The 72,089-nt window shown below is 35.2% G+C and overlaps 2 long non-coding RNA genes across 10 annotated transcripts; both read left to right on the forward strand.

The window, feature by feature from the left end:
- Positions 1-12,065: 12,065 nt before the first annotated feature.
- Positions 12,066-39,349, forward strand: LOC149830207 (uncharacterized). 5 transcript variants are annotated; one of them, XR_016433822.1, is made up of 5 exons: positions 12,071-12,172; positions 13,010-15,145; positions 27,827-30,161; positions 34,724-34,804; positions 39,276-39,349. It is a non-coding gene; the product is annotated as an uncharacterized LOC149830207 (long non-coding RNA). The 5 variants fall into 5 exon arrangements; XR_016433824.1 differs by lacking the exons at positions 34,724-34,804; positions 39,276-39,349 and adding an exon at positions 30,230-30,834 and having other exon boundaries at positions 27,827-30,015; positions 30,111-30,161; XR_016433823.1 differs by lacking the exons at positions 34,724-34,804; positions 39,276-39,349 and adding an exon at positions 30,230-30,835 and having other exon boundaries at positions 27,827-30,147.
- A 9,957-nt stretch (positions 39,350-49,306) lies between these two features.
- LOC149830208 (uncharacterized) lies at positions 49,307-56,470 on the forward strand. 5 transcript variants are annotated; one of them, XR_016433830.1, is made up of 3 exons: positions 49,307-49,446; positions 50,792-52,727; positions 52,923-56,470. It is a non-coding gene; the product is annotated as an uncharacterized LOC149830208 (long non-coding RNA). The 5 variants fall into 5 exon arrangements; XR_016433828.1 differs by having other exon boundaries at positions 50,792-51,447; positions 52,033-53,069; XR_016433829.1 differs by having other exon boundaries at positions 50,792-50,987; positions 51,082-53,069.
- The last annotated feature ends 15,619 nt before the right edge of the window (positions 56,471-72,089 follow it).

Raw genomic sequence — 72,089 nt, forward strand, 5'->3', positions numbered from 1 at the left:
ACTTGTATTTTGGGATTCAACCTTAGTTCTAGATCTGAGTTTGGACTTGAGTAAGATGTTTTATCAGATTTGTAACCTTTATTTGATCATGTGTGATTTTTGAGCAATTGTTTCAGACTTGCGAAGCCGTAGAACTTGAATTTTTCATAAAAAATATAGTAAATCTATACAAGTAGGTTCAAATCTATGATTGATTCATGTGAATCCAAATCTTGATTCAAGTTCATAGATTGAGTCTTTAAGTAGGTTTTGCATCATTTTTTATGAGATTACGCAAAACAACACCATGACAGTATGTAGTTTGAATTTTGGATTAACCCAACTCAAAATCTTGTATTCTTTTGTGTGTTTAGCACGCTGAAAATATTTCCTTTGATTTAATATGGTTTTGATGAATTAAAAATTTTGTTTGGAGGCTTTCATAAACTCAAAATCTTTTTCAGAAATCAATTTTGAAAAAAAATGTGTTTTCTTATATAGAAATGTTGGATCTTATGTTTAATTTTTAGTATAAGATAGATCTATATGTTTCCAACATACTTAGATTTGTATATGTATGGATATGATGTGAGATTGAGGAATAAAAATCATTGGAGGTATGTTCTTAGTGATTTTAATGAAAAACATAAAGTTCTTGATGTGTTTTCTTGAAAACTGCATGTTGTCTTGTAAATTTCTTTTGACTAGTCTTAAAGAAAAAATGGTTCTCCAAAACGGTGAGCCCATAAATCCTGAAATTTTAGAAAATAATTTTAGAAATATAAAAGCAATACAAAAAAAATGGTCTCAAATGAGTTCTTGGTTGAGAGATACGATCTCTGCAAGTTGACATATAATTTTTATCGTGACAGAAAATTTTTGTAAGGTGCACATTTTTGTAAAAATCATAGCTTCCAATATATTTTGGATTTATGGTTGCTATTTTGATATGTGTTATTTTGTATATTAAAAAACATACTATAAAAATCTTGTGTTTTAATTTATTATGGTTTAAAAATTAAAAATAACGTAATATCATTCATTTTTTTTAAAAAAAATTTGCTTATTAAAGGACAAAAACAACATATATTATTTGTTTTTTAATTCTCTGTAAAAAATGAGTTTTAACTTAGGATTTTTTTGAGCTTGTGTGAGACATACCAAACTGCCCTCCATAAAAATATTAGAATTTATTTTATTTTGTGTAATGCATGATTGATATTTCTTTGAAAAGACTGAGCCAAATAGAACTGCTATGTGAATAAAAAATAGGTTGCACTTGCAAATTTTTTATTCTCTAATTCATTACGAGTTTGGTCTAGGTTTTTGCCTATACAAATCTAAGACATGTGTGCATCTACAGTAAAAATCTTAAATTTAAATTTATTTTATTCAGGTTATGGTAGAATTTCTACTGACTAAAAAATTATGTTCATATTGTTTTGAATTTGGAACTTGTGCTTTCTTGCATGTTATGGTTGTAGAAGTAAACCAGTTGAACATGATTTTGTTTCGAAGCTAAACTAGAAGAGCACATGACCTGTTAGTATACATTGTGGGAGGCCTAATGAAGTTGTATGAGTGTGCCATCACTTGTGAACATAATTGAATTTCTATGCTGTAATTTTTTGTTATAATGCTAAAATAGATTGCATGATATGTTAATATGATTGTGTGATGTTACGATAAGTTTGCATGATATTATGAAATACAACATAATATTAGGATATGCTTACATTCAACATGATATAAAATATGTGAAACATAATGATGTGCTTATATTCACTAAATGCATATATACAAAGTAACCTATGTGTTGATATCATGTTTGAATTATGCATACTTATGCCCGAAAGGTGACAATGTTTGTGCCCTGAAGACGGCTATTGTTGTGCCCAAATTGGTGGCTATGGATCATGTGTACAGTTAATTATGTTTATGCATGCATGCCAAGAGAATTAACTAGATGAAGTGAAATATGCATTAATTCTCTTGAGGCTTACAAAGAGAGTATAAGCGGTACTCATAGGCTCTGTGAGCTTTTTTATATCATGAAATGTTATTTTTTTCAGCCACGAAGAGAGGAGACTAAGCTACCACTGCAATTGTGAGGTGATATGTATGGACTTCAACTAAAGAAAAAATTGATATATTAGGTCGGTAGGTTGAAAACTCTCTCAATGTTGGATCGCCCCACACCTCAGCACCAATGATGTTGTGCAAGGCCATGTTAATAAGTCACAAATTGGTTGAAAACATACTCTGGGTCATTACCTCTGATCTGGGTTGGTTTGTATATTTCTCACATAATGGTTTGTGATAGAAAAATAATATTGTAATGTGCATATAGTTAGAGCATTGCATGCATCATCTAAGTAAGAAATGATAATAATAAAGATAAGAAGCAACTCATGCATTAAAGATATATTTAATTGTTCTGATAACTTCATGCATTGATTAAATGTTTATACATTGATTAACTCTTCGTGCAAAAAAGATTATATAAATGTGTGAATTATTGAATGTAATTCTTTAGATATACATGTGTTAATTGTTATAATTGCATCTAGTTTTGATTAATGTATGTCATATTTGAGTTAATAAATACTTAAAATTGTTTGATGATATCTAAATCTGTGCACTGTTTGTGTGAATTTTTTTATACTTGAGGATGTTGTTTTCACCTCATATAAGTTTAACATTTAGGGCAAGGAGGCATGATTGGATGGTTTCTATTCGGACTTCGATGATTGGACTGTGGTTAGACCTTTTTTTGGGATGCTATAGGGCTTGACAATGTACTTTAAGATTGGTTCATTGGTTTCAAAACTGCCTATTATGAACAATTTAATTTAAATTTAGTGTGAATGATGATTTTTAAATTTATGAAATATATTGAAATAATTATTGATTTGATATATTCTATGGTAAAACCACATCCAATAAAGTGTAGTTTGATCACTGGTAGAAGCTAAATTTTTTTATTCTTACATTCCCGACATGGGCATCACATTCTATCAGTGAAATCGACATGAGCACTTAACACTTCAATGAATCGATCAATTCCATATGTAGAAGGTTCAGAACTTCTGTAGTGAATGTGTAGCCATGATTGTTCCATATTCACATACGCTAACCCCACTATATTCAATAAGAGAATCTTTGATTAATGACATTTATAAATAAAAACTTAAAATTTTAAAATCCATTTAGCACATATCATTTAACACCTACCCATTACTCTCTCTCTCTCTTTCTCTCTCTCTCTCTCTCTCTCTCTATATATATATATATATGGTTGAATATTAATATCACACATCATTTGCATGATAAAATGATATCTGCTTCTAAGTTTTAGTACTTAAACAAAAAATATATATTTCTACTAGAATCTTCATAAAATGATAATGTATATGAAGGATGTTATGAATTAATATAAATTTTGTTTACCCACAACATTATCTTGTGACAATAAATTAGTTTTTTTCAGAAAAAATGTGAATATGACTATTACAACTATAAAACAATATATATACCACCAAAGAAGAGTTGGGCACCTTGAAGGGTACGATGGTTAATATGGAAGCTAGGCTGACGCAGTTTGAGGGGATGGTTGTGATGATTTTAAAGTAATCATGAAGTTCAAACTAAAATGTATTATTAAAGAATTTTAGTTTTGAATAAAAACATGCTAGTGCTTTACTAGTTTTGAATAAAAACGTCGTTACTCTGGATCATGTTGAGAGTTAAAGTCCCAATTCAAACCTTATGAGATCATATCCAACTACACTAGAATTGGTTATACCTAGCTCAAATTGGTTACTAACTTATGCCCCTACTCAATGTTAGATAGATCCACTATCAACTAGTCATAGGCTTTCACATCCAAATTGGACTCTAACCCTTAAGTGTAATACCTGTAATTTTTTTTATAATTATTAAATAAATAAAGATAAATTTTATGTCTCAATTTGGGTTAAATTATAGTTGAATTTGAGTGTTAATTTGAATTTGAATCTCACATTAATCTGAATTTGAGATTTAATTAAATTTAAATTTGAATTTGGATTTGGATGTGAATTTAATTTGAAATTTAATTTGGACTGGATTTCAATTTGGATTTGGTTTGAAAGTTAGATTGGAATTTGAATTTAGATTTGGAATGAAATTCAAGGAGAATTTAATTTAGAGGTTGAATTAAGAATTAAATTGAATTAATTAAGTAATTAGATCCGATAGGATGGGATGCCTCTCCCTATGTAGACCCCCTACTTTCTTTACTTTACCAAAAGTCAAACTAGCAATTTTTTTCCTAATTTATTAAAAGTCTTAGTTGTTAATGTGTTTAATAGATTTCTAAATTGTTTTGGAATCCTAATTGTATAGGATTTCTAAATTAACATTAAATTTAAGTGAATTTTAAATTACCTAAGTTTGGAATGAAATTTCCTTATATGATTAGAGAACCATTTTGAGAAGGGTCTTTCTCTCCTCCCACACGTTTTTGCCTTCTCACTCTATTTCTCTCCCTCTTTTTTTCTCTTTTCTTCTCTATCTAACCCATATCCTTTATCTTTTCCTTATTCTTATTCTTCCTCCTACACACCCTTCTTTTTAGAGAAGGGGTGGTTTAGTGGGGTTGCATTTTGGTGGTGCATTCGTAGAGACCATAATTTGTTGGTTAATCCAATATAGACCAGTATCCTAGTTATAATCACTTGTATTTTGGGATTCAACCTTAGTTCTAGATCTGAGTTTGGACTTAAATAAGATGTTTTTTCAGATTTGTAACCTTTATTTGATCGTGTGTAATTTTTGAGCAATTTTTTCAGACTTGCAAAGTCGTAGAACTTGAATTTTTCATAAAAGATATAGTAAATCTATACAAATAGGTTCAAATCTGTGATTGATTCATGTGAATCCAAATATTGATTCAAGTTCATGGATTGAGTCTTTAAGTAGGTTTTGCATCGGTTTTTATGAAACTACGCAAAACACCACCATGAGAGTATGTAGTTTGAATTTTGGATTAACCCAACTCAAAATCTTGTATTCTTTTGTGTGTTTAGCATGCTGAAAATATTTGCTTTGATTTAATATAGTTTTAATGAATTAAAAATTTTTTTGGAGGCTTTCATAAACTCAAAATCTTTTTCAGAAATCAGTTTTGAAAAAAAACATGTTTTCTTATGTAGAAATGTTGGATCTTATGTTTAATTTACAGTATAAGATAGATCTATATGTTTCCAACATACTTAGATTTGTATATATATGGATATGATGTGAGATTGAGGAATAAAAATCATTGGATGTATGTTCTTAGTGATTTTAATGAAAAACATAAAGTTCTTGATGTGTTTTCTTGAAAACTGCATGTTGTCTTGTAACTTTATTTCAACTAGTCTTAAAGAAAAAATGGTTCTTCAAAACGGTGAGCTCATAAATCCTGAAATTTTAGAAAAATATTTTAGACATATGAAAGCAATACAAAAAAAAATGGTCTCAAATGAGTTCTTGGTTAAGAGATACGATCTCTGCAAGTTGACACATAATTTTTATCGTGACAATTTTTTTTTTAAAGCTGCACATTTTTATAAAAACCATAGCTTCCAATATATTTTTGATTTATGGTTGATATTTTGATATGTGTTATTTTGTATATTAAAAAACATACTATAAAATCTTGTGTTCTAATTTATTGTGGTTTAGAAATTAAAAATCACGTAATATCATTCAAAAAAATAAATTTTTTACAAAATTTGTTTATTAAAGGACAAAAATAACATGTATTATTTGATTTTTAATTCTCTGTAAAAAATGAGTTTTAAAATAGGATTTTTTTGAGCTTGTGTGAGACATACCAAACTACCCTCCATAAAAATATTAAAATTCATTTTATTTTGTGTAATGCATGATTGATATTTCTTTGAAAAGATTGAACCAAATAGAACTGTTCTGTGAATAAAAAATAGGTTGCACTTGCAAATTTTTTATTCTCTAATCCAGAATGAGTTTGGTCTAGGTTTTTGCCTATACAAAGCTAGGACATGTGTGCATCTACAGTAAAAATCTTAAATTTAAATTTATTTTATTCAGATTGTGGTAGAATTTCTAATGACTGGAAAATTATGTTCATATTGTTTTGAATTTGGAACTTGTGCTTTCTTGCATGTTATGGTTGTAGAAGTAAACCAGTTGAACATGATTTTGTTTCGAAGCTAAACTAGAAGAGCACATGACCTGTTAGTATACATTGTGGGAGGCCTAATGAAGTTGTATGAGTGTGCCATCACTTGTGAACATAATTGAATTTCTATGCTGTAATTTTTTGTTATAATGCTAAAATAGATTGCATGATATGTTAATATGATTGTGTGATGTTACGATAAGTTTGCATGATATTATGAAATACAACATAATATTAGGATATGCTTACATTCAACATGATATAAAATATGTGAAACATAATGATGTGCTTATATTCACTAAATGCATATATACAAAGTAACCTATGTGTTGATATCATGTTTGAATTATGCATACTTATGCCCGAAAGGTGACAATGTTTGTGCCCTGAAGACGGCTATTGTTGTGCCCAAATTGGTGGCTATGGATCATGTGTACAGTTAATTATGTTTATGCATGCATGCCAAGAGAATTAACTAGATGAAGTGAAATATGCATTAATTCTCTTGAGGCTTACAAAGAGAGTATAAGCGGTACTCATAGGCTCTGTGAGCTTTTTTATATCATGAAATGTTATTTTTTTCAGCCACGAAGAGAGGAGACTAAGCTACCACTGCAATTGTGAGGTGATATGTATGGATTCAACTAAAGAAAAATTGGATATATTAGGTTGGTAGGTTGAAAACTCTCTCAATGTTGGATCGCCCCACACCTCAGCACCTGTGATGTTGTGCAAGGCCAGGTTAATAAGTCATAAATTGGTTGAAAACACACTCTGGGTCATTACCTCTAATCTGGGTTGGTATGTATATTTCTCACATAATGGTTTGTGATAGAAAAATAATATTGTAATGTGCATATAGTTAGAGCATTGCATGCATCATCTAAGTAAGAAATGCTAATAATAAAGATAAGAAGCTACTCATGCATTAAAGATATATTTAATTGTTATGTTAACTTCATGCACTGATTAACTGTTCATGCACTGATTAACTGTTCATGCATTGATTAACTCTTAGTGCATAAAAGGTGATATAAATGTGTGAATTATTGAATGTAATTCTTTAGATATACATGTGTTAATTGTTATAATTGCATCTAGTTTTGATTAATGAATGTCATACTTGAGTTAATAAATACGTAAAATTGTTTGATGATATCTAAATTTGTGCACTGTTTGTCTGAATTTTTTTATACTTGAGGATGTCGTTTTCACCTCATATAAGTTTAACATTTTTGGCGAGGAGGCATGATTGAATGGTTTCTATTCGGACTTCTATGATTGGATTGTGGTTAGACCTTGTTTTGGGATGCTATAGGGCTTGACAATATACTTTAAGATTGGTTCATTGGTTTCAAAACTACCTATTATGAACAATTTAATTTAAATTTAGTGTGAATGATGATTTTTAAATTTATGAAATTTATTGAAATAATTATTGATTTGATAGATTCTATGGTAAAACCACATCCAATCAAGTGTAGTTTGATCACTGGTAGAAGCTAATTTTTTTTACTCTTTCATTCCCAACATGGGCATCACATTCTTTCAGTGGAATCGACATGAGCACTTAACACTTCAATGAATCGATCAATTCCAGATGTAGAAGGTTCAAAACTTCTGTGGTGAATGTGTATCCATGATTGATCCATATTCACATACACTAACCCCACTATATTCAATAAGAGAATCTTTGATCAATGACATTTACAATTAAAAACTTAAAATTTTAAAAACCATTTAGCACGTATCATTTAACACCTACCCATTACTCTCTCTCTCTCTCTCTCTATATACATATGTATATATATGGTTGCATATTAATATCACACATCATTCGCATGATAAAATGATATCCGCATCTAAGTTTTAGTACTTAAATAAAAAATATATATTTCTACTAGAATCTTCATAAAATGATAATGTATATGAAGGATGTTACGAATTAATATAAATTTTGTTTATCCACACCATTATCTTGTGACAATAAATTAGTTTTTTTCAGAAAAAATGTGAATATGACTATTACAACTATAAAACAATATATATACCACCAAAGAAGAGTTGGGCACCTTGAAGGGTAGGATGGTTAATATGGAAGCTAGGCTGATGCAGTTTGAGGGAATAAAAGCTAGGCTGACGCAGTTTGAGGGGAATGGTTGTGATGATTTTAAAGTAATCATAAAGTTCAAACTAAAATGTATTATTAAAGAATTTTAGTTTTGAATAGTAACATGCTAGTGTTTTACTTTTTTTTTATATCAGCTAAAAGATATTGTAATGCCAGTTTAATCAATTTTCCTTCATGTATGTATCTTTACATAGTTAGCTGCTCAGGTTTGTTCACTAAATATATATTTTGTTTTCTATGTTCTATGATTGTACAAATTTCACTGAGATCCTCATGTTTAATTTTTTTTATATAGGTGTAGACATGTGCTGGATTTGAATGATTTTGCTTTGTCATTTTTTTTTCTTTAATGAAAAGAAAGTAAATGAAAAAAAGTTCATGATGTATTTTAGTATTTGATTGATGATTTGGGGTTTATAACAATTGAAGTTTATTTTTTGTTTCTGCTATTTAGGTTTAGCAAACTTAAAATGTTTTGTTGGGCAAATATAATATGTTTGCGTTTAAAGATATAATGCACATTCTTATATTTTACTGATTAGCAATTTCTATAATAGCAAAAAAAAACTGAAATTTGAAATGACTTTGAAGTGTTATATTTTTTTGTAATAATTGACATGTTTTATAATAATCAATAAACAATTTTTGTAAGAATGGGGAAATTCACATGATTCCATGCAAATTCTCCAAGAATTATGTGAATTTTCATCAAACTATATGAAAGTTCTATGAAAATTTGTATAATTTCATGCATATTTCCTTCTAATCAAGCGAATTTCCATCAAACTATGCAGAAGTTTTATGCAAATTCTCACGATTTCATGCGATTTTTCTTTTAATTGTGCAAATTTCCATCAAACTATATGAAAGTTTTTTACATATTCTCATGATTCCATACGATCTTTCTTGCAAATTTTTATCACACTGTGCAGAAGTTCGATGTAAATTTGCATGATTTTCCTTCTAATTATACGAATTTCTATCAGACTATACATATTCGCATGATTTCATGTGATTTTCTTGTAATTTTTTATTAAACTATGCAAAAGTTCTATACAAATTCTCACGATTCCATGAAAAAACTGTGCCAGTAAAAATATAATTTAAAAAAATATACTTTTGCTAACAATATTTATCAACTATATCAAAGTTTCTAGAGACAATATTTATCATCTATTTTCTCAATATAACCGATGATATTTATCGTCGACTATTTGAACATATATGCCTTTTTAATATATATACGATGATAATTATCATCGAGTTTAATCTATAGCCGATGATATTTATTGTTGAATCTTTTTTACATATATGTTTTTTAATATAAATACAACAATAATTATCATCACTTTTAAGAGATAATCAATGATAAATATCATCGATGTTATTAAATTTACTTGACGATATTTATTATCGCATTTAATTATTATTATCGACGATATTTATCGTTGGCTATTTTGAACATATATGATTTTTCAATATCTCTATGACGTTAATTATCATCGACTTTTAAAATACCACCAACGATATTTATCGTCGACAAACAATAATATAGGTGACAATATTTATCATCAGTTTTAATTAACATAGCTGAGGATAGACAACATTCTAGAGCCGACTGTTTAATACCGAGTATATTATATCATCAAATTTATTTTTAGATACATAACAATATATAAATATCATAAAAAATAGTAATATAATCGACCATAAAGGGTCGATGACCTAAGCGGTGATATTTATCGTCGTTGATGTTATTGGCTACCATAAATCATATATTGTTGACGATAAATATCGTCAGCAATGACTTATTTTCTTGTAGTACTGACCCAATGAGCCTAAGCTTCCTAACTAATTTTTGAAAAAACGATCATATTGTACGACAAAAATGATGCATTTTTAAAAAAAAACCCTATAATTTGCATTGTTGTACCGATGTCCAAAAGCACAACTTTTTGATGAAAAAAGACCTTTTCACCCTTCACATATGCAAAATTCCTTTAGATATGCAAATTTCCCTATCAATTATCCAAATACTTGATTTTCCTTATTTATTTGAGAATTTTTACCCAAATATATAGATTTCTCTAGAAATATGAGAATATAATAATGTCCTCCCAAAATATGCAAATGTCATACACTATTTTATGAAAAGGTCATTTTATAGTAAAAAGTTATGATTTTAGACATCAACGGAACAATGCGAATTGTAGAGTTTTTCCAAAAAATGCATTATTTTTGTCGTATAGTACGGTCATTTTTTTATTAATTTTTTAGTAGCCGAGTGCATAATAACTAACTAACTATTATTATTTACCTAATTAGTTGCATTAATTATATAAAAATAGAAAGATAATTAGATGAGGGCATTAATCTTTTATTTAATTCATTGCTTTTGGTATTATAGGAATTAATTTATGAACATTTAAAACTTACAAATGGCTTTGGGCTGGGCTGGATCGACCCGGTGAATACTGACCCATTGAGCCAATGTGCCAGGTCATGAGCTGCTCTTCAAACTCTAGCCCATTAAAAACCAGATCATCTCAGGGCTGTGCTGCACTTAAAACCCGATGAGACGAGCTCTAAATGGGCCTGGGCCAGGACGGCCCGATGCCCACCCCTAGATTTAGGACAATCAGCTAATTGGGTCCGTTATTATTTTTCTTCATGCTTTGTTCAGCCCACAGGTTTGGCAGTTAAGAGTTGGTGAATGCACCCGAAGCCAGGTTTGACTGCATAGTGGTGTAGAATGGACCTGGTCCTATGCTTTATTAATCCATAAAAGGTTATTGGATCCGGTCCTAAGCTTAACAAGATCCCATTCCTTTACCTAGAGCCTTAGAAAACAAACACAAACCTGGACACTCTTGGAAGGTCCATAACAGGCCAACTCGGATCTTGAGCCCATGGTAAGCGATCATGCCAAACCTTTAGATGTCTGGATCGAGTCGGTAAATATTCAAACCCAATCCGAATTTCAGTTACAATACAAAAGGTGTCCTAATCAATAAAGATACAAACACAGTTATGGCATCTTGCATATAGTTTTGGATCCATCAAAGGGTTTCCCACCCAGAGTTGGGCTGTTGTTCCCCATCCCACAATGCCAGATTCGATCAGCTCGGATATGGGAACCATATCCAATCCGTTTTCACCGGTCCAGACTCTAGAGTCTTCTAAATGTATTCGTCATCAATGACGTCAAAATCAAATGTGAACTAATCGGACCCGATTCATTCGATTCAGACCGACTATGGGGTGTTTTTAGAAAAATTGATGGATTCAAAAACCATTTTCACGACATTGATGTATCGCCGTTAAGATCCTTTTTTTTTAAGGAAAAAACTTGTCATAATTTGAATTTCTTTGGGAAAAACGCGTATGAGGTAAATCTGGTACTTATGGATCCCTTTATTATAAAAAAAAAATAGGTAACACTGGAATTTATGATCGATATAACCGGTTTTTAACGATACACTTATTTTTAACGTTAAAATAAAGAGGAAAACAAAGCAACCCCGAGTTTCTACTCGTCTCGGTCATTGACCTTTTTGTATGAGAACGTTTCAATGGCCAGCGAAGCACCACGCAAGCAAGGGACACATGTGGCCATCTGATTGGACAGCTGTCAAAAGATACCGTCAAAAAAATAAAGAAGCAATTCTGGGCCGTCAGATTTGAAGCCCTACAACGGGGCCTGGACCGTAGATCGCAGGTCACCGACTCCCAGTTTTTCTATAAATACTGCCTTCGGGATATCACCTTACCTTCGTCTTTTCCTTTCGTGGTTGAGGGTTTGTGAGGCTGCCTCTTCTTCTCTATTCTCTCCTTCTTGGGTGGTTTTCATGGCGATCTCATCTTCTCCTTTCCGGGTAAGCTTCTAGTTATTATTGGTGTTTCTGTTGTTTCTTTTAGATCTTTGATTGTGTTTTTTTTTTCTTATTAAGGTATTTTCTTGATTTTGGTTTTTTTTTTTGTTTCTGTCTATTTTTCGTCTACGATTTTCTTCTTGTTTCATGATTTTTCGTTTTACTTTTTTGGGGTTGATTTGGTTTTTCATTTTTTCTTTTTGGTCGGTGTTCACTTGAGTTTAAGCTTTTCCCCTTTTGGGATGTTTTCATAAATAGCTTTCTTGCTGTTCATGTTTATTTTGAATATCAAGTTTTTGTCTTTAGCCGTTCCGATTTTTGGTTTTGTGATAAGTTTTCATAAATATGAACAGAAAATACCATTTTTCTTGAAGGATTAGCCTGTTTTTTTTTTCTAAATAATTCATTTGTCTTTTTTGTTCAGGCACTACCGCCACAATTATTTATTATTTTTAAAATATGATTTTATTCATGCTTGTAAACCATGTATTTGGTTTTGATAAATTTTCTTGTCTCTTGTTTATATTTTTGTTGAAAAAGTGAGACGAAAAAAGAATTTTCGTTTTTGGTTCATTGTATCTCTATCATTTGCCCGAGACCGAGGTTTTGTATTTTTGTTTACTTTATTATTTTAGTTGATCTTGTGGGGCGTGTTAATTCAACATTTTTGTTACAGCGGGTGGTTTTATTCTCCTAGTTTGATGATGTTTTTTTCTTTGTTTTTATCGCAAGTAGTTGCAATGTCGCTTTTGCTATTTAGCCAATTCTATTTCCTTTCAATTTTAAGGTTCTATCTTCGTCAAGTTTCTTGTTGATTCGGTTGGGTACGATTATTTGCAGGTTGTTTTATTGCTGCTTTGTAAGCCAAAAGCAGGATATAAGAGAGTTTTTGCGGTGTTTTCAAGAGGCGATGGGTGAGAAATGCTTGGATTTCTTAAAGTGTGACCATGTTCATGATTTTGTGGGTTGAAGATCGCTCGTCCTTGGTTTTGGTTTCCCATGGAAGGGCGGGTGAGCGGGTTCTCAGATCTCTTAAGTGTTGGTGTTTCCCTTTGCTTAGTGCTTGATTTTGAGGATGGCTCTGGGGTTTCTCCTTGATGATTTGTGTGTGATGGTTCTGTTGTCATAGTCAGAAAATTGTTGGTTGTTTTGTTATGGCTGGATATGGGAGGGGGTATAATGGGGTTTGTTAGAGGGGGATGCACTGTTCGGTCGCTAATGGGTTGTGCTGAAGTGGCTGTGCCTTAGCGGGTGCGCTTGCGGGCCAGCCAAAAAGCTTAATAAAAGTTATAATTTTTTTGGTTTTGGGGAGGGTTTCGTAGGGCTGTTTTGCCCGGGCCCTCCCTGTGTCGGTGTCTTGTTTTTCTTTTCCTTCCCCTCCATTTTTTTTCATTTTCGATCCTCAACCAACTTATGCGCCCATAAAAGCGATTGATGATGGTGGATTAGACACACAATTCTCCTTAACGTGGTGCATCAGGTATGAAAAGTTAACATATCCTTTTGATTGGCAGTCAAATTCTCTAGCATTATATTACTGGCTCAACTTCGGTACAAGTCTACAAAAAATCAGTTATTACGTATTGCCGATCGTGCAAATTTGTTGATTTTATTTCCTTTGTGGAAGGTGACAATATTTTGATTCCCCCAAAATTAGGCATTATGGTTATATATCATGCTACAATGCATGAGTCTACCAAGTTGATTTTACTGTTTTTCATTTCTGCCATTATGTTAGTGCTGTTACTGTGATTGTTGAAAGTCATTGTGGGCTTACTTCGAGGCTGATTTCATAGGGATGTATTTTCCAGTCTCCTTGTATTTATAAAGCAATAAATTGCACCGATGGTCTGTTATCAATGTTTTTGGTCCGTATCCGTAGTTGTATTTGTCTGTCTGAAGGGAAGTTTCAAGATCCCTTTATTATTATGTGGGCTGTTGCCAACTGAACTTGTTTGGTGATGATTTGGGTTTGATAGTTGTGCTATCATGGTTAAAAAATAATTGAGTAAAGGGAGGGATGCCCTGTTGCTAATGGTTGTGCTGAAGCAGTTGTGCCTTGGCAGTTTTGCCTTCGGGCCATCCATATAGCTTAATAAAAGTTATATTTTTTAGGTTTTTGGAGGGGTTTTCCAGTCACTTGTGCCCGGGGCTATCCATATGTTAGGTTTCTTGCTTTTCTTGCCTTCTTAGCCATTGTTTTTTTCCCTTTTCGATCATCAATCAACTTATTTACTCATAAGTAATTGATTATGGACTCATCACACAGTTCTTAACACGGTGCATCAGGTATAAAAAACAGGTATAAAAAATTAAATGATTTTATTCGGATATTCTAGTAGCATCAATTTAATTGCTTGGCTAAAAAGGAAATGCAGAAAACCCTTTTTTTTGTTCATAAACCTTATATGCAAAAAGATCCTTGCAGATCGTTCATTCTTTTGGCGTTGAAAACTTTATAGATTGCAAATATGTTTTCTTTCCTTTTAGGATGGCGATAATCTTTTGATTCCTTTAAAATTGGGCAATATCGGTATAGCATACTACAATGCATGAGTACTAATTTGATTGTACTGTTCTACATTTCTGCCGCCATTATGGTATTATATTACTTTATGGTTATAAATAAGTTGTTTTGAAAGTCAGAGAGCTTATTTTGAGGCTGATTTCATAGGGATGTAATTTCCAGTCTCCTTGTATATCTAAAGCAGTAAATTACCCCGATGGTCTGTATCGATGTTTTTTGGTCTGTATCTATAGATGTATGCGTCTGTCTGAAGTGAAGTTTCAAGATCCCCATTTTATGTGGGCTGTTGCCACAACTGAAGGTGCTTGGTGTTGCGGTGGGTGGATTTCTTTACTGTCTTGTTGAAAGGGTTAGCAAGTTGCTGCTGTCATGGGGAAGATGTGGAATTCTGTGGTCTCAACAAGCGAATGCTGGAGGAAGTTGCGGACGAGGAATGGTTCCCACTGCTGGTAATAATTTTCGATGAATCCGAATTCTTTTCTTTGGGAAGGTTGTCCAGGGCATCTCTTCCCTGGACTCTTGTGTTCACTTCTGTTTCTGTTTTTTCTTCATTGTATGTTCCAAGCATCTGCATGATTCCATTTAATTTCATCATATCTAGCTTATATCCGCTGCAATTTGATGTATATAATGTTGCTGGTCATCATAAAGCGATAAGTTTTGTTCCACAATTATGTGATTCTTTGGAATGATTTAGCTGCTTTGGATTCTTTTTGTGTGATGTCCAAGGAGGGAACTCAGTGAATTTTTTTCTTGTTATAACATTATACTGGTCATTTTTTTGTATGGTTCTGTTTTTCTGTTTACTCCTTAGTTTTTTTTTGTGTCTTGCTATTACGGTTGGGCTTATGGTGTGATGCCGCCTGGCGGTCTCCTTTGAAACGACGTTCTGATACTGGTGCAACTTTGTAACTTGTCCACTGTGTTTGTGGCAGAGTCCCTTGTATCTTTGTTCTTTTTTTGTCAACTGTATAGTATGTAGCATTAATATTCTCATCTTAGATTGGACAATAATTTAGTGCTTGGATGTTTATTTTGCGGTGCTAAGTTGTTTTGCAGAAACCGGCAGAGCTACGATTCGTTTGCTGTAATATATTAGTCGATGGTATGTTTTTCCAAATTTTGCCATATGCCCTCCTGGCTTTCTCGTTTGAATTGCGTCATATGGATCATTGAGCTCATTTGCGGATCTTTAGCTCAAACTTGGTAGAGCACTTGAGTCTGTTATCATGGGTTCGTCTCCTTTCCGCAATTAGAAGTCCTGCTCTCTTTAACCAAAGTCCCCCACCCCTCCTCCCCCAACCATAAAGAGAGAGTTTTGCCATCATTCTAAAGCGTAAAAAGGTTTTGCCTTTTTACAGAAGGATTTCAAGTTTTGTTTCTCAAAAGTAATTGCTTTCATGGTATTTATTTAGATGTGCGGGTCATGATTTGAATTCCCCAGCTGTTTAGGTATGTGATTTTCTTGCAGTTTCAGTCTGTTAATTTTGCCTAGCAACAGCTATTCCTTTTCGTGACCGGCTGTTCTTCCGGCACGGGGTTTCTTTACTGGACTGGTAGTTGCTTAGCCGTCGGGGAAAATAGGAACCTGATCCTTCGATCCTGATATTTGGGAATTGTTGCTGAAAGCATAAGTCACAACCTTGAAAATAATATAGAAAAGAAAAGCTGTAGGGTGATGGTCATGTGTGGGCCGAGTCGGGGCAATCGAAGAAAACTCAATGTTGTGAAAGCTAGCCTTGTGGCAAAACTTTCTCAAGTTTTAAAAGTGGTTTGCATTGTGAACTTCAATAAGTGCTGCTCTTGGGAAAATCTAATTTTCACGTATGCCACACCAGGCGAACTCAATGTTTGGCAGTATCATTGGGATTCGGTGTGAATCGGTATCATTGGGATTCGGTGTGAATCGGCGGATTTTTCACAACTGACCCGGTTGGATATTTTTCAAATAAATTAAAAAATGTCTTCAAATCTTAATATTTTTCAATATTTTTATAACGTGTTTTGGTTGCTGGTTATAAGTTGGCTGATTCATTTCAATTCAATTTAGGCGATTATGATTTTGACACCATTGGATGAGCTTGCCAACTTGACCCAGCTTATCCGGCGAGGTTTTTTTGCCCGAAATGTTAATTGTTCGAATGGCACTTACTGCCTTTAGTTTTTTGAAAAGTCCAAGCTGTGGTTTGAATCTGCAACCTCCCACCACAAGGAGCCGTGAACTGGCGACACCTACCGACCACGCAGAGCCCCCCTCCCCCCCTGTCGTCCGTGTGGTTCACATCTTTTGGTTCTGTGGGAAACTTCTCGTCTAAATGTAACGGGGTTGGATGAATGGAGGATGTCTGTTCTACAATGTTTTTATTAGGTATCCCAAGGCCATTTTTGAGGTTTCTGGTTCCAGAGTTATCTTATGGGACATTTTGTGTTCCAAAAAAGTGTACCGAGTATTGTGGAGGAGACGATATCATGCATGCAGTACTTGAGATGATGGTGGTTCGAATCCACCAAGATCTGTCCTATCTTTTTAAAGGCGCTACGCTGTAATAAAAAATGGTTATAATTTGGTAATGATATGATAATGCATCAAGGAGAAATGTACTTTGTTTATTACTTTGTTTATTCTATAAACTCATTCTGCATTATTTTATTGATTTGATTCAGTTTTATCGTTCATGTTTAGAGAGGAATTGTCCAAGAGCTCATATGGTAGTAGGACTGAAATAATTTTATTTTTTGAATTCAATAAAGTACATTGGCATTTTTTGGTATGTAGTGGGAGAGTGTTCTGGCTTGCCTTGGTTAAGAGTTGTGGGAATTTCTCCCATTGAAAAGACCCTTGATTTTTTAGTTTTTTGAGGGTGTAAAATTTTATTAAGAAATGTTGATGAGGAAACATTATCAACCAGTTCTTGCCAGGCCACTCCAACTGAGGTCTTGTTGCAGTAGTTTGACGGAAGCAAAAGTGAGGACATCCTTTGGATTCTGTAGAGGATAGAGCCAAAGTTTTGAACTATTGTTCAAGAAAATTCTTTCATTCCTTTTCATCCCAAGAAGACGTCATTTCCATATAACACACGGCTTTTTATGTTTATGGTGAAATACTGGCACAATGATGACGTTATCGCCCGATCTGGATATTTTACATTCAGGCCTGCCCTGCGTTAGCAACCTTTTAAGTCTGAACAAAAAGCACATTCATCATGTACTGGTCAGCTGATATATCTGCAGCGCATTGACTTTATCCCTAGAACTTGGCCTGCCGAATCTTCAGATTGTGCCCTTGGGAAACTGACTAGGTCCAGCACATCCGATCGAGGCAACTGAGAAAATAGTGTTGGGGCTACCTAACCAAATTAAGTTGTCTGATTGGGCAGACGGGCAGATGCATTGCAGTGAGAAAGGAGGGGACATCCAATCATCTGTGAAGGGACGTCTGAACTCTTTCCACCAACCCTCCAGTTGATACCAACAATTGCATAACAGAGTCAGCTTTGTAGTTAGATATAGAGAATAATGAATTGCACCGCTTCAGCTGCCATGCCATTGTTAAGAAGGCCGTAATTGCCCACAAAGTCCTTGCAAGGTGGGTCGACTTGAGGCTTTCAAGTTGGTGGTCAAGACTAAATTTGTTGGGCAATGCTTTCTTTGTTGCATTGTCGATTTCTCATTGACGGGGGAAGATATCCTTATAATTTTAATTATAGACAGCTCCGCATCAACATGACACCTCTCCGCCTGTAATGGGATGCCAAAATTATAATTAAAAGAAGGGCTCTCAATCGCCACCAAAGCTTGGTCCTCATGGCAAGATTCAATTGAACTCCGTGATACATGTTCATTATGTATTCTGTTTGAATCTATGTAATCGCACGTTTGTGACTTTGTGATTTGCTGATGAACATTAGTATTGCTGGTCAACCAGTGTCATTTTCTTGTGCACTCTTTTGAGATGTTAGCTCCAACTCCTAGAGATTGCCACTCTACCAAGTGAATGCTTCCTGTTATCCTTTCCAATGAAACCTGTGAGGAGGTGGAAAGTGATGTAGTTTGGGAATACATCCTCTTGATCGAGGGATACTGAATGTTACAAGTCAAACTCTTGATCGAGGTACTGTGGAAATTGGAGACTTGGGATCACAAAATGGATTCCTTTTTTTGGGGGCTAGGAGACCCAGTATTCAGATACAACCAAAAAGCATTTATGCTCTGTTTAAGAGTTGAGGCTTTGGGGTTAGATTTGGTTAAATTATTAGTCTGGTCGTTGCTTGGGAGAATGGCAGAAGATAGTTGGGCTTTCTATGCTCCAAAAAGTTGAGGTCCATTGTTTGGTTCCACGGTTAAACTGCTCAGGCTGTTAGCATGTGTACATGGATTGGAGTCTTCACGAATGCTACTCTGCATTCCATGTTTCTAATCATATATATTCCCTGTTGCTATTGTTGTTGCTGCTCTGGGTGTCTTGATGCCTCTTTTCTGATTTCTAATCATACATATTTATCTTATAAGATTTGTTATTTCTTTCCTTTAGAGGTTTTACCTCCCTCATTTCACTTTATTCTGCATGCTTATTTCTCCAGCTAATAAATTTCTCTTTAACTGTCTAAACAACTTTAACTCTTTTGCAGTAAAATGAAAAAGGCTGCTGGTGGCAAGCTATTATTTTAGTCATGTTTGTTTACTATCTGTTTAAACTCAAATGTTCCTTTCCTGTCATCGAGTTCTAGATTGATTCCTTAATTCAAGCTGTAATAATTTTCTTTTTTTGACTTAGATTTTAAAAGGCAATGTAGCTAAGAGTCAAGGTGCTTAGACAAGCTGCTTATGTTAGAACGATAAGTTGGTTTAAGTGATAAGACCATACCGTTCATAGGTTGATTTAACCCCAAAAAGTCATTTCTCTTTGCCACTTCATTTGCTTGGAGTAACAACTACATGGTTTGAAGAAAACAACCAAGTCTGGTTTAGAGCAGCATGGCTTTGCTTGTCAATTTTGGGAACAAAAAATTAGATTGTGAGGATGGAATTCTAAAAGTAGTGAAAGCTTGTGTAATTGAAATTTCAAAATAAGTTGGGTAAAATTCTTGATGAATTTGTCTTCTGACTTGACCTTTGTTGTTTTCTGAATAATTGAAGTGACATAAGAAAGGAAAAAATAGAGGTCTCCTTCTGAGCTCTCGATGCATCTAGTAGGTGATTGTTGTGGCCCCCAAGGGCTCTGCTCATCTGGTGGGGGAAACTTGCAAATTCACCAAGTTGATGGGACGTCACAAGTTCAAAACCCAGGGTTAGGTTCCTTGCCACAAGGTCGAAGCTGGGTGTACTTACTAGTTAAATGATCTAAAACCTATTTTTTCTCACATGTTAACCTGTTGAATGCATTTCTAACCTTGTATGCTGACTGGTGATATTTCTACTGCTCTAATCATATTTAGAGACATACCTGGAAAAACAAACTGGGATTTTGAATCTTGCAAAATGCATAACATCTTATGTTTTTTAAAAGGAAAACCATGATGATAATCATGTGACTAATTATTTTATAAACATGCATGTCAAATGTAGAAATATAAAAAATCTCAAGGGCAATAGTTGATGCAGAAAAGGAAAAGATCTTGTGTCCTCGAGCATGATGATTGCTGGTTATGGGGTGCGTGGGGATGATGAGTGTTCTGCATTTGTTCTTTTCTTGCAAATGAGGTAGGAAGGCTTTAGGCCTGATAGTGTTACGGTGTGTTAAGTTGTAACATACACATATCTATTTAATTAACGTTGTGTGTATATATATATATATATATATATATATATAATATTGTGTAGAGATATTTTAGTCTTTTTACAATATTGTAATAGGTTGTGCTCATTAGGGGCACAATAGTTTTCTTGTATTTTTTTGTTTATTTTTTGTAACTTAGTAATTAAGTATAGGGTTGAGAGCTTTTAAGTAAAGAGGCCATAAGAGTCATTGGGGCCTCCCCAATGGCTCTATTTCTAGCCGTTGGGGAGGTCCCAATGGCTCTGTGTTGCTTATGATGTGTATAAATTGGGGTGTTCTCTCTTGTAATTTCAATATTTTGCTAAGCATTTTACTCAATAAAAAATATATATATTTTTTTATGTTCTTGTGTTATTGTTTTGACTCTTTGAAGTCTTGTATATGCACTTTTTGCTTGTGTAGTGCTTACACACTTTGTATTTATATTTTTGCATATTTCACTACATGGTATTAGAACTAAAAAAATTTTCTTGGTATTTTACCTTTTTGAGTCTTATAATTCTTTGGTTCGAGTTCGTGCTTCGTAATCGATGTATGACATGTATTTAAGGGAGATCTTGACCCTGGATGTATCTTAATTTTTTTTTGAGTTGTCTATCTCATGCATTATGTATGAGAAAGCACTCATTTTTTTTATCTTTGAAAAATTATTTGTTATTTTGTTAAAATTAAATATTTAAATGTTTTTTAAATTGATTGATGGATTTAATTTTATTAAATATTTTATAAGGTTTATAATATTTATTTGGTTTTATAAAATGATATTTATATATGTGTATGCTTTTATGAGATCTAGTTTCAACCTTAGGTTTTTGAACTCTCTTTATTTAACATGTACGTATATGATCTAATATTCTTGAGCATGTGTTTTTGGTACTTAGATGCTTTATTCGAGCATTTCATGGTTATAAATGTCAAAATATGTTCTTATGTACGACTTCAAATTTATTGTTATATTGGACTTTATTTTATTTTTTTAATATTGCTATTTTAAAATGATTTGAAATATTTATTATAAAATAATTTTGCATGTCATTCACAAGTATGCTTTTATAAGATTTTGTTCAACTTGTGTTTGAATTTCTTTCTTTTCTTTTTGATGTATTCTTATGTAAAACATAGAATACTTTACGTAGTATTAAAGATTATATGTAGTTAGGGTCTTAGTGATCATGGATATCTTGTTATTTTGAAATTTGAATAAATGATTTTTTATATTAATATATGATCTTTGTTCTTTTGTGAATGTACATACACATTGATGAATGAGTTTGTCTATTCTTGCATAAGGAATTGAGCATGTTTTCTTTATTCAAAACTTGTTTTTTTATGGGAACTATGCATTCATCCTTGTGGAATCTATGTTTTTTTGAGGTTTATGAATGATTTTTTAAGTGTGTTTTTTAAAAACTATTAAAAATATTTATGTTATTGTGTGTTCTCTTGTTGGCCATTATGATTGTACCCATTTGGGAGATAGTTTTATTGCACTTGAATGGTTTGTGTCTTATGATTGTGATATTTCTTAAACTTATGGCTTCTTAAAGAACATTATCTTGTATGTTTTTTTATATTATGTTACATCACATGAGTTTTAAGTATTATGCCTTTTGCATACTTGGTATTAATAAATTTTGTGTTTCTTTTAGAACCTTTCTTGTGTTTGCCCTTTGTGGGTTTTGTAAGTGTATCTTTTGTGATTCACTATTGTTTTTATCCATTTTGTATCTATTGAAGAACATTCATGTTAAAGACTCATTGGTTGACATTTTATCTTGTCATATGATTGCATTCATTGCATATGTTTTTTAAACTTATTTGAGGATTTCACTTGATTTGAAATTTTTATCAAATGGGTTCTTGTTCCTTGAAATGTGTCTTTTAAGGTTTTTCTATTTGCTTCTTTATATGACTTAGTCCATCACTCTTCTTTCGATATATCCATTATTATTTGTTTGGCCTTATTGAGGTAAGTTGTATGCACTTCTGTGTTGTAAAAACAGAGTTAGTTGTTGAGGTGAGTTATGTGTGCACCTCTATTTTTTATCAATATAGATTGTCAATATTTTGGATTTAATTGATAGTTGATTGACCTTTGGTTTTACGAGAGAATTGTATCACTCAATTGTTTTTTTTTTTTTTGCATCTCGGTATTGTTGAGGTGAGTTATGTGTGCACCTTTTGGTTCTATAAGTGAGTAGCATCACTGATTTTTTTTGGCCTTTATTGTTTATTGGATGCTCATATCAATTTTTGTTAGTAATAACCTTATCGTTATTTGCATGGAACCATTTTGGTCCTTATGGATTAAACATATTATTGCAAAAGTTATTACTTTGATTTTAATGTTGTTTTTTAAATCTTTTTGCTTATTGACATCAGTTTGTTTTCATTACAATATTATTATCTTTATTGACATCTGTTTTTACTACATTATTATTATCTTTATTGCATAAAAGAGGAACAAAAGTACTTATTGACTAGTCTATCAAGTAAATTGGTGTGTGCAACCAAACCTCTCTCTCTCTACCATCAAGATAGAACACCCACTAATACTTTTTTGATGATCTTCAATGAAATAAATACATACACGCATGATGCTAGTTCTGCATTTTTGTTGTTATTAATCAGATTTTCAAAGACCATTGAGAGATGCATGGAATTCTCTTAAGCATGCACATACAACAAGAAAAAAAAATCTGGACGCATAGGCAACATAAATGTTGATTATTTTATCAAAACTTTTTTGTTGCATTTAATGCCCAAATGAGTAATCTGATAAAAGAATGGTTACACACATTGTAAACTGAATATATATATATATATATATATATATATATATATATATATATATATATATATATATATATATATATATATATATATATATATATATATATATATATATATATATATAAGAGTTGGATGTGTCGTAGGGTCTGAGGTTTAGACCTGCACATCTTAGTCTTGATCGAATATGTTTAGTTATTGATTCGTCTATTGGTAGTGACAGATTGATCCTTTCGGAAATTACAGCTTTTCCAAAACTAATTGTTTTTTTGGATATCTATCTCTATACCTGAAGTCATGAAAATCAGATTGTTTGTAGTGAAGCATTTAGATTTATGATTTCTCTTTAATTGTTCATATAATAGATGATAAATTGGTTTCATGAGTGTTGTTCCAAAATTTATAGTTGGACTGTCAGTGAACGTGTAATAGCTTTATGAATCATACATTAAAATTTGGTGCATGTATGTTTAAACACTTTTTGTTTCATTTAATACATAAGTTTGGTTCTTGATATGAAGTAGAGTTGTAAACAATTAAGTCTAAAAAAAAATATTTATAGATACATACACATCCTTAGTTATGTTGTTCACATATATATATTTCGATTCAAGAATAAATCATAACAGCAATATACAACGTATGATTCATTAAACCTGAATGTTTATTAAGAATGCTATGACAAGTATTTTTGTTATCTAAATTTTATTAAGGAATGCATGTTATACCCATTGAACCTGAATTCTTATTAAGCCTGCTATGATAGGCATAGTAAGTTGAAATTTTATAGGGAGAGGGACTGATCAGATTGGCGCGCAACCAATGCACCATGCCTTGGCTGGACGCTGCAATGCCACGAATGCACAACCAATGCAAAGCATTCTGGCTGGGGGCTGCATGCTCAAACTGCATTGCATTGCTTTATTATTTGGGGTTTGTCGTAGCCCCAACTTGGCTTTCAAAAGCTAATTTCAAAAAAATATATATAATACTGAGGTTGACCGGCTGGGTCTGTCAACACCCAACCAACTACCTGCACCATTACGCAGCTGTTGTCGCACCCTAGACCCGTGCTATTGTGTTGAACAAGGGCAACATCGGCTACACACTATGTGGGTGCAATCGATGATAGGCACTGCAAGTGCACAGTGTATGCCAACGTTGGTAGGTATTGTCAGTGCAAGTCTCCTTAGGGTGAGATGTTGTAAGTTCAAAACTTAGAGGTACAATTAATAACAGGTGGGAGTCCGCCTAACACCAGAGTGCCTTTCAATAAAAAAACATGGGACAACTTACCTTCCATTCAGGACGGGTGTGGGGACAGACTGAAGGTGGTCTGTCACAGCCGGTCCATGAATATTATGTAAATATTTACAAGTGTGATTCTCTCTTTCTCTCTCTCTCTCACACACATATATATATAATTTGAATGAACTCTCTGTTCATATCTCAAGTTACGAGTTTGCACACGAGGTGCAAATACTCATAATATCAATCGTATGTCGAAGATTTTAATTCACACCTTTGAGTGGTATAAGTATGTGAAATGATAACTATACTTGTCAATTCTCATGGAAATGGTGTATGACTCGCACAAAGAGGATATGATCATGTCTCATTCATGTACCACAATTTTGGCTAAATGTTTATTCTAAATAAATTGTACTCTAACAGAAATTTCAGAGCCTTGCTAGAGCTCAAAAATGAACTTGAGGTTATGCAAAACCGGTATGGTGCTATATGAGATCTTGCAAAATTTTATAGGACATGCCATGGTCATATTGCAATATGTACATCTGAACTTTCAGAAAGGCTTAATATTAAATGCAAGGGTGCTTGGCTCAAATATGAGCTTGTGGTTTTGTGAAAAACTATCAAGGTGCTGTATGTGCACTAGGTCAGATGTGCTTACACTTAGATTTACTCGAGTACGGGATGTGATTACGATAATGCTTTGAGGTATTGTGACTCACACCAAGAAATAAACAAATTAATACATGTAATCATAAAATATTTTTTTGGATTATGGGTATACCTGAAAGACGGTATATGTTACTGAATTTTCTGAGTTCTGGGTACACCTAAAAGATGATGTATGTTATCGGACCCGTGGTCTATCTTTGAGAGGGTAGATAGTACAAGCTCTATGGGACACTCTTTGTGTCTGTGAGAGCTAGGCGTCTTAGCTGATCCTCAGTCATCGGAGTTAGTGGTCCAAAACTACTAATATGTTCTAGGTGGTAGATCCATGTCTTCTCCAGAAGTCTCGAGATGCATCATATTTATAATTTCTACCATTGGAGAGTACTCTTTCAGTTACGGATTATCCTCTCTGGGTATCTATATGACTAGTCACTCGGGTTGGGTGGTCTCGGTCTGCTATGATGTTGAAGCCTGTGCGTACCTATCAAGTGAGTTAATAAGAAAAACCTAAATCTTTGCTTTTAAATTATAGTTATACATGTCTATTAGAATTGAATGGTGGTACGATGATTTTGATTGAATTCTATGGTGCCTTTGATTTGTTTGCCAAATGATAAAACTGGGGTGTTGAGAACATTTAATTGGATTCATATGAATTATATAATTTTTTACATCCATATTCTGATAGCTTGCATGTTTACTTGTAAACATGGCACTGTGCACACATATATTGCTAGTATGTTGCTTACTCATACTGGGTGTAGTCTGATTCTCTCAAATTTGTTTTTTTTTAGGAAGTGAATAGCTTTCATGGAGCAATTACGGGTACTGCAACGGATGGAGCCGTGAGATCACAAAGCAGAACTTTGATGACTTTTATTTTCATATTAATTATGATTTTTATGTAATAATGGCAGACTTTTTATTTTGTCTAAATGGAATAGGGCACATGCTCGACACAATTCAAGCCTGAACACCAGTGGTTCAGGCTTGGCCCAAGCCTGAGCACCATTTTACTTGGACGATCCGAGCTTGAGCATCCCTAATGAAGGGTAACCCAATAAATTGGGTTATGTTTATTTCAAGCCTCAGCTTCTCTGTCGTATCTCAAACACTGCAGAGGTTTCACAACGTCTTCTCCTACTACCTATCGATGCTCAACTCAAGGGGTTACTTCGCCTTCGGTTCTGACTCGTACTCTGCTTCATCTGTGGTATTCTCGTCGATGCTGAGCATCGCCCATCAACCAACCTTGTATTTCATCTCCATGACTGGGATAAGCATCAGATGCTTCATTCTTCCTTCTCCACCCCCACTGGCACCACCGTCACCCACCTGCCTCCTGGAGCCTAAGCCTTTCTCAGATCTGTATTCTTAGGGATGATGGCTAGGTACCCCTTTCGCTCCACCGATCTTCTTTTTCTACTGCGATTTCTTTGATGAAAGGACCGTCACAAAAGAGATAGAGCGAGAAAGAGAAAGAGATGGGATGGGGATGGAGCTCAAGAAGGTCACGAAGCTCGAGAAAAGGGAGACGAGAAACCTTAACCTGGCTTTTTGAAAGAGTAAAAGTGGAGCGAGAAGGGTAGGGTTTCAAATACCCATTATCAAATGAGCTGAGGTTTATCGAGCTCGACAGGTCGTTCATGCTTGACTTGTTAACTTGACAGAGCTGTTTAAGCTCGGCTCATTTACAAAACGGACTAACTCGAGCCCAGCCTTAGCCGGCTCGGTTAGGTGTGCATTCCTACCCTTCGTTCCTTCCTTGCTGACTTTAGGGTGAGTACGTCTCTAAGGCAACCAAGCGAGGAAACGCGTATAACTTTCATTAGTCTGATCCAGAAAAAAACTAAAAAAATAAAATAAAAAGCACCTGTGATCCGTCAGATTTCAAGGAAACAGCGAGGTGCCAACTGTCTATCTGACGCCACCAACTCCGCGGGTTTGCTATAAATACGGCCATCGGCCTTTCCTTCTCCATCAAGGTTCTCCATGGCGTTCTTCTCTTCTCTCTCATTAAGTTCGTTTGTTATTATTATTAGCAGGAATCGCGACTTGGATCGTGTTTTTTCAATGAAAAATATGATTTTTTGGGTGTTGAAACAAGTTCTGAGTGGTTGATTTTCAGATCTTATATACCTGCTTGTGTGTTGGAATCGGATGATTCAAGAGTCGATTCTTATAAAATCAAGCTCGTGAATCACATCCCATGTCCACGGTTCGAAACCCATAGAGGCGTCCTTGCCGCAAGGCAGAAGCGCGGTATACTTTGTGTGGGTAGGATGCCTCGAAGGTTTTACCAATCGGAAGCTTGCCTATGTGTTGTTAGAAACTTGTTTGTTTCGATGCCATTTGGATGGGTTATTTGTTAAAATTATTTCTGTATTTCAATGTGGTTTTGTGCCTCCCGATTTTGATTTCTAGTTTTTTCTTGATTTTTTAAGGTGGTCATGATTTTTTAGGGGTGAAAATTAAAAAAGAAAAGATTAAGACATAATAAATTAGGTTATCAGAGTAGGATCTTTGTGTTTGGAGATTATGTTTTCTTTGATTTGTGATATTTTCTGTACTTTGGATTGATCGATTGATGTTGTCTGCTATTTGTACTCTATTTTGGCGCTGCTTCTTATGGCAAAAGCAGGAGAACAGAAGGATTTTCATGCATTTTCGCAAGGCAAAGGATGAAAACAAGTTCTTGGAACGCGAAATGCGTTTCCTTGTGCACAATCCGATCGGACCTGTTCCTTGTTGGGCGGGCTTGGAAAGACAAGGATCTAATGGTTAGGAAACTCCGTATCTACACTCATTTCACTAGGAACCCCCTTAATTATGAGGTTCTCATCTCCAGAAGTTTTCATTCAGCAAATGCGGCTTTATCTTGCCCGCTAGCAGTTACGGGCTTCCTCTCCTAGTCTTGGTGTTTCCTTCTGCTATGTGCTTAATTTTGAGGATGAGGGTGAGGATTCGTCGTGGTTGATGGCTTGTATGTGTTGGTGCAGTTGGTGATGGTCAGGAAAATGTTGGGTGCTTTCTTATGTCTTGAGATGAATGGGGTGGCCATGGAAGGGATTAGAATGGGTTTGTAAGGAGATGCTCCGGTGGGGTGGGGTGGGGGGGCGTTATTGGTTGTGTGCTGAAGAGGCTGTGCTTTAGCGGGTGCGCTTGCGGGCCGGCCAAAATGACTTAATAAAAGTTACCATTCTTTTGTTTTGGGGAGGGTTTCGCAGGGCTTTTCTTGCCCGGGGCCCTCCCTGTGTCTGCGTCCTGCTTTTCTTGCCTTCTCCTTTTTCCTTTTTTTTTTCCCCTTTTTTATTTTTGAAATTCTTTGCTGATTCTGAACCGACGTACATGCATGCATAGAGGCAGTCGATGATGTTGGATTTCCGTTCTATGCAATTCTCCTCAATGCGGCACCAGGTATGACTAGTTAAATGGTTTATCAATATATCTTGGTATTACCAATTTAGTGCTCTGGTTAAAAACAAAATCCAGGGTAGTGGAATTTGCTTAGTTTGTGGACATTAGATTCTCTAGCACTGATACAGTTGCTCAGCTTCAGTACAAGTCTGCAGAGTGTTCAGAATTATATGCATGTCATGCGATCTTTATGCGATGAAAGCATTTATATATGCCAAATCTATTACGATTCCTTTACGTTAGATTGCCAATTAGATTCTCTAGCTTTAATGTAGTTGCTCAGATTGAGTAAATCATAGTTACATATTTCATATTGTAAGATATTTATGTGTTGAAGGCGTTTATAGATTGCCCCATTTATCCTTTATGAAGGGTGCGACACAGCTTTTTATTCTTGTCCCAAAGTTAAGCAATATAAGTGTTCACAGATTCTCTAATTTGATTTTGCCCCTGTTCTACATTTTTGGCTTTATTGTAATGCTGTTACCTTTTCATTATATTGTTGATGAGATATTCTAGAGTAGTTGGAGGTTATTTCCTTAGGGATGAAATTTCCATTCTCCTCATGTATATCAAGCAATTGATTGTACCGATGCTGTGGTCATTGTTTTTTATCATATCCATAGATGTATTCATCCCAGCGTAAGGTTCAAGATGTCCTTCAACACAGAAACACTTACCTTCAGAAGTTGCTTGGCTTGTGGATGGGTGTATCTCTGAATTGATGTAGATTACAAAAGGAAACAGGGAACAGATTGGTGGGCTAGTTGGTGCTGGTACGTGGAAGACCATGTGGATTCTTGTGAGCTTAATATTCAACTCCTCGACGAAATTGCTGCCAAGAAATTGTTTGTGTGCTTGGTGCTGGTAACGATATTCTAATGGAGAATTGTTTTCTTTTAAGGAGGGTCATCTAAGGCTTTTTTTTGTCTTGGATCCTTCCCTTGTTTGCATTTAGCAACTGCTTTTCTGTAACTGTTATGTGGTGCAAGCATCTGTATGATTTGCATGCAATTCCACCAAGTAGATCATATGGGGCACAACTTGAGATATGAAAGGGTGCGGGCTGGTGGTCGATGGTTTCTTGGTGTTTTGCATCGTTTGGCATGTTGATGATGTGATTAATGAAGTTCGTAGCGAGTTTTTTAGTTATATTGCATTTGTGTTTTTGTATGGTCGTCCTTTTTTCTGTATATTGCTGTGTTCATTTTGTTCGTTATTACGGGCGATGGGCCTGTTTTCAAGGGGTGGATGCCATTGAAGGTGGTCATGACAGGTGATTTTAGCTCGATGGGTTGCTGTGAAATGCTGAAGGTTTCACTATTACTATTTTGGAGATTAGCAAGAAGTGTCTTGTTATGTACATGGGGCTGGCCCTGAACTTCTATGTTTATCATGGTTATGTTCACTGGTGTAATCTGATTGTCATAATTGATTTTCTGGTTTTCAATCAAGATGAAAATTTGTAACTTGGATGGTGATTTGCATTTCTTCAAGTTGTTTTGCAGAAACAAGAGGAGCTACGGCTGTCACTTTTGCCTTAATGTAAGAGATGAGTGGTATGTTTTTCATATTTGCACTATGTGCAATCCTGGCCTCTAATTTCAACTTCTGTCATTTCTTAAAGGTTCTGAGCAGTTGCATGTGGATCTTTAGCTCAAATTTGGTAGAGCCCTTGAGTCTGCTTTCATGGGGTTGTCTCCTTTCCATGTTGAAAAGTTTGCTCTTTCTTTCCAAAAAGTGAAAAAAATGTTTTATCACCTTCTTGATCTGTAAGGGGTTCTTCCAATTCCTTGTTTTGTGATTCTTTTAGGTGTTTATGTTTCCAGTTGTGTATTTGCAAGGCTCTGTGCATAATCCGAAATAGTGAGTCAGGTTGCTATAAGAGGGGTTGGTCTTTTCTCAAAGTTTATTTTTTTTTCCATGGTGGGCTTGGGCTGGCCCCAGCTGGTAGCAGGAACCGAGGAGGTTGTGTTGTGGTTTCCACCCTGCTCTCATACCTTATTGCTGTGGGTTGTTGAAACAATGCATTGGGAATGGTGTTGGCAGTCCCAACCAATGTTTTTTTTTTGAAAGGCAAGCTGGGGTTAGGGCACCCCTACTATGTGTTGGAGGGATTCAAACCTGGGCCTTCAGCATGACACGGGACCCTGCTTGACACATGGGATATCCTCTCGGTTGTAAAACTTGACATTTTATTTTTGATAATTAAAATGAATAAATAATAAATTGTTGGTGTCTTCGTGGCTAATAGTGAATTCATATTTTTTTTTTCTTGATTTTGTTTAATTATGAACCTTTGTAAAGATTATTTCAAAAATAATTGAAAAAGCTAAAATATATGGAGTAAATAAGAAAATAAATGATTTGTATATTTTTAGATTATAAATTTTGGAATTTAATTCAAATTTAATAAATATATCTAAAATATTATAATTAGATTTGAGTTTGATTCAAATCTAAATTAAGACTTAATTGAGTATTAAATTAAGGTTGAAAAAATATAATAAATTATATTTTTTTTGAAACTAAATATATAATTTTAAATTTAGTGCAAAAGTCATACATGTGATTCTTTAGGGTATTTTTAATAAATAAATAATAATTTTTATAAAAAAAAACTTAAAGATATAAATTAGCTAGTGGATTTAACTAATGATATTTAAATCAAACTCAATTAAGTTGAATATAATCTATAATATTTAGATCAATTAAATAATAGATTATATCTGATAGAACTTATGATATTTTGAATCATATATAATTAGATTTGACCTATAAAGTTGACGTTTCAAAAAAATATTATTTTTGTTTTGACTAAAAATTTTAGCTGATAAGCGGGTCATCTATTAAATCAAAGTTGACCTTGACCTTGACGTTTCTCATTTCGAGTGCATCAAAATCGACTATTTACAAGCTTAAATTAGTATTGATTTGAGCATTTTATCAGTGACGGAAGTTCATGCCTGATTACTATCTTTTGATATCGACTAATTTTTTTTACCAATCCATATGCGTAGGACCTCCTGACTACATTTTGAGAGCTATCAAATCGATCATTTAAACGTTTAATTCTGATGATTCTTTAGGTCTGTAGGCCTTCCGAAAGGTTACTTTGTCACTAGAGTTCAAGACAAGGTAAAAAATACTTAGTTTTCTTTTATAGCGTAAGTAATTTCAAAATTTATTAAATTAGGTCTTATAATTTATTATTTTATTAATAAAATAAATTAATAAACATTAACTTATTATTAGAGATGAGACTAAGACCATCTATAAATAGAGGCTCTCAAGAAAATGATTAATAATGTTAGTTTTCTCTTTTTTCTTTTTTTGTTACTATGCTCCTTAGGGCTTTTTTTTCTTCTTTCATGGGTTCAAGAAAGGCCTTTACATGATTTTAGAGGGTGTCTAAGGCTCTTTTCTAGCTGGTAGAAGGTGTGTATAGGGCAAATCATGCAAAAAGAATCATCGAGTCCTATGAAAAATGTTTTTGCGACAAGAGGTAGAGTTTTTATATTTTTTTTGCAAGAACGAAGTTCTTGGCCTGAATTTTAACGCTTTTTCATGGCTTTAGATCACGATCAGACCCTCCTAACCGTGAGTTTGATTCAAATCTAAAGATCCATGGTGAAAGAACAGTTTCCTCAAAGAAAAACCTTTTTTTAAATCAGTTTTTTCACAAAAACCGTTTTCTAAGAAAAAAAATGTAAAATTTATAAATATTCAATTTATGTCATGAATTTCTTGCAAGTATCTGTTTGTGTTGGTAGAATATGTTATTGTAGACCTGTTGTAAAATTTTTGAGAAATTTTAATGGTTGAAATCTTGAGATGTTGCGATTTTAGCAATATCGGGTTTCTTAGAAAATAAATAAGTAAATTTAAAAAAAAAGTGGATTTTATGGTTGGATTCATGCAGGATTTGATTTGATAGATTATGATTTGTTAAATATTTTATGAATTTTGTAGATTTTTTTGAATTTTATTTCATGAATATTGCGTATTTTAGTTAATTTATTGCGTATTCTTCTGAATTAATTCATAAGAAAATAAAGCATATGCTTATCAGGCATATTTTTCTGGCCGAAAGGTTGAGAAAAAATATGATCTATCTTAGATAAAATATATCAGATTTAAGTATGTATTTTATTATGATTTTTATTTAAAATATGCAAAAAAATTTTAGGTGTACGTATTCGGGTGACTCGGTTTGATCCAACTTGAATTCTTAGATATGAAATTTTAGGTTTTTGGCCTAACCTTCGACCGGTAAAACATTTGTATCTTTATTGTTCGGAGGAGTTTTAATGAATAGTTTATTGTGTTGGAAAGCTAACAAATTTTTGCATTTACTGTAAATTTTGGGCTTTGTTCATGGACTAAGCACGATCCTGTGACAATCAAAAGAGAATATAACATGCCTGTAATAAAACGTTCTTAACTCCCTTATACGGGAGAATTTTTACGAACGGTTTGCATTTATAGAAAACTATTGAATTTTTTTTTATAATGTAGAAATATCAGTTCTATTCACCGAACTTAAAATTTTCTATGAGCTCTGTAATAGTATGACAGAGTTTTTGGTTTCGTAAATAAAGACCAGTTTTTGGATAAAGGGTCGACCTATTTATAATTCACATATTTTTGTGTAAATTTCTTTGTTTGAAATAACATGCAATATGTGAATAATTATGCAGGTCTTATACTATACAAAAACTTATATGAATATGCCTATGACATGAATAATTAATAAAGTCTATACATTGAGATCAATAACTTAAATGTTCAATGAATGCAAACTTATGTTTTAAATTTTGAATATGTGTTGTATGCTTATGTTATAATGTTGCTTATGTTATAATGTTGATATGAATGTTTCATTGAGATATATGCTCATATTTATATTTTTTATTGCTTTGGCAATGTACATGTATATTTATTATTATTAGCTGGTGTACGAAAATGAATAAGATTTTTATTTATGCATATGCACAAGTTTATGTTATAAGTATGATTAAGTGAATTTTTCAATGCTTTACAAGAATGCATTTATGGCCCATAAAGTGACTCAAGTTTTGATGCGTGAAAAAAATAAACATGTTTCAACTCAAGATACTTGCTGGGAGATTGCTGGGAGAGTGGTAGGCAATACAAAACTTCATGAGGTAAGTCTGTTTTGAGCACGAAGGGTTGCTCCTCCCATCCTACGATTTTACGAGGAAACATCTGCATTAGACTACAACGTAAAGGATATAAGGTATTCATGAAGAAAATTTGTGTACCGGGTTGAAAGGTGATAGAAATTTCTCTTGTATTAACGTCTCTCATCCCATTCCGATGAATGGACCTGACCAGGCTAAAGCCACTTCTGTATGTAAAACACATCTTGAGTCATTGTTTTAATCTGAAAATATAAGCTTGTGTTGTATAAGCAGGGCTAAGAAGTGATAACTGAAGATGCATGTGTATTAGTTAGGCATTGCATGCGTCATTTAAGAAAAAAAATGTAATTAAAAATAAGAATATATGCACGTATTGAAGGGCTTCTGCATATGGTAAGTCATGCATATTAACTGTTCATGCATTTTATTTCTTAAATGTATGAATTGATGCTCTTTTGTTAAATTTGTAAATTTTGAACATGTAGGATTAGTTGTATAACTGTTTCAGTTAATTTTAAATGCTAAAGTATGAAATGTCTATTGTAATTCCTGTTTTGAATTTCTGTCTTACAGGACTAGCATATTTCACTCTACTGAAACATGTTTTGTCTGACTCTATATGGTTTAATATTTTTAGGTAATAAGGAATAACTTAGATGCAAAGGCGGGAGGTTGCGACGGGAATCGAGTCTACATTTTTTTTGTATTTACAAGATCTTTTTATTATGATTTATTATTTAATTTTTATGGTAATGAACAATTTAATTATTATTTTGCATGATTGTGGACAATGATTTATTATATGCAAGATGAAATCTATTTATTTTAAGTTCTTATAATCATATGGTTATGCATGAATACGAAAGTAGCACACCAACTTTTAGACTTTATGAGTTTTTTCGCTGTTATTTGTTAAAAAAAATTTAAAAGCATTATTTTTTTTTATCATTTTTCAGGTTATAAAAATTAAGGTATTACAAACTTTTCGAGCATAACAAAAGAATGGTTCAAAGTTCATACAGCCGACCACCATCGTTGTAAGTATGTTTGATTTTAGTTTATTTTGATGATATGTTATACCTAAAAAATTATTTTCTTTGTTGATGGTTGTAAGATTTATATAGTCGATGTTTTTACACGCTTGGAGCATGTATGATTGAAGTATTTTAATTTTCAGTAACTTTTAATATGTTCTTGATCTGTTCTACATGTTTTCTTGGTGAAAGAAATCGTTTCTTGAATAAAAAAATATAAATATTGTGTTTTTCTCAAAAATGGTTTTGACAAACATGTAAAATTATGGTTTTGTTATTTTTTGTATTAGATCTAATCATATTATGATTCTTTATGGTGTTATTCTGTATTAAGTTAGATCAAACAAAAAAAATATGATTCTAAAGGTTTAGTAATCTTAAAAAAGGTTTTTACGAAATCGTTTTCTAAGAAACCTGAAGCTATGATGTCTCATAAATTTTTTTCAACCAGTTTCAGAAAAAAATTGATAACTCTATGAATACCGGTTTGAAAAATTCAAATAAAAATACTACGATAATCTACACGTCTTGATCTTGAATTTAGAATCTTGTTTTATTCGTTTTGAATCTGTATAAGTTCATGTATGTTTGTTTTAATAGAGCCTCAATTTCTAGCTCTTTTTACAGGATGTTTTTGACCCATCTTTGATAAACATTGTAAACGCCTATGAAAAATAATTCTAGATATTTTATAAAAAAATTTGGTGAATTTTAATACCTAATATCAGACTGTGTAAAAAGGGTTTTGTTAAAAATGTTCTAGAAAAAATTCAAGAAATACCTTAATTCGATTAAAATCTTGCATATTACCGAGTTTGGACCAAAACTATGTCAAAACAGGGTTTTGTAATTTTTTTTTAATTATTTGTGTACTTATTTATTTTGTGAACGGTTTGTTGGGTTGTATTCTTGACAGGTACTGGTAACTACAGTAAAATCACCATAATTTTGTCAGTGTTCTATTCTTGATAGATTTTATAAAATCGGGTTACTAGAGATCTAAATTTGTTTCAACAACTTGTACTTGTTTTTAATTAGCAACATGTTAGAAACTTATATTTTGATATATTTCTGACATGTATTACATATTATTATTGAGTTTATGTCATATTGCATCAAGATTATTGAGTGTGAGAAGATCTTATTGGGATGTTCATGTGAATCGTATTGTAATACATGAATCGATTCACATTGTCTTGTAAATAAATTATCTTAATTGATTCTAAAGGGACACTTAAATGAGATATAAATAGTTTGGACTTGTCTGTCTTGTTTGCTTTAGAAACATGTGCGTATAATATATGGTGAGATGGTCAATAAGATTTTGACATATCTTATGTAATTATATCTAAGGTGATATATTGATTTATGTGGTTAAATAATGTATATATACCTTTCATTCTGTGTGCATAATTCGAACTATGTAAGAGTTATGTATATTGAGGTTCAGTTGCTTCGTATTATGAAATGTGTATGTTCACGTATGCATGCATAGAACTCGTGTTTTGTTTATGCATGCTTCGGAGTTTAATTTATGAAAATACAGTGTTCCTTATGGTGATGATTGATGTGTAAGATAATATTTTTATGTATGATATGATTTAAATGCCATGTGATGTGAAATCATGAATGCATGCGATAATGTTTGAGTTCAATAATGAACTATGGTTTAAGAAATTTTATTTAGTTAAATATGTGATTTTATGATTTAAGTACCATATGAAGTGATGTATGATGAGATGTATATTGATTGTATACATTCGTGTGCTCGTGTTGGTGGCTATCGACCTTGAGAGCGGTCAATTGTATTGATGCATGTATGACAATAATTTTCACTAGATATGGTACCCATTGAGAAACTATTTCTAAAGAACCCTCTGTGAGGGTGTATGACCAAATCAGGTAATATGCAATGATCATTGGTTTCGTAAATCAAGACCAGTCTTTAGACCGAGGGTCGACCTATGCATAGTTTGCATATTTTTGTGTAAATTTTTTCGTTTCAAATAGCTTGCGATATGTGAATAAGTATGCATGTCTGATTTTATGCAAAAACTTATATGAATATGCCTATGACCTCAATAGTTAATAAAGTCTACACATTAAGATCAATGAGCAAAGGGTCTAATGATTGCAAGTTTATGTTTTAAATTTTGAATATATATTGGCTGCAAGTATGCTCATGTTATGATGATGATATGAATGTTTTACTCAGATGAATGCATATATGTTAGTTGAAGTATGAAAATGAATAAGATTTTCATTTACGCATATGTTCAAGTTTCTGTTACAAGTATTTTTAAGTGGATTTTCAATACTTTATAAGAATGCATTAATGACTCATAAAGTGACTCCAGTTTTAATGTTGCATGAAAAAAAATATGTAATCAAGTAATCATGTGATATTAAAATTCAAAATACTAGTTGAGAGAGTGACATGTGGTACAAAACTTCGTGCGATAAGTCTGTTTTCAGCATAAAGGGTTACTCCCCTCCTACAATTTTATGGAGAAATCTCTGCATTAGACTGCAGAGGATATAAGGTACTCACGAGGAAAACTGGTGCATAAGGGTGAAAGGTGTTGAGAATCTCTCTTGTATTAACCTCTTACACCTTGTCCCGATGAATGAACCTGGTAAAGCTAAAGCTACCTCTATATGTAAAACACGTCCTGGGCCATGGTTCTAATATGAGAATATAAACTATGTTGTATCAGCAGGGCTAAGAAGCGATAGCTTAATACTACAAGAAAAATGTGTATTAACGATGAGCTCTATTCGTCGCTAAGCCATCGTTAATCTAGCGCAAAATGCGTTAGCAACGGATTTTGCGATGGATTAGTGATGAATAACGTTCGTCGCATAACCCTAGTCGCTAAACTGCGGTAGAAATTATCTGTGGCCAATTTATCGGTAAGTAGTGACAGATTGGCGATAGATCATGTTCGTCATTAATTCATCGCTAAATAGAGACTGATTTGGTTATGCAACAAACATTATCCGTCGCTCAACTATCAACAGATTAGCGACATATAATATCTGTCGCTAATCCATCACTAAATTTAAAATAAAAAATAAATTTTTTTTTGCTCTCTGCCTGTCGATATTCCGGCAGCAATAGGCCAAACTTGTACCACACCAGACAGCCACGGCAGGGTCTTCTGCACAGAGCTGGTGCGCTCTTCAACGCACTCTTCGATGCCCTCTCGACCTGGTTCCCCACTTGTCCGGCCCGGCCCACCACTGCAAAGAAGAGCAACAGTCGTATCTCATCCATAATGATACACAGAGAGAGAGAGACACACCTTTCGTCGTCAGCGTCGGAGAAGACGTATTCGGCGATCTCGCCCACCTCGCTTATCGCCTTCCTCCAACCCTTCACCTCCTTCCCTTCGGATTGGACATTGCTCATCTTCTCCCTCCTGACATGCAGACAACCAATCCCTCTGCCCTCTCCCCGCCACTGTTTGATTCCTCCGCGATAGCGTAAACGCCCTTGAGATGGAGGGCATCATGTAGATGCGTCGTAAAGCTTCTACCACCACGGCGGCCCTCCTCCTCGTTGAAGCTGAGGAACACTCGCGGCTCCGGTGATGAGTCCATGGAGAGCTGCGGATCGTCGGTTATTTCGGTGAGAGTTCTCTCGTGCGGTGAACCTCGATGACCTTAGATTTTGGCTATCACCTGCGAGGCTTCTCGGGGAAGCCGAACGATCTGAAAGAGAAGCACGCCGTCCGGCGCTTTAATCGAATGAATGGTTTAAATTTTGCACGGGGAGAGTGAAAAATTTTTGCGCCCTTGGTGGATCGGTTTAAATAAAAAATTAGTGGCGAAAAAATTCCGTCCCTAATTAGGGACGGATTAGCGACGAAAACATTTCCTCGCTAATTAGCTACAGATTTGTGAGAGAATAATTCACTCGCTAATTAGCTACAGATTAGCGACAAAATAATTTCTTTGCTAATTAGCATTTTTCTTGTAATGTTTTTCGACGAAAAATTTGTCGTTGCTAATCCGTCGCTAATTAGCGATTGATTCGCGATGATTTTTTTTTGTCGTTAATTTCGTAAATATTTTGAATGTTAATGATGGTGAGTTTTCTCTCGCTAATCCATCACAAATTTACGACGAAAAAAATTCATCATAATTTTTCGTCGCTAATTAGCATTTTTCTTGTAGTGTAAGATGTATGTGAATTAATTCGGTATTGCATGTATTATTTGAGAAAAAAATATAATTAAAAATAAGAATAAAAATATAAGCATACATTGAAGGGTTCTGCATATAGTAAGTCATGCATATTAACTGTTCATGCATTTTATTTCTTAAATGTATGAATTGTTGCTCTTTTGTTAATGCTAAACTATGAATTTTTTATTGAAATTCTTGCTTTGAATTTCTGTCTTACAAACTTAGCATATTTCACTCTATTGAGATATGTTTTGTCTGTCTATATATAGTTTAATATTTTCAGGTAATGAGGAATAACTTAGATGCGAAGGCGAGAGGCTGCGATGAGAATTGAGTCTACATTTCCTTCACATTTAAAAGATTTTTAGATTCTGATTTATTATTTAATTTTTATGGCAGTGGACAATGTAATTAATATTTTGCCTGATTGTGAACATTGATTTATTATATGTAAGATGAAATCTATTTATTTTAAATTTCTACAATCATGAATTCTAAATATAGCACACCAACTTTTAGGCCTATGAGTTTTTTCGTTGTTATTTGTTAAAGATTTTTAAAAGCATTAATTTTTTTTCATGATTTTTTGGGTTATAAAAATTGGGTGTTACATCGGTGGTGGTCCCAACTTGTCTAACAAATATTGCGAGAAATTGTTTGAAAGTTTAAACAATAATTTCTTGCAAGATTTTCTAACTGTAACAAATATTCACGATATTTATGGTTTTATAAGATATTTATCGTGAAAACCCTCAAGATTTTTATATTTAAATGTGTTTTATTTTTATTTTATTTTTATATTTTTCAATTTGTTTTTGATTGCCAAGATTTTACTGAAAAAATGCAAGATTTATGAAAATTTTCAAAATCTCCCATGACTCTCGAGCTTTAGATTTTTTCCGTTTTTCACTATGGTCCGAATCAATGTTTCAATATAAATTTATCGGCAGAGAATCAATTTGCCCTGAATCAGCTATTTTTACACAAATACAAAAAGTATTAAAAAATGATTTTGTATTATTATTTTTAATGGTTTTAATAGGTCACATTATGATTGACATAATATTTTTTTTATTTTTTCTGTCCGATACGATTCACTTGCTGTATCGGTATCGGCCTATCCAGCTGAATAGGTGGCCCAACCATTCGGGGCGGATACAGATACTGACCACATTGGTCCCAAGTTTCAACACCACATTTCAACACCTTTCACGCGAGGATGTTTTTGGCAACTCGATCTCTCAATATCACACAATGCCCAAACAATATTTTGGCAACACTAAACCGTGTTTCCATCCCAGTGCAAGGCTCCCAATCATAACATAAGTTGCCCTCAATTCCTTGACCGATTACAGAGAACATGGCGGTTTAATTCCTGCACCGACTGGTCTGCAGCTAAGGTGGCGGATATACATGCAAGGCAAGGCAGTAGAGGGGTTGCTTTGGGCGGGTTGGGGCTATATACCATGGGAGGATGAATCCAGTCTAAATGGTTCAAATATCACTAAGAGCTGCCTTTGGATGCTGTTCATCAACATCCATTTGATGAACGGCAGCTAGAACACCATGGATGGATAGATTGTATCTTAGATGGGTCCCACGAATTTTGTGAGAGCTTTCAACTTTTAGATGTATGTCATAGAGGTCTGGTTGTTATAGCATGTTAATTTTTGTGTTTCTATTTATGTTTCCTGGTTCGGTTATATCGATAGTACGTGGAATTTGCAAAATCTGGCTGTTGGAGATCAGAACTGATCGGACTCTTCATCCCTATTAATAACCATGGGATTTTAAGTGGTTGGTTTTTTCTATTTTCAACATTTCAATTTTTTGGACAACTATAACTTTTTAGTAAGTAAAGCAACTTTTATTTAAAAAAAAATGACTACTGTACAACAAAAATAATGTGTTAACCAAAAACCTTATAATTTGCCAAAAAATCTAAAATGATCATTTTAACCTTAGCATGTGCAGATATGCTTACTTTGATAAACTGAAGGATGATAAAGTTCACATATATTTTGTGAGGACAAAAAACTTTGCATATATTTTATCAGAGTATATTCAGAGTTCTTCTTCTTCATAAAATATATGTGGACTTTCTCATCCTTGCTAAGAGAAAGTTTGCATATATTTTATGAGGATATGCAAACTCTTTAAGTGACATACTTTATTATTGATTTTTGTGACCCAAAATTTGAAAGATGAGAAAGTCTGCATATATATTACGAGAAAGATACTGTATACTTTTTTCTCATAAAACATATGTGGACTTCTTCTTCTTCTTTTTTGAGCCAAAAAATCAGTAGTAAAGTTTGTTACAGCGAAAGTCTCCGTATCCTCAAGAGGTCCGCACATGTGAAGGTTAAAATAGTTATTTTAATGTTCAACACTTGTGATTTTGAACATTGAAGGATTTTAACGGTCTTCTGAGAAACATGTTATTTTTATTGCACAATACCCTCATTTTTTTGCTTGTAGTTTTGTTTGCAAAGCCCGGTTCTTGATTGTTTTTGTTTTCAAAAAATGTGTGTGTGGGGTGTTAGACAATCTCATGTATGCTAGTGCTCTTGATGGTGGTGGTTCAAATCCACTAAGATCTACCCTATCCTTAATTTTTAGTTATCTTGAAGAGGGTGTATCAGTCTGTCTGCCCCAGGATGTAGAAGTTGTGGAAGACCAGAGTTGGGGCGCTTGTTATGGGAATGTACTTGATTAATTCCATGTTTTAGAATGGCTATTCTCATGCCCATATTTTGTCCGGTTAAATTCGATATTTTGTTATTTATCAAGTTAAATTTGATATTTTGTTATTTATCGGCACAAGCCTTAATTGGAAAGTTTGTAAGGTGCATTTATCATTCATCAGCACTAGACTTTACATGGTTTTCCCTTTCATTGTGGATAAGCTGATTGAATTTCCATAGCAAGGATAAGGTACCAACTTACCTCTCTCTCTCTCTCTCTCCCCATTCAAGTTTATATGCTATCTTATAAAATGAAAGGAACATTTTGAGCAAGTAATAAAGTTAATTTTCTTATTAATATGTTCCACATGATGCCCCTATGAAAGCAACATACAAAGTTTGGCCTGACATTTAGTTACTAGCGGTGTAACGGTTTGGATAATACCTGATTTGGTTGGATCTAGGTTTGGTATCGAGGGAGGATTTCTGATTATGAATTGGAGTCGGATTCATGGGGGCTGATCAGTATATGATGTTGGGTTGTAGCTTATGAAATTTCATATCAGAGTCTAGTGTGGCCTGAATTTCAATAAGAAAGACAAGAGATATTAGTTTAGTGGTATGGACCAGGTCAGGTTTGGTTTATATTTATGTTTAGGGCTGGTAAAGGAACCGAGCAGCTCACAACTCTGCTCGTTTTGGCTAGACATGAACTTGTTCATGATCGGTTTATGTAGTTGGCGAGCCAAGCGCTGGACAGCTTGTTTAGCTTAAATGAGTCGAGCTTGAACACATGGTGTTCGGCTTGGCTCGGCTCAGGAGAGCTTGTATGGATAAAATATATATATATATATTTTTATGTATAATATATATTTTAAGTGTAATATATAAAAAGAATGAATAAAATGTATTTCAAAAGAGAAGGATGAATGAAAATTATATTCATAAAATATGAACCACTAATTGTAATATATAAAAAATATATATTTTAAAGTATATTATACATATATATTTCATGTATAAATAAAATGGAATGTTTTTACACAAGCCAGCTCATGTTTGGCTCGCCTCATTTAGGGACTAGACGAGCCGACTTGTCTCTGCTAAACACAAACACGGAACGAACCACTTGCTCAATCCACTAGTAAAGAAGCCGAGTCTGAACATGCCCTGTTCGGTTTCTTTCGGCTCGTTTACCAGCCTTATTTATGTTACATGGACAGGCTGCTTTTGTGCAGTTTCCATTGGAATTAGTATACAAAGGGACGACATGGGTGTTTACTTTAGAAACTTGTGACAGATTTTTATGAACCTTGTATGACTTGGGGTTTGGATTTTTTTTTTATGGTAGGTCTGGTCGGATGGAGTTCTGGATCTATACTAGCACTTGGGAGTTGGATCCAAATTTGGATCCAACGGGGTTTGATGAAGGTCCAAACCTTTGACACCTGAATTTGTGGGTCCTGAGTGGTCTACTTAATAAGTTGTTAAGTTTCAGAAAAGGTTATTCCTATTTTTTTTTCTTTTTCTTGTGGGAGATGGAAGGAAGGAGCATACGCTATGAAGCTGAGAATTCTTTCCCAAAATTATTTCTCTTAATATAGAAATATTCTTTCTTATAAATATGAGAAGCCCTAATTAGGGTGATACCCAAAATTTAATATTATTATAGTTATTATAAGAATGCCACTCTAAGTAGTATCATACAAGCTATGTGCACAAATGATATGAAACCAAAAAAATAAAATACAATCAAGCTACCAAAATAAAATAAGACATGTATAGCTGGTGCATATTTCTAGGATCTGCATGACAAAAATAATCAAAATACCCTCATGAAGATAATATGCTTAATCTATTACTTCCCCTCAAGTTCTGCATTGAGCTTAGACATGCACAACTTGCTGTACAATAATCTAAACATACCTTTAGTTTTTCTTTTTTGTGTGAATATATCTACTACTTGCACTTTTGAGCTCACATACTCTATTTTGACCTCTTAACTTTTTACTTTTCTTGCACAAGATGCTAATCAGTTTGAATATGCTTAGATCTACGGTGAAACTCTGGATTTGCACCAAGATTAATGTACTCATATTGTCGCAATAAATGGTAGATTAGCTTATACAAACTCCCAAATCATGCAAATAATTATCAATCTATACAATTATTAGTACTATCTCTGCTTGAGCTTTATATTTTGCAATCTGTAAATGATCTAGTCGTGTTCAATATCAAGTTATCTCACATGAAGATGGAATAGTTACAGATTGATATGCATGTGTAGAAATTTTCTGCCCAATCAACATGAGAAATACCGAACATTATGTCTATGTGTCTTCCTACACAACTTTATGAAATATAAATCCAAATGATATTGTGGACTTGACACATCTGGTCATCATCTTTAAAGATGGTAGGAGAATGCTTGTAGAGCAATGCTTAAATTGACACACTTTTTGATTTAGTAGGCAATATTCAATCTAATAATTGCTAGGTATTATATCATGTCTAAATAGCTTTCTATGGAGAGGACTACTAGTGTATCTTGTTGGACATTTCGGATTGGGTCCAACCCTGAGTGACCCGATTTGATACAAAGCATTAATGAAGGCATTAGTGGGGAGTTAGTAGGGAGGGGGTTATATGAATGTGAAGAGTTCACATTTAATACCGCATGTGAAGGGTTTACATACATGGATGTCATGTATGTAACCGACCACTCTCCTTCCACTATAAATTGAGGCATAGTTGCTTGACGAAGGCAACCAAGGTGTTCTCTTTTTCTCATTTGGGTTCAAGGTCCCGCTCACCATCGACTTGATAGCTTGAGCTTATTGTGGGCATCGATAGTTTGAGGAGAACACTGAGCACCTGCGTCAACGCTTCTTTCGGTCATTTGCACCATGGCAGCTATTGGTATGTGTATTTTTTGTTTTTACATTCTTGTTTAATTTACACTAATATTGAAATACACATATCAATAGCCGCCGTGGTGAAAATGACTGAAAAAATAGTTGATGCGGGTGCTCGGCGTTCTCCTCAGCTATTAATGCCCGCAATGAGTATAGATCGTCAAGTCGATGGTGAACAGGACCCTGAACCCAAATGAGAAAAAGAGAGTACCTTGGTTGCCCTCATCAAGCAATCATGCGTCAATTTATAGTGAGAGGAGAGTGGTGGGTTATATACATGGCATCATGTATATGAACCTTTCACATGGCTTATTAAATGTGAACTCTTGAGACAGTAACCCCCTGCCTTGTGTCAAACTGGGTCACTTAGGGTTGGACTCAACCCAAATGTCTAATATATTTATGAACATGAAATTAATATACATCGAGGGCATATTTTTATTGTATGTGTCATACTTCTTTTTTTCTCTTTCAATTTTTATGCCAAAAGAATATCTGAAAGCTTTTAAATATTTTATCTTGGACTTTTTGCCTTTAGCTGCATTGTATGTGCTGAGAATAGCCTATATAGATCTCTTGAAATCTTTATCTTTCATTGTTGTGTGAAAACTTTGGAAGTGTGCAATGCTTGCTTCAATTCATAAATAGATCTTGGCAATTTACAAACATTCTTTGATCCATTTGGCATAAACTCCACAAGTTATTTCATGTACATTTCTCCCTTTATCTCTTCATATCAGAATGCATTATTAACATCAAGCGATATAAAGGTCAGTTAAAAATAGCACCAACAAAAACAATAACTATTTTTTATACAAAGCTTAAGGCCTTGTTTGGGTGATAGTGGGCAAAACCATGTTTGCCGCAAAACTAGTTTTTGGCAAACCTAGTTTGCCAAAAGCCTACCCGGTCAACTATAAAAAAAAAAAGGTTGGCCATTTTCCAACCAACCATTGGCCAAAAATAGCTACTCACCTTTTTCATTTTTTATTTTTTTATGACATTCTGGCCACACATTGGCTGGAAAATGATCAGGACCATCCCACCCATTTTCTGGCCAGTAGGTCACTGAAAAATGGTCGGCGTCCATTGAAAATAAAAGGTTAAACAATCCGATCATTTTCAGCTAGTTTTTTTTTAAAGGCAAGCTGGGGTTAGGCAGACCCCCACTGTTATCATTCAACGTACCACTGGGGTTTGAACCTGCAACGTCCCACCATAAGGAGACGTGCACTGACAGCTCCTACCAACCACAGAGAGCCCCCTTTGGTCATTTTCGGTTAGTCCTCGCTATTTAACGACGGAATGGGCGATGAATATATTCCGTTGCTTATTAGCGTCAAAAAATTTGCGATAAAAGATATCCATCGTTAATCTGTCGCTAATCCGCCGCTAAGCTGTTTAGTGACGGATTAGCGGTGGATTAACAACGGATTTAGGTCGTCGCTAATCCGTTGTAGTGCTTCAAGTCTTGTTCGTGGATGATCGATGGTTACTTATCTAGGTGCAGAAGGCCTCAACCCCACCCTTGGATTTGGTTTGAGGGGGCATGCTCAATGCCTCCTATTCAATTTAAAACATGTTTGAAATGCTTCCACCTCTTCTTGAAGAGGTTTAGATTGCAACATTCTAGGTGGAATGCTGAGCCGATGATGCTGAGGCTTGCTAGGTTTGGTCTCCTAACGTGGCATGGGACTTGGCAAAAGATATGCCCAGGATTACGGGTGTCAACGGGTCGGGTTTGGTTCAGACTCAAATAGAACCAGACCTGACCCTGATTTTCAGGCATGGTATCAGGTCTGGAGCTGGGTTTAATCAGACCCATCATAAGATAAATCATACCCAGACCTGATAAGAACTACATGAACCCAACTCAGGAAATACCTGATAAAATAATGTTTTGTATCATTTTTATATTGAAAAATTACAGGTATAAATTGAAACTCAGGTCGAGCCTGGGTCTGGTTTAAAATTTCACAAACTATACCTGAATCCATGTGTTAATTGAACCTTCAGGTCTGAATCTAGGTCTTAATTGGGTCTTCATATTTATCACCATACCCGGTTTCTATAGTGTTTGGTACGGGTCAGGTCCGGGTAAACCTGACCTGTTTGACACCCCTACCCGCGACAATATCTTTATTGTTTCATTTGACTTATACTTTGCTTTGTCGACTTATTTATTCTCAATGATGACTATACATTTTTATTAAAGTCCAGCTGGGGTTACTTAGACCCCACTAGTTAACCATTGGGTTTTGAACCTGCAACATCCCACCACAAGGAGACGTGCATTGACAGCTCCTACCAATTGAGCACGTTGGTATATATGACTATACATGAACCCATAGAAAACTAGTTTTTAGTTGGTTTTGATTACGATTTGGATTCAGTATTCGTGGATTTGAGCATGAAAGTGGTCTGATATGAGCCAAGAAGTAACGAGACGAGTACTTGTGTAGTATGGTGCAAAGATATCCAATCTGTAACATAATGTGGATTTAGTTTTTCCTGGACAAGGTTTTTAAAATTGAGCAGATTCAAGGGAAAAGAAATTTATAATTTTTAAAATTAAAAATAATATAGTTCGGACTCTAGACCTTTAAACTAAATGATGCAGCGATTCAGAAAGGTCGTTTATGAAACTTATAGATTTGATTCCCAGACACAACTAAAAGCTAATTTATCTAAGAATATTTAGGAAAATACAACTAATCTAAGCAAAAATAGTGTATTTAACTGAAATTCAATAAAAGTGAACCTATGTCACCTGGGTACGACACAACAATTCTAAAAAATATAGGTAGGGGTGGCAATCGGGTTGGCGGGTCAGCATACCTCAACACGAACCCGACCCATTTATTAAACGGGTCATCTGTGGCAAACACTAACCCGACCCATTTATTAAACGGGTAACCCAACCTGACACGGGTAACCCGTTTAATAAACGGGTCAGGTCGGGTAAACATGTTGGCGGGTTAGCGGGCGGGTTGGCGGGTCGGGTTCAAGTAAACAGGTTGGCAGGAGGGTCAGGGTCGGGTAAACGTGTTGGCAGGTCGGGTTCGGGTAAATGGGTTGGTGGGTCAGATAAACTGGTTGACCTGCCCGCCTAACCCGTTTATTAAACGGGTCAGCCGGGTTGGCGAGTTGTCTTATCCCTAACACGAACCTGGCCCATTTAATAAACGGGTTAGGCGGGTCGACCCGTTTACGACACAAACCCATTTAAGCCAAACCCGAACCCAACTAAGAAGTGGGTGGTGTCAGATTTTGCCACCCTTAAATATAGGCATGGGAACACGGTTATATATATATCACATAAATATAAAATAAATTCAAAATAAATTCAAAATAAACTAAATATATATGCTATATCTAAAATATATTATGTACTAAAAATATAAAAGTATACATTGAAAATATAATTATAAATTATGAATTGAATACAAACTTATATGCACCAAGAATAAAATAGCGTGTCCTGGTGTCAACACGGGACACGCTTGTTGAAACCAGTACCGAGGGCAAAATAGTGTTCGTGTGACATAGAACTGAACATTAAATGATAATCCCCAACTTCAACTCTTCCCCTAAGAACTAGGTCTTCCTCTTTTTATAGATGAAAACTTTTAATCCAAATAAATTACAACCTATTAATTGGTTGAAAACTACCTATTCTAGACAAATCTTTTAAAACTTATTATATAATAATATGGATCTAACAAAATGATCCAAAGTCCAAATACAAATAGAACCATTTTTTTTTATAGTCCAGCTGGGGTCAGGCAAACCCCCCACCAGTTATAATCATACCATTTGGACTTGAACTTGCAACGTCACAACTCAGCTACACTATTTGGGCCTGGATCTGCCCCGCTCCACTCTGGCATCACTAAATGAGCTCTTTACAAGCCGTGTGGGAGCAACTTGTCTTGATTTTTAGTCCTAACCATCAGATCTTATTAGGAAGTATACTTGGACTTGAAGTGATTGCTAGAAATTAGGGGTGAAAATAAAGCTGCAAATGGATCAGATATGGTTGGATATATGATCCGACATGATTTTTTTCAGGTATGGACCCTTCAAGTAAGATCCTAAAGTACAATCCGATCGGGTTCAGATCTGTCTGATTGGTTTACTTTTGGATTCCGGTTGGATTCAGATCAGTGCTTTAAGATGGATCTAAAATTGATCCGGTTCAAAATCTGACCCAATTACAGCTTGTTTTTTGATCTTTTTTTTTTCTGGATCGATTCAAATTCAACTTTACCTCATCGGATATGATTCAGATCCAAATACAAATACGAATGTACTATTTACATTTCAGATTTAGATTTGGCAATATCCATCCCGTCTCCGACCCGTTTGCACCCCTAGGTGGAAATCAAACCAGTTCTGCACGGCTCAATTAGGGCCTTGTCTACCATACCCAAGCCCGACATGAGCCCGATTCAGTTGTATCTGGACATTCGTATCAGAATTCGGATCTGGGTCTCGAACTTGTTAGTGGTCCTGTATCAAACCCACTTTATATCGGCGCACGCGGCACGTCCACCAGCCGTTGAATGGAAAAGTTGTGACCACGTGGTGAATGGAGAATGACAGCTGGTCAGAAACATCTCGACCGTTCGTTCTACAGAAATCCTTGACGTCGATCTCACGCTACCTGTCTTCTAGGGTTGTGGGTCTTCCTTATAATGTCCATCCCCTCACCCTCACCTTCCGTGAATTTTCTTCATCTGCGTGTTGGAACGGGCTTCGGGAGAGCCAACGATCGGACGGAGTTCGTCTCGTGGCGATGGGGATGGAAGCTGATCTGACGACGTTGGGTTCGTGTTCTTCCTCTCCCTCTGTGAGTTCCTCCGATCCCTCTCTCTGTTTCTCTTTCCTTATGTTAGAGGAGTCTCTGAACTTGATTTTCTGTTGTTTCTTAGTTTTTCTTTCAGAAGGCCTTATTTTTTTATCTTCTGTTTCGTATTAGCTTAAATCCGGGGCCTTAATTCCGTGATATGTTGTTTTACGTGTTTTTGTGTTCAGATCTACGCAGATCTGCAATTTTTTTTGTAAAAGGTCTTCTTTTTATTCTTTTTCTTTCAGATCTACGAGTTCATTTCGTTCTTTTCATGTTTTTTGTGTATGAATTTTTCTTTGTTAGTGCTAAGGTCTATCATCGTTCTCTTCTTTCTTCTGCTTCCGTGATATGTTGTTTTACATGTATTTTTGTGTGCAGATCTACGCAGACCTCCAATTTTTTGTTTGAAAAATAACTTTTTATACTTTTTATTTGAGATCTACGAGTTCATCTCGTTCATATCATGATTTTTGTGTATGAATTGTTGTTCGTTAGATCTAAGGTCTATTATCGTTCTCTTCTTTTTTTATTTTTCCGTGATATGTCGTTTTACTTGTATTTTTGTATTCAGATCTACGCTGACCTGCAAATTTTTTTGAAAAGATCTCCTTTCTATACTTCTTTCAGATCTACGAGTTCATCTCGTTCTTATCATGATTTTTGTGTATGAATTGTTGTTCGTTAGATCTAAGGTCTAGCGTCGTTCTCTTGTTTTTTCTGCTCGGGACCTTTTCTTCCTTCTTTTTTTTTTTGGAAAAAAGATCTCTTTTTATGCTTCCTCTTTCAGATATATGAGTTCTTCATTATTGTTCAGTTAGATCTAAGATCAAGTATCGTTTTCTTCCAGTTTCTGCTTATGTGTATCTACCCAGGTGTGAGTTTTTTGCTGGTGGGGCATCTATATTGCGCGTCACCACATTTATTTCATTCTTTCGTGGCCTTTTAGGTCTTATATTTTGGGTCAATTTCTGGGTTTTTACTCTCATGTTGAAGCTGCTTTTTCTGGTTTTCGTAATCCGTGCATTTTTTTTTTTCGATTTTCTTGTTCATGGTCCTTATTGCTTTGTTCATCGCCCCCACGGCCTAAATCTGTTCTTTTTTTAGCGAACTAACGTTTGTGCTTTTGATTATTACTTGTATGAACCGTCTGTGGTATGTAGGATTCTAAACGTCCTTAGTTAACTTATATTCTCAGTTCCAGTTAAATTATATGCTGCTGTTTTTCATATATGTGGATAGATCTGTGTATTTTGGGTGTTCGTTGTGTCAGATTCCTGTTATTCTCTTTGTTGTTTTTCTTTTTCCGTTTGGAGATTTCTGATTCTGGATTTTTTGCTTGGTGTAGGCTTCCTCTAGGTGGGTGCTCCAAACGTCAAGAGAACAGAGAATTCACTTCTCCGGAATGTCTGATTGTCAAGGTTTACTCTATTAAGGTTACTCTTGCTATTCCTTAAGACATGATTGTGATGTTGAGAGACTCCTTGCGTCCGGCGGTGGTTTAATGCCTGTATCACGTTGAAGGAATGGTCATGCTACTGTTGGTGAGCTGCTTGTCTTGGTGTGTTTAATAGTTAGTACGTATGCATGAAAAAGTCTTCCACGAAGGAAGAGGATGAACGTGTTTTTGTTGCATAGGATGTGAAGACCCTGCTTGGGTTGGAGGTCCGCGAGGGAAGAGGATGTGTGTGCTTGTTGTATAGGATGTGAAGACCCTGCTTGGTTTGGCGAATTGGATGTGTATATGGTCCTTGTCATTGAGGCTGTGCTTTTGCGGGTGCGCTTGCAGGCCAGCCACAAATTCTAATAAAATGTTGAGATTTTTTTGGTGGGAGGGTTTCGCAGGGCTGTCTTGCCTGGAAACCCTCTGTGTTGTGTCTTCCTCTCTTTTCTTCTTCCCTCTACTTTTTCTGCTTTCATCGTTTTTGCAAGTGCTTCTGCAAATGAAACACCTTTGCATGTGCAAGCAAACATGGCAAGTTTCGTCACATCGTGATGCATCAGGTATGGTGTCTTTCTAGATTTTGGTCATCAAATTTTTTCGTGCTCAATTGAAGGCAACTCGGCTGATATTTAGATATGCTACACATTTTTTTTGCATCCTGATATGGTGAGAAGCTTTTGCAAATCCAGAATTTTCAGCACAATTCAGCCATTGTCTTTGTAGTTTATACAAATTTATTATGATCATGACAATAACTTGCTGTCTTTCGATTAGAACAAATTTATACGTTCTCAATTTTATGTTACTTTGATCTGGTATCATCTTTGCCAAAATCAGGCGATACGACAGAGTGACATGGTATTTAGATTGATAATCAATTTTATATAATTTAATCACAATGTTTGGATTTCATTTGCATTTGTTTAAGGGGATTGCTTTTGTACATGTATTTGAATTTCTGTAGATTTTACAGCCGTTCTTTGTCATGGAAAGGCTTGAGCCAGCATGTCCAATGTTTCCCACTATGGTGTTTCCTGTATCTAGCCCATTTCTTGTTTGTTTTATGGCTGTTACTATAGAAATTATTGAACGCATTTGTTGCTGTTGTAAATGTTTATTCTAATGGCATGAGAAAGCATTGTCAGCATGTACCTTCAAAGGTGGGGCTCGGGGGTGGCCTTCCTAATCTCTACGAAATGAAGCCTGGAGGTAGAAGATATAGATACTGGTGGAGGCTCTAATAATGCTGTGTTGGCAGAGTTTGGTGATGGCCGAAAAGGAGGTTTTCAAGATCAACTATTGTTTTAAGAAGATCCATGTACTTGTGCTCTAAAGGCTGTGTCTTAGCAGGTGCGCTTGCGGACCAGTCAAATTCTTAATAAAGTCTGCTTTCTTTTTGGGGCTTGGATGCCAGGGCTTCTGCCCTAATCCTGCCCTGTGTCTTGTTTCTTGTGCCCTCAGTTTCTTTGACGTATTTGCCATTCAACATGCAATCACGTACTTCTAGATATGTCTTGTTTAATGCCATTCCACACATGCAATCACATAATGATATATTGCTCCACATATTTTGAACAAGGTAAATGGTTCCTTTTCCTGTTTTAGTGTTCCCTCGGTTAAAATGGCGGTACCTTCATTCCTCGTACTTACATGGTGGAGAATAACCTCCTATATATGGTTGGTCTTGTTAGTATCCATCTGGAAAAGTAGTGATGCTTTTGGAAGCACTGTACACGTTGCTGCGAAGATTCCACTGCCTTTGAAAAGTGTTCGTGCTTGCTAGCTTGTTTGAAGGCGTCGCTTCTTGGCCATCTACTGCACCATATTGGCAGCTAGCATGGTATCACCCTCTTGCTTGTACATGTGTTTGGTTTCTTTCTTCAGACTACTTGATACATTTCAGTACAATTGAGTTTTGTTTTTTTGATCTTTTCCTTGCTCGTACGGGTGTCTTTCCCTTAACATCAGTAGGGTGGCCACATCCTGTGCCCTGGTGCCCTGAGAATTTGAAGTTTTTCTTTCTTTATTCTTCTAGGTGGTTGTGTGGATTAACGTCATCTCTTAAATGGCTTGGTTATCCTAAAGAAGCTCGGTTGATGTTATTTGGTGGGTACGTTTTTCTCTTAAATGTATCTCATCCATTTTGTTTGAACTTCCAAGATCTGTGTTGAGATCGCCTTCAGAATGTGTTTTGCGTTAATGCCCTTTGTTTTTTACGGAATGTGGATCTTTAGCTCAATTTCGGTAGAGCCCTCAAACTGACCTTGTACGGCATATTGGCACCATTCATTCAGTAATCATCATATATTATTGTAAGGAATTTTTTTAGGGTGCCGAGTTTTTGAAATGTGATATTTTTTCCGACAAAGTTGTATGTAAGTTTGCCATGAAATGTGAAGTAATTATTAAGACTAAAGTGAACTTTTGCTTAACGTCAAACACGTGTTTTTTGAAGTTTTTTGAAGAACAAAAATATTTTGTTGAGATAAAATTCGTAGTTTTGTCTTATTAACTCATGTCGGAATTGTGTTTTTGGTTAATTCTCGTGTTTTTAGGTGTTACTGAAATTTCTTCCCTGTGAAAAGTTGGTGTCACGTTAAGCGGGCTGCCTTTTCTTCCGCCCATATGTAAGAAGAGGCCTTCATGAGTAACCTGCTAAACTTGACAAAAACATGGAAAGTAATGGTGTTCATTGTGCAGGGTTCACTACGAAACTAGTCCGGCTTTTTCAGTCTGTGTATTTCTGTTGGTCTCTTCTGGTTTCATAGGCCCATCTATTTTCCCTCTTCATCCAAACCGTGGGACATCAATTAGATATCCTAGATGCATTTGTACTCTCTCTCTCGTGTAATATCAGGTCCGATGAGTGTTGAGGTATTGGAGGCAAGCGTGATGAGTGCGGCGTGGTTTTGTTATTGGTGCGCAAAAAAAAAACTATATATAAGGGCCTGTTTGGTTCCTGATCTAGAAATTTAATTTTCTACTTTTCTGCTATTTTTAATTTTTGGTTTTGTAATACTGGAAAAGTGAGGTTTCTATGCACATCAAAATCCAAAAAAAATACTCGGATTTTTATCTTTTTGCGCCTTTGGTTTAGCCTAAAAATATCTTGCTACCATCCATTAGAATTTAATTAAAACTTGAATTCAATTGATTGTAATTAGATCCAAGAATATGTTGTCCCATATTTTAGGTTTAATAGTTTAGATTAGTGGATTGGTTTGAAGGGGTTGAGTGATTCTTGATGCACAAAAAGATTTCACAAGAATAAAGTGTAGCCGGGATTTGGATATCCAAATTCCAGACTGGTTTTTAATGCTATAAATAGAATGTTTATTTCTTTGCTGGTCTGCTTTAATGAGTCAAATACGTTCAAAGCTGAATCAATGGACGGAGAAGAGTTCCACACTTAAATGTGGTTTTGATGGATGACCTGATCTGTGCTAGCCTAAATGATGGACTCTACGTGGTGGTGCGTCGTGCCATCATCATAATAAAGGTGTTTTTAAAATGGAAATATCACCATTGTTGGTGATTTTTCAGTATCACGGGATCTCAACCCGACCAAGTGGGGGAGGAAAAGGTAGAGCAATAAATGGTGAACGCTAAAGGTGGCCGAGTTGGTGATGGCTTTGCAAGGATACCCATCCTTTGATGGGATGGTTGTTGCCGGTCTGGTCGGTGGGCAAGATCCTGCAAATCAAATCCCGACCCCAGGTGGGTTGGCCACACAGCTAAAAATCACATCAGTTGAGTTGAAGGTTGTGACTGGTCTATGTTGGCCAGGGGTTGTCATCTTGCTTGATTTTATCTTGTGTCAGGTGGATCTTTGGTGGAAAAATGAACGAGAAAGATGGAAAAGAGAGAAATTTTGCTGTTGATGGTGCCATCAAGGATGTTTTCTGAGAGAATGATATCGATTAGCTCTTCCACCTGCGATGATAGAGAGGGTGAGGCAGTTTCAGGTGCATTTACATGTCACAAAATTTGTGCATTATGCATCTGGTCGCCCTTCATCTGGGCCCCACAGCCGACAGGCCCAGTCCCCAAGATGGAGGGTGATCAAACTTTTTGCATGTTTAAAATGTCCCTGGTATATGCGTGGTAATAATATGTTTTTAGTTTTTTAATATCTTTTATCCGGATAATTTGTTCTAAACCAAACAGGCCTTAATAGTTTAGAGAATTGTCCTATAGAGTTTTGAAACACTTGTTTCATAAGGCTTGTATATGGTAATATAATATTTTGTGTCTTTTAATATTAACTGATAAAAGTTTTTTGTTTAGTAATGACCTATTATGCTTGTAAATCTTAGTATTGATAAAAAATTATCATCCGTTGTTGCATAATTACGTAACTTATCATTTTATAGGGCCTTGATAAATTTCTTCCAAAGAAAGCTAACGTATGTTTCACTCGTGCAATTGTTTGTGGATGTGATCAACTGTTAATTGCATAGAACGCTTTTAAAAAAAAATTTGAAAACATGTTTTTATCATTTGTGATGTTTTAATGTGCTCTACCACATGTTTTGATTAAAGAGACGCCATCGTATTTGATCCTATTAAAGGCTCGACACTGTTCCGAAAAAGATTTAAGTTTGTAACTTTTTGCTTTGTTTATTCATTGTGATCAAATAGTGGTGTTCAGCAGCTTGGTTGTTTTATTGCTTCACACGTTAGAACGTGTTTTTTTATTCTAAAATGATGATTTTTTGCGTTTTAAAAAGTATTTATATTAAGTTGCGGTATGTACATTGATATGCAAAATGTTGTTTTTAGATGATCAAATTCTTATTTACTGATAAGAAAATTAAAAATCTTGAAAAGCTGGTGATTTATTTGTAGTGGTTCGGTGCCTATTTATAAATGTTCATCCATCATAAAAAAAAGATTTAGAGGTTTTTCTGCTACAAAGTATGATCCACTTGTTTCTAGCCAATGGTTTTTCATTCTAGTCGTAAATTTCATTGATATAAAATGTAGATGCGCACCTAATGTAAGTTTGATTAACAATGATAGTGTTTCGACTTTCTAAAACCAATTGTGTGGGCCTCTCATGCTTTAGATCTTAGGGGTTCCCATGATCATGATTTAGCTAAAAAATTTGAATAAAATGCAGATATAACAAGGCAAAAATTATAGATGCGCCACTAATGTTGTCGGTGGGCCTATACAATGAATACGACCGACTCGGTTGTGAAAAAACTTTAAATTTGTTTCTTAAATTTTAATGGTTTAACACATGCCATGTTCTGATTGACATGTTAAATGGAATGGTTTATATTAAAATGATAGATTTGGGAATCAATGGTTTCACTTTGAAAAAGCGTAATTTAAGGGTATTTTTATTTTCTATTTCATCATTTTTTCCTATCAGCCACCGGTATTTTATCATTTCAATCTTGTCTTGTAGGTATTGTATCGGCCACTTGTATTTTTGGCTTTTGCTACCTATATGTTCTGTCTTTTCACTGACTCTGGGTTCTGTATGTTTTTTGGCTTTTTGTTCACTGTAATTAAAAAAACGTAACCCTTTGTTGGTGGTCTCAAAATATTTTTGTCGTGGTTGATTACTGATAATGGTGCTCACATGGTCCTTTTGAGAAGATGGTGGTTCGACCCCACTGAGATCTGATCCAATAGCTCTTGCATGTTTTCGTAATTGACAATATTTTCAATTTTGTTTCCAGTATTGCTAATGATGTAATAATGAGACTTTTTGCTTTGTTAATAGGTTATTCTTTGTTCAGCATTGTGGATTGCTTGGTTTTGCAGTGCCCTTCCAAGCGCACAAAGCGGTTGGCCTTTAGTAACATGGTAAAATCTTGTTGGGCCGATCTTGTTACATGTGCCTTTGGGATGGCTAGAATCAGTTGCGTTGTTTTTCTTCTTTTTTATTACTAGGAGCAACGGGCCCAGGTGCAGAGACTGAGCCGCCCTGGCTCAGCCTGCTGGATTTATGGTCTCTGTCTATGTTGGCATGGTACTACGCAGGGGGTGACGGCCAAGAGATTTGAACAGACTGCCTGTCAAACGGTCTAGGCCCATCTCACTATGCCAAACCCGGGTCTAGAATCAGTTGCGCTGTTGAAATGGTATTGTGGGTCTGGTTTTATATTGTTGAGTTGTGGCAGGATTTCTGCAATGCACAACCAACTTGTTATCAGCCTGGATGTTGCGGTCTTTTTCAAGATTTTTTGTTTCACTTCCTGAACTTTCTCTAGGGCTCTGTTTGGTGCCTCCAAATTAGAAGCCAAGTCCTGGCTGATCTAAACCCATGATCTGGACTCGCAATTTTCCAACATAATACTGGTAGTTGGCAACTGGATGAAAATGTCATTACTTCGTGAATTGTGACCTCTCAAGCAGCCAGTGTAAACTGACAAGTAATTCAGATGGGAGGTATATCAAGGGTTTTTGATAAGGGAGTTGCCAACTTCATTCAGATATGGGGTTGCTAAATGTCATGCCTCTTGGGATATGTTCATACTCTAAGCTTTGAAAGAGTGGGGATGACAGGGGATCGGGAAAAAACATGGATCCCCGAACCTGGGATGAAGCTGAAAATCAAAACCTGTAGGGGGATGAGAAGGGGGCGTATGAACTTACTCTTGCACCTGCCTCGTCCCGTCTTTGATCCCCATTAATGAAATTATTAATATATTTTTATGTAAATCTTTATATATATATATATATATATATATATATATATATATATATATATATATATATATATATCCTTATTTTTTTTATTCCTTTCAAAATAAGAATAAAGTTATTTGGAGGCAGGGACAGATGGAGATGGGAACAACTATTTTGACACGGGGGTGTACTCGAGATGTAGGACAAAATTTTGAGACAGGGCAGGGGTAGGGACCTTGTCCTCTGCACCCACCCCCGTCGATCCCTAAAACAGTGGTAGGTCATTCTGTAAATCCCCTGGCAAACAAAGCACGTTGCCAATGCAGCCTCCCAAACAACGGATGATGATTATCGGGTGCCTGTTCTTCAATCCCAGTTGCTGTTATAGGAAACCAAGTGAAATGGTTTTCTTAGCTTAGTTTGATTTCTCTCTTTCCAAGATCTCTTTGGGTGTTTGGCTGGTCTGCACTAGTGTCAAATTCAACTGGAACTAGGATTGGTTTTGATCGGGGGCTAGGACGGACTTTAGCCCCTCAAGTTCTGAAAATTTTCATTAAAAATTTATATTTCCCTCTTTTATATTTTACTTCTATATTTTATTTTATTATAATTTTTTGCCTCCTTTAAGCAAAATATAAAAAAATATATTGCCATATAAAATTTTATATTGCCCCCCTCTATATTTTAGTTTTATATTTTATTTTATTATAAACAATTCTTTTGCACCCTTTTAAGCAAAATCTCTCTTTTTGTATTTTAGTTTTATATTTTATTTTATTATAATTTTTTTTGCCCCCTTTAATCAAAATCCTGGATCCGCTGGTTTTGAGACCTTGTGTACTCGGGAACTAGCCTGGGCATTTGTTAGTTCAAGAGCGCATTAGACGTCGGGTATTCAAATTGTGCCCTCTCTGTTTTGCTTTCTGGTCATTTGCATGCGCATGCTGTGGTTTCATCATCCAGGAAAGTGCATGGATCGTAGTATCAAAGGAGGGCCTTTCAAGGAGATTCATCATGGCTAGCACTGCTGGATTCGAGCCATGCTTTTTTCTTTTTTTCTTTTTGTTAGGCAAGCTGGGGTTTGACAGATCCCACTAGTGTTTCATCCATACCATTGGGATTTGAACTTGTAACCTCCCAACAATGTGATGTGCACTACCTGCTCCTACCAGGCAGGCACTGCTGGATTCATGTCATCTACTTCGAAGATGGACTTATTGGGTGTCTCTGGTAATTGGCATAGTTTGGGGTTAGTGGGACGTATAATAATGTTTGTCCTGTGAATTTACCATATTTAAATGCATATATTAATTTTGTTATTTGTCCAAAATCATCCCTACCTTTTTGGCCATTCTCAAAATCGTCCGTCTTATCCCTATTGCCAAAATCACCCTCCTGCTTTTCACCTTAGGCCAAATTCATTATTCTATCAGGTGATATTAAATTAACCATGGTCAAACTTTGACCATAGTTAAGTAGTGCTATAAATGATTAACATAACCTCCTAGCCCTAGGATACTGCGACAAGAAGTTCATCTACTGCATTGGTGCCCTGGGTGCAGTCCGACTCCTGAATGCATCTTTTTTTTTGTACTTTCTTGTTAGTTAGGTCTGGGACTACTGCCCTTTTAGAAACTCTATTCATCTTGTTTCGTTTTTAGTTTTTTTTTCCTTCTAGATTTCTATGGTGGTTCTGTCGAATGGAGCACTCTTCTCTAATAGGAAAGGGCAATTCCTTTTTTAGTCTTCCATTTTGTCATGATTTTAGAGCGACACCCACAAAATAATGCATCAGGAGCCGAATTTCTTGAGCAAACGATGGACAAGATGGTGACATCTGTTTATTTTGGTTTTTCAGTAGAAGACAGAATATTATGATCCTATAGGGTTATTCCTCCTTTCTTATGTTTTTGGGGATGATAAATAGAGTGGGCTCGAAAAACGGTGGGAAATGTTTATGGGTGCTCATTTTTTGGCCTGATTTGGGATATCGAGTGGTTATTCAAGATGCTGTGATGGGTCTAGAGAGTGCAACTCATAACTGGATCTGGACCTGTGAACTGTACCAAAATATAAAGCATGATACATTTGACATCCAATTGTCCTAGCAATTATGCAAAATCAAAATGACAATGTGCACAACCTCACAATTTTTTTTCTTTTTTATTGGAGACAAACATCATCAGTATTTTTTTGGAAAGCAATTTTGAGTGCTTTTACCCCACACAAATGCGAATTTTTGATTTTCATGCGTCATGACGCTAAAAATAATACACTCACGAAACTCATCAAAAAAATCACATCTAAGGTTGCGATATTTCAAAAATGAATGTGAAATTTTAAATAATTTGCAAAACTTGTGACGAGTTTCGCGCATACGTGCGAAAATCGTAAAAGTTGCAGAAGTCCGATAATTACAAAATCATGGAGTATCACACTAAATATTGCAAAAATCTGAAATATTTGTGAAAGTTTGATATTTTCAAAATTTATGAAATTGCAAATGAGTATCACACAACATATTATGATTTTTTTTCTTGTAAAATTTTGTCTTATATAAATGATGCATCATTTATGAGCCCCTTTTATGCACCCGGATGCCTTATTTTTGTAACCCTAGTGTTATTGCGGGCATAATCCTTTTGGTGATTTTTTATGTCATTTCAACAACATTTCGAGGATATTCAAGCGAATATTTTAGTGGACAACAACTTTGCAAAAATTCCTCATCGACAGTGGTTTATCGGCGATGAAAAACCTCAAATTTTGGCCCCTCTGATGATTTTTCTGATGAATCTTCTATGTATATTCTGGTAAAATCATCGGTGTCCCTCAATCAAGTGTTTTTTTCGATAAGGTTACTGGCGACTAGGTTTTTCGGTGAGTAGATTTTTACTATTATTTTTTGGTAAAACATTTTTTTTAAAATTGGTTGTATGCGTCAATTACGTCCCTCAGTTGATTTGTTTTTGCATGTATATTATCCAGTTTAATCAGTTTTTTTCGGTGTGTAAAACATTGCATGTGAGTTTTCTCAATTTTTTTTTTTAGTTTTTGCATGCATATTATCCAATTTACTTTTTGAATTATGATTGTACTCCTTTTGTTATCATATGAATTAAGTTTTTATTACGAGATGGTAGCAAAGAAAAGAAAAAACACATAATTTACACCCATTATCATAAAGAAAAAATAACACTGAGCCTGAAGGACTTGTAGGCTTTGACAGTTACATGGTGATTCATGAGACACTTCTTGACACATACAATAGGCTTGCCACTCCGATAGAGAGGGATCCTACTCTACTACAAAAAATCTGGATGTCAGATCTTATCCAAAAATAAATACAGCCTTAATGATCTACAACATAGAAATCTTCTTTCATCAAAGTAGTTTTATGTACTTTCAATAAATTAGATGCTAAAATTTTTCAGACTGACCCACAAGTCCTGTTGATTCTGTTAGAAAAGTTGGTGATATTGTAACCAAATATTTGTCTACCATTCTAGAAGCATCGAAGGAGGGGGAGAGGGAGGGGGAGAGAGACTCATTGGTTAAGCAATTTAAGTCATTGGCTAATAGTGAGGTTGTTGCCAATTTCGATATCTAGCTTCAACAAGATGGAGACATGGTCACTTGTAGTGATAGTGGAAAAATGGAGATGGAGGTGCACAAATTGAAGGAGATTATGAGCCCAAATGTGGATAAGAGTGAGGCTGGGGTTGGGGCAATTGTGGAGCATCCTCAGGAAGTAGATGTGATTATAGGCCTGATAAAAGAGATTGAGGGCCCGAAGGTATAAGAGAGTCATGTCAGGCTCCATAGTGTACATGAGGTTCCTCCTCTCACTCCTTTTGGCGAGAGTGCATGGTTCGAGTAGGAGGTCACAACAACAAACAATATTTGGTGTCTAGGGATATGTAGTTTTTTATATTTATTTTGTATATTCATTATCAATTTTATATTCAATAACTATTAAAATTATCATATATAACTGCTACTTGATGTTTTTGTGTGTGTAAGCATTAAGGAACCACTTGATATTTTTTTTTTGTGTAAACATAATTCGTGAACATAAGATTTAAAACATCTTAGAATCATCTTTCAAAAAAAAAAGTCTTGGAGTCAACATTATAGTTGTTTAGTAATCCAATACTACAAGTTATGTAAATCGAGAGTATATCACCATGATTCATGAACATTTGGTACTGATTTTATACCTTTATTAGTACCAAATATAGATTATATATATGGTACTGATGAAGGTGTAAAACTAAATCATGTTTATTCTTTACTTCATATAATTATCACTAATTTATGTATATGCATCATGCATGCTACTCATAGCCATGTGTTTATTTGTGTGTTTGTGTATTTGCATTTCAATGTTATAACTACTTAATATATGCATGTGAATGCAATAATTACATCAGCCTTCACCACCCCGCGTGCACCGATTCTTCTAGCACAATGCACACTCATGGTTTCTAGCACTGACGGAGTCCTATAAGGATTTGCCAGATCAGATTTATTTATGAAAATTCTTGAAGATCACACCATGAAACATCAACCATAGTCTCGTAGATTCTATTATGCAGTTTTGGAGTTCATCGTCAAATATATTCAACTTGAGAGATATTGAGACAATGATCATATTGGAGGACGTGGTACAAATCACCAGATTAAAGTGCCATGAAAAGCCAATGACTGAATGTCTATAGAGAGAATTCAATGATTTGGGTCATGTCCTCATAGATACAGATGATGAGGCATGGGATGATGCTGAAGTCAAGTTATCGTGATTGAGGAACCACTATGCCCCCACATTAGCAAAGAGTTCTGATGGAAAGCTGGTGCCAACTTTTGGAGAAAAGGTAAAAAAGAATCTACAGAACGACATCAGAGCATTCTTGTTCAATTTTTTTGGTGCATGCTTATTCATCGACTTAGGTGGGAAGACAATCCATGGATCATACTTGAAATTATTATAACCATTGATTTCCATCGATGAATATGCACGAGGAGCTGCCGTTCTTGCATACATGTATGCAAGTTTGTTTAAGTGTAAGACTAACAAAAAAATATTGCAGGCATTTTGGTTTTATTAGAGATATTCATTCTTTCACAGTTCCTATTTGATATTTCTTTGCATTTGTTATATATAAATTATTGATGTGGTATTAATCCTTATATTGATCATTACATGTTTGTATATGAAAGCACATATCCATTAGAAGGCCCTTAAGACATAACCATTTTCCTAAATTTCTACGTGTGACAATGTGGAGACATACACATAACAAATGATAAAAATGATCGAAGAAAGTTGAGTCCTAATATCATTATAGCATCTTGCATAACACAATTACAAAACATCACCGGAGCACATGTAAGTTTTCTTCAAATATTCTATTGGAGGTGTTATTCTTTTGTTGGAGGTATTCATGATGTTTATTATATTTTCATTAACATGGTATCCCTATGTAGACATGATAGATGATGATCGTGATAATATGGTTATGCACGTGAGATATATTATAAGGAGTGACATTTGGTTATACAACATAAATGAAGTTGAGCGACAACTAGTTAGCTGAGTGGTCCAAAAGTTTGAGTTTGTTCAGCGAACACCCTGTCATCTTAAAGTAGTTAGTAAAACTATCCATGACACAATAAATGATAAGAAGAATTATTACCTCACTTTGTTTGATTACAAACTAGAAGACTGATATGACAACAAGGAAGGCATCAACATAAAATGAGCTGGGTTTTAGAGTTTCAGAACTCAAATGAATTGGAAAGACACTGACTCAACTAACCTTTTCAGCTAAATTTTTAAGAAAAACTACTATTTTTAGAGAAATGGTACATAATGGTCACTGGAGTGAAGTGAATTACAAATCTAAGCTGGGTTTGAGCTAGAACAAAGATCAGTAATACAGAGATGAACTAAAATTGAAGCTCGAACACTAGCTCAATCGACCAAACTCAACTCAATTTCAGCTGAAAGAGCTGAAATGGGCTAAAATGGGCTCTTGGACACCTGGAAATGGTTTTGGACTGAAACTGAAGCACTTGAACTTCTGGTGAGCTCAAGTTAGACTCTTGGGTATATGACTGATTGTGAATGACTAACTCGGAGACAATTGACTTGGATTTGAGTGAGAAATGAGTTTATTTCTGAAAAAATTATCCCATTTTAGCAGGAATGGTCAGAAATGAAAATGGTCTGTTCATTGTGAGCTCGGGTGAGCTTGAAATGACTGATATTCTAACTGTTATGAACTGACCAATGAGCTTGGTTGACTTCGACTGACTGGGGTCCGGGATGACCTAGGGGTAAAATGGTAATTTTTCTAATGAAAGTGGGTAAAATGGTAGTTTTCTGACACAGACTCGGGGTTTGACTCCTACACTGATCTAACAGGATTGACACTGCACGAGGGAGAATTGTTGAGAATGGATGAAGAAAATTTGGGGTGTTTACAGAGGCCTAGAAAGCCTTTTGCTCTGTCTCGGCGGATCTCTATGTCAAATACATAAGTAGCCTCACCCATATCTTTCATATCAAAATGTGATGTAAGAAACTATTTTGTCTCTGTAAGTAACTTTATATCGTTGGTTGCCAACAAAATATCATCCACATATAACATCAATATAATGAACTTACTCCCACTTTCCTTAAGGTATATACATTGATCAATAATGTTTTCTGTAAACCTGAAAGTCACAATGACTTGGGAAAATTTAATATACCATTGTCAGGAGGCCTGTTTAAGTTCATATATTGATTTGTTAAGCTTGCAAACCAAACGATCATCTTTAGAGAAACCAAGAGGTTGTTTCATGTATACCTCTTCATTCAGATCCCTGCTGAGGAATGCTGTTTTCACATCCATCTAATGTAGCTCTAAGTCATAATGAGCTACGAGGGCCAAAATTATTCTCATTGACTCCTTAGTTGAGACAGGAGAAAATATCTCATTATAGTCAATGCCCTCCATCTGAGTGAATTCTTTAGCAACCAATCTTGCCTTATGTCTCTCTATGTCACTTTTGAAGTTCCTTTTGGTCTTAAAGACCCATTTGCACCCTATGGGTTTTACTCCTTTAGGTAACTCGATAAGATTCCACACTTGATTCTTAGCCATAGAGTCCAACTTTTCTTTTATGGCTTCTATCTAGTGTGAAGATTGTTTGCTTTCAACAGCTTCCATAAAAGTCAACGAGTCATCATCTATATCTATGAAATCATCAGGCTCTTGAAGGTACACCATATAATCAAGATGTATGACAGATTTCCTAATTCTTATGGATCTCCAAACAAGTCGTTCTTTAGGCTCAAATTGAACCTGTTCATCATGTTCGTGCTCTTCTGCGTTGTCCACAATAGGTTCACTTTAGATTTGTGTATCAACAACCGGGTGATCAACCACATCATTATTAGGGATAATAATGTGGTATCTTGCGGTGTTTTCTTTAACAGGTAGTGTGACTGGATCCTGTTCTTCCTCAAAACCAAGGTTTTGAAGTGCACTCAATCCTACTAAACCATCTTCAAGGAATTTTGCCTTATCTGTTTCAATAATATGTGGTGAATGAGATGGGTAATAAAACCTGTATCCTTTTGATCTCTCTAGATAATCAATGAAAATTTCACTGGTTGTTCTTGGATCAAAGGCTTTAATGTGGGGGTTATACAGCTTAGTCTCTACAGGACATCCTTATATGTGCATATAAGATAGTGATGATTTTCTACCTGTCCACAACTTGTAAGAAGTTTTAGGCACAGATTTCGTAGAAACCTTATTCAAAATATGCACAACAGTCCTTAAGGCTTCACCCCACAACTTCATAGAAAGTGTTGAATAATTCAACATGACCCTGACCATTTCTTTAAGCATACGATTTCTCTTTTCAGTTACATCATTCTGGTAGGCACTACCAGGCATGGCATATTGAGTCACAATGCCTTCGTCTTTTAGAAATCACGCTAATGGTCCTTCCCTTTGACCCATCTCAATAAACCTACCATAATATTAACCACCTCTATCAGACATGACTATCTTAATAACTTTATCAGTTTGTTTCTCTACTTCTTTCTTAAATTCTTTAAATATTTAAAAAATATCAGATTTTTCATAAATCAAGTAAAGATACATATACCAAGAATAGTCATCAATGAAGGTGACAAAATATCTTTCGCCTGTATAATAGGGGGTAAATGGTCCACATACATCCGTATAAACTATTTCCAATATCTCACTACTACGTTTGACACTTTCTTTATATGTGTTTGTTTGCTTAGCCTTTATGTAATCAACACACGGGTTATTGTCAGTAAAATTTAGGAATTTTAAATTTTCTTCATTTATGAGTTTCTTTATTCTCTTTTCAGAGATATGACCCAACCTTCGATGCCAAAGCATGTAGGGCTTATCATTAATCTTGCTACGTTTATTGCCAACCAATGCGTATTCAGAAGTCAAAGACTCCTGAGTTTGGATCTTTACATTTAATTTGTACAAACCATCATAAACTAATGTAGAACCAATTTCAATTGAATTTCTATAAAAGAATAACTTGGAGTTTTTAAATTCAAAGTAATATCCAAATTTATCCAAACTTGAAATTGAAATTAAATTTCTACTGTATGCTGAAACATAAAAGACATCATGAAGATCCAAATCTATGCCAACATCTAAAGTGATCCTGCAGGTCTCAACACCCTTTACATGCAAACACATCTTGTTCCCCGAATAGATGCTTCTCTCATGCACTGTTGGTTTTCTTCTGTTCAGGAATGACTGCAAACAATTGAAAATACGAACAGTAGCACCAGAATCAATCCGCCAACTATTTTCAGGAATATGTAATAAATTACATTCATTAGAAACAAATGACAAATCACCTTTCTTTTCTAACTATTTCTTGTACTTTATGCAATCTGCCTTTTTGTGTCCCTTCTTCTTGCAAAAAAAAAACACTTTATGGGAGAAGAATCGGGTTGCTTGCTTTGGGATGTCTTATCTTCTATTGACTTCTTCCTAGCATTTTTCTTAAATGCATTTTTCTTAGGTCCTACCATGGATCCATGAGAAGCCATATGTGCACTTTGCACCTTCTCTCATTTCAATCTCTCTTCTTCTTCAACACACTTGGACATAAGTTCATTGAATGTTCATTCATCATTATGTGTGTTATAAGAGATTTTGAAAGGTCCATACTCCAAAGGTAAGAATGCCGAAATCAAATGCACTAGGAGTGAGTCAGAAATGGCCAGTTTCATGTCATTCAGCTGAGATGCTATGTTCCTCATTTCTAAAATATGTTGGCGAATATTACCCCCTCCAGAATATTTTATAGATATGAGTTTCAACATTAGGGTACTAGCTCTGGCCTTATTCGAACTGACAAATTGTGCTTCAATAACACTCAGAAATTCCCTCAATGTTCTGTATTGTGGGATAGCACTGCGAATATTCTTAGCCACTTTAGATTGCAAAAGAAATAGGCTACGCCTATTCGAGCGCTCTCACTTCTTAAAAGCACTCTTTTGTTCAACAATGCTTTGATTTGTTAGGACAGTAGGTTCATCATTTCTTAATACCAGATCTAGATCCATATACCCTAATATGAAAAAAATAATTTCTTTCCAATCACTAAAGTTAGATCCATTAAGAAAAGGAATAGAACTTGAGCCATCTAGAATCACAAGATTAGAAACTGCATAACAAAAGACATGTATCAAAATAAGCATATATGAGACAAATCCGATGAAAAAAGTAATAAATTAAAGGCCCTTGATATGCTTATTTTCGGGTGAGTGTAGGGGGTCATTGAAGCCTTACTTTGGTAAGAACTTCAATACGTGTAACCACTACGCCTATCGACCATAGTTGATAAAACTAAGGCTCATATGAAGCTAGACCATCTACACAAGGTATCTTTGGATACACATGTGCAATGTATCTCAATACATTTGACTTATTTTACCCTACCTAAATTTCAAACACGATAAAACTACATTTGGGTCGTTTATTATTTCATGAATCTAAGTACAACATTAATATTAGCTAAAGCTATATGATAGAACAAAAATTTGACAATATATATGTATTCAGTCACTTTGGTGGCATGAATTCACTAAGTTATTTAGTTATCCTTGATGCCAATATTATACATTCATTTATACATGCATGATTACAAATAAATGAACAAGTTAGCAAAATATAAACTTTAACACGGTGCAACTTGATGTTTACGCCCATGAAATGAGTATCCAAATCAAAAAATATAATGAACTGGTGAAAAGACCCTTGAACCGATCCTAAAATTGCATGAACCGGTCACTAAGACCCTTGAACTGGTTTTAAAACCGGATGAACCAGTCATAAAATCCTTGAACCGGGTTTGTAACAGTCCGAACCGGTCTCAAAAACTCTGAACCAGATCCAGTTGACTAAGAACCAGTTCCTGAATAGCCTGAATCGGTTCAGAAACCCAGTGAAACAGTTGAACCGGTTCGCTGTTACCATTATAGTGCAGTGGATCTGGTTCTTTCAGGTTTGCTAGATCTAGAACCATATAACCCGGTTCAACCGAATTCTGGATCTGACAAAGATAGAACCTGATCCAGTTACCTGAATCTGATCCAGGGACATTTGGACTCGGGTACCATGATCCGCAGCCCTGTATCCAGATCCAACCTGGCAGCTTTATGGGTTGGTACAGGTCTGCAGATCTGAATCTAAAGCAATGACCCGATCTAGTGAAACAGAATGGATCAGATACAGATACAAATCTAGAGTCCAGATAAGGTTCCATAAATCTGACTCGAATCCAAAACCAAAATGGGTCTGGGTCGCAAGGGTCTTGGGTCTCTTACCTGAGAAACAAATCTGATCCAAAGAACCTTTATGGATCGGTATGGGTAAGTCAGGTTCGGATCCAATTATGGACCCGATCCTGATCCGAAGCTACATGGGTCTGGGTTTCTGAAAAAAAAAAACGGGATCCCTCACCCAAACATAGACCCGATCCAATTGAACCTTATGGATCAGTACAGGTGGGGTGGGTCCAGATCCAAATACGGACCTGACCCGAAACTTAAAAAAAAAAACCTTTTCATGAATTAGGGTTTTAGAAACCCTTAACCCCCTCCGATCTTCTCTCTTTCCTCCTAAAAGATCGCTGCTGCCCTCCCTTGAATCTATAGAACCGGAAGAAGTTGCCGGTAGCTAGAGGTTGGCGACTTCGATTATGGATGGAAGAGGGCGGTAACCTCCACCCTATTCTAGTCGACAGCCGAAAGAACAACAGAAATCCGTCGTAATCCAGCCAAGACAAGAGAGCAAAAATAGGCAGCAACCGAGAGCCGACAACCCGACCGACTGGTGGATATTCACTGCCAGTGAAGATCAATCAGCTGCATCCACCATGGTCGTCAGTCGACGGTGGTCCCAGAAGGCTCTACATGTAGAAAGAAAGAGGATCCGGCCGACTGAAGAAAAGAAAAAGGGAGAAAGGATCCCGCCGACGACCAGTAAGCAATCTTTTGATTTGGGCATTTCGGGAAACAACCGACACAACGGCGGACTTTTCTAAAAATGGTAGGGGATCGTCCGACACAGCATTTGCGCCTCCCTCCTTTAAGAAACCGACCCTATTGGGGTCACAGAGAGAGATGCGTTGCCGTTCAGACGGATTGAGACCGTTTTACCGAAAAACACAACATTAAATGGGCAGAAAACACAGCAACGCCCAGCAAAATGGGTCGTGGGCCCATAACCCAATGTTGGGATTCTCCTGCACATAAGAAGTTCTAAGGAAGTGTACCTGAAGAAGCCATTTCCATCTAGCGGCGGCTGATGCTGTTTCGCAGAGCATAAGAAGCAGGGTAAGATTCACTCCTCAGCCGGACTGCAGCCCTTCAATAAGCGTAGACACCTTCAGCAATCGGTGAGCAAGATCCCTTTCACTCTTTAGTGAAAAACTCAAAAAAGGTAATTTCTTTCTTAATCCTTTTCTTTATTTTTCTCTTGATGTTGGGTTTCTCATTGACACCCGATTTTATAGCTTTAGTTAGGGAACAATTAAGATAATTGTTCCCTCTAACCTCAATGTTTATCGGAAGGGACACCTTTAGAGGAGTCCTGGACGTGGGTAACTTTCACATAACGTGGGTTACTCCAACAATTTACTCATTTGATTAGTTTTTTTTGTGTGTGGCAAGTAGGTGGTTCAAAGAGAACTCTATGGAGTTTAGTCTTGCATATATTGAGTGGTTAAGGTAGGATCACTTATTGTTAAGTTGGATAATCTCTTCCTTATCTCAATCGGTTCATAGTCAGAAATGTTGCCTTGAGTTCCGCCTATGCCATTTGGAATGCTATAAAGCAATCCTATGCTGCACACTCAAGGTCAAGGGTGATGCAACTTAAAACACAACTTCATGATTTAAAGAAAGGTGACAAATCTACAGATGAGATTTTTTTTTAAAAAAACTCAAGTACATAGCACATCAGTTGTTGCTTCAAGACCAGTTGGTGAAGATTTAATCATAAATGCTCTTCGTGTTTTGCCAAATGAGTATCATGTTTTTAAGACCACGATAGAAACCAGATTTGAACTTATCACTCTTGACCAGTTGCATAGCATGCTTAAGATAAGTCAGAAGAATCATATGCCATATCTCCTTCGGTGAACATGGCCACCAAGCAGGGAAGCTGTGGGTTCAACAATAGAGGTAGAGGGAACCGTGGCGGTGCTGGTCGGTTCAGGGTTAGAGGAGACCATGCAAAAGGCCAAGGGTGGAATTCCTATAGGCCTCGTGTTTCGTGCCAGCTATGTAATAAGCATGGCCATTCAACCAAGCAATGTTATCAGCTGTCCAGTTTTGCTCAACATCAAGGTTATGACAGCAATCAAAATAGGTGATGGTACAGGTTTTGTCATAGCTCATGTTGGTTCTTTTGCGAAAATAAGTTTAAGTTGAATGATATGCTGCACATTCTTAATATTTTGATAAGTTTATTATCAGTACAAAAGTTTGTCAAAGTTAATGATGCAATTTTTTAATTTCACCATGATCATTGTCTTACGAAGGATCAGTGCACAGGGAAAATCCTTTTACAGGGGCCAAGTAAAAGAGGCTTATATCATGTTAAGTTGGTATAGGATAAAAAGTAGGCTTTGATAGGAGAGAAGGCATCAGTTGATTTATGGTATAAGATGATGGGTCATCCTGACATGCAAATAGTTAAACAAACATGTCATTAAAAATTTTGGTTCACATTATGATTCATCTTGGAGTAATGTTTGTGAAGCTTGTCAAAGGGCAAAAAGTTACAAATTTTCTTTTGGCGGCTCTCCTGTTCAAGGACCATTAGATATTACTGTCTCTGATGTGTGGGGGCCTTGCGCCTGTAATTAGTGTGAATGGTTACAAGTATTAGGTGGCGTTTATAGATGCCTTTCTTAAATATGTTTGGATTTTTATAATCAAACAAAAATCAGATGTGTTGAAAGCTTTTCAAAATTTTAAGGTGCATGTTGAAAACATTACTTAGAAAAAAGATAAAATACCTATACTCAGACTGGGGAGGTGAATACCAATCTGTTTTGGACATAGAATTTCTTGTCCTCATGCACCTCTTCACACACGAGAGTAGAACAATGATGATGAGTAAAATCACCACTATATTGTGGAGACGGGGCTCTCGTTGATTGCCCAAGCTGAAATTCCCACAAAGTATTGGTCATATGCTTTCACTGCTGCTGTGTTTCTTATAAACTGCATGTCCTCTAAACTATTGAAATACAAGTCTGTCATAGAAGTTTTGTTTGGTGTTAGGCCTGACTATAAATTTTTGAAGGTTTTTGGATGTGCATGTTATACATGCTTGCGTGCATATAAGCAAATGTAAGCTTGAATATCGTTATGAATTATGTGACTTTCTTGGTTATGCCACTCAACATCGTGGTCATTATTGTCTTAATCTTAAGATCAAAGCTTGTTATTTCACGCCATGTGGTTTTCTATGAAACCAAATTTTCTTTTAAAATTGTGTTAAATCATCTAATCAAACCAAGTTCCTCACAAGAACCTGCTGTTATAATCCCTACTCTTTTTCCTTCGTCTGTATTTCAAGCTGATGGCCATCTAGAAGAGTTTGATGTGATACCTTGTCCTGTGCTAAGTCAATATTCCAGTGAGTGTTCCTCCAATGTAGAGTTATCTTCTACTATGACTCTCTTCTATGTCGTCACCTATAGCCATCTCACATGTTGGGTCAAATAGAACCTACTTCCTTACCATTGATTACCCAACCAAGTAGAACTCATCATATGGTAATGAGGTTTTAAGATGGAACCTTGAAACCAAAAGTATTTCAAGCCACCTGCTCAGAGTTTTATCCCAAGATAGCAAAAATGCATCATTCAAGGAGGCCTTCAATCATCCTAAGTAGCATAATGCAATGCAAGCTAAATTTGTTGCTCTTGAGAGGAATATATTATTAAAATATACAAAACCCATCTCATTACTAAAAAATAT

The sequence above is a fragment of the Nuphar pumila genome, chromosome 8 (assembly GCF_984573655.1).
Source record: "Nuphar pumila chromosome 8, dmNupPumi1.hap1.1, whole genome shotgun sequence".
NCBI lineage: Eukaryota > Viridiplantae > Streptophyta > Magnoliopsida > Nymphaeales > Nymphaeaceae > Nuphar > Nuphar pumila.